Source organism: Zea mays, chromosome 2 (genome assembly GCF_902167145.1).
Source record: "Zea mays cultivar B73 chromosome 2, Zm-B73-REFERENCE-NAM-5.0, whole genome shotgun sequence".
NCBI classification, from domain to species: Eukaryota; Viridiplantae; Streptophyta; class Magnoliopsida; order Poales; family Poaceae; genus Zea; species Zea mays.
Window position 1 is genome coordinate 173,164,282 of NC_050097.1, and position 71,807 is coordinate 173,236,088.

Below are 71,807 nucleotides of genomic sequence, written 5' to 3' on the forward strand. Positions count from 1 at the left end.
ACTTGCATTTGGGTCCCTAAGGAAATTGTGACTAACCTTGTAGGACCCAACAAGAGTTGGGTACCTAAGTCCCAAGCCTAAATTTGCCTTGCATGTTTATGCATCCGGGGGTTCAAGCTGGATTATCGACAGCGGATGCACAAACCATATGACGGGGGAGAAGAAGATGTTCACCTCCTACGTCAAGAATAAAGATTCCCAAGATTCAATTGTATTCGGTGATGGGAATCAAGGCAAGGTAAAAGGTTTAGGTAAAATTGCGATTTCTAATGAGCATTCTATCTCTAATGTATTTTTAGTAGAGAGTCTTGGATACAATCTGCTATCTGTGAGTCAATTATGTCATATGGGATATAATTGTCTATTTACAAATATAGATGTGTCTGTCTTTAGAAGAAGCGATGGTTCATTAGCTTTTAAGGGTGTATTAGACGGCAAACTTTATTTAGTTGATTTTGCAAAAGAAGAGGCCGGTCTAGATGCATGCTTAATAGCTAAGACTAGCATGGGCTGGCTGTGGCATCGCCGCTTAGCACATGTGGGGATGAAGAACCTTCACAAGCTTCTAAAGGGAGAACACGTGATAGGTTTGACTAACGTGCATTTCGAAAAAGATAGACCTTGTGCAGCTTGTCAAGCAGGTAAACAAGTGGGAGGAGCACATCACAGCAAGAACGTGATGACCACTTCAAGACCCCTGGAGCTGCTGCATATGGACCTCTTCGGACCTGTCGCCTATCTGAGCATAGGAGGAAGTAAGTATGGTTTAGTTATTGTTGATGACTTTTCCCGCTTCACTTGGGTGTTCTTTTTGCAGGAAAAATCCGAAACCCAAGGGACTCTCAAACGCTTCCTCAGGAGAGCTCAAAATGAGTTTGAGCTCAAAGTGAAAAAGATAAGAAGCGACAACGGGTCCGAGTTCAAGAACCTTCAAGTGGAGGAGTTCCTTGAAGAGGAAGGGATCAAGCACGAGTTCTCCGCTCCCTACACACCACAGCAAAATGGTGTGGTAGAGAGGAAGAACAGGACGCTCATCGACATGGCGAGGACGATGCTAGGAGAGTTCAAGACCCCCGAGGGCTTTTGGACGGAAGCCGTGAACACGGCGTGCCACGCCATCAACAGGGTCTACCTTCATCGCCTCCTCAAGAAGACGTCGTATGAGCTACTAACCGGTAACAAACCCAATGTATCGTACTTTCGTGTATTTGGGAGTAAATGCTACATTCTAGTGAAGAAGGGTAGAAATTCTAAGTTTGCTCCCAAAGCTGTAGAAGGGTTTTTGTTAGGTTATGACTCAAATACAAAGGCGTATAGAGTCTTCAACAAATCATCGGGTTTGGTTGAAGTCTCTAGCGACGTTGTATTTGATGAGACTAATGGCTCTCCAAGAGAGCAAGTTGTTGATTGTGATGATGTAGATGAAGAAGATGTTCCGACGGCCGCTATACGGACCATGGCGATTGGAGAAGTACAGCCACAGGAACAAGATGAACGAAATCAACCTTCTTCCTCAACTATGGTGCATCCCCCAACCGAAGATGACGAACAGGTACCTCAAGTGGAGGCGCTCGATCAAGGGGGAGCACAAGATAATCATGTGATGGAGGAAGAAGTGCAACCGGCACCTCCAACCCAAGTTCGAGCGATGATTCAAAGGGATCATCCCGTCGACCAAATTCTGGGTGACATTAGCAAGGGAGTAACTACTCGATCTCGATTAGTTAATTTTTGTGAGCATTACTCTTTTGTCTCTTCTATTGAGCCTTTCAGGGTAGAGGAGGCCTTGCTAGATCCTGACTGGGTGTTGGCCATGCAAGAGGAGCTAAACAACTTCAAGCGCAATGAAGTTTGGACACTGGTGCCTCGTCCGAAGCAAAATGTTGTGGGAACCAAGTGGGTGTTCCGCAACAAACAGGACGAGCACGGGGTGGTGACGAGGAACAAGGCTCGACTTGTGGCAAAAGGTTATGCCCAAGTCGCAGGTTTGGACTTTGAGGAGACCTTTGCTCCTGTGGCTAGGCTAGAGTCCATTCGTATTTTGCTAGCATATGCCGCTCACCATTCTTTCAGGTTGTACCAAATGGATGTGAAGAGCGCTTTCCTCAACGGGCCAATCAAGGAGGAGGTGTACGTGGAGCAACCCCCTGGCTTCGAGGATGAACGGTACCCCGACCACGTGTGTAAGCTCTCTAAGGCGCTCTATGGACTTAAGCAAGCCCCAAGAGCATGGTATGAATGCCTTAGAGACTTTTTACTTGCTAATGCTTTCAAGGTTGGGAAGGCCGATCCAACTCTTTTTACAAAGACATGTGATGGTGATTTGTTTGTGTGCCAAATTTATGTCGATGACATAATATTTGGTTCTACTAACCAAAAGTCTTGTGAAGAGTTTAGCAGGGTGATGACGCAGAAATTCGAGATGTCGATGATGGGCGAGTTGAACTACTTCCTTGGGTTCCAAGTGAAGCAACTCAAGGAAGGCACCTTCATCTCCCAAACGAAGTACACGCAAGATCTGCTAAAGCGGTTTGGGATGAAGGACGCCAAGCCCGCAAAGACGCCAATGGGGACCGACGGACACACCGACCTCAACAAAGGAGGTAAGTCCGTTGATCAAAAAGCATACCGGTCAATGATAGGTTCTTTGCTTTACTTATGTGCTAGTAGACCGGATATTATGCTTAGCGTGTGCATGTGTGCTAGATTTCAATCCGATCCTAAGGAGTGTCACTTAGTGGCGGTGAAGCGAATTCTTAGATATTTGGTTGCTACGCCTTGCTTCGGGCTCTGGTATCCAAAAGGGTCTACCTTTGACTTAGTTGGATACTCAGACTCCGACTATGCTGGATGTAAGGTCGATAGGAAGAGTACATCGGGGACGTGCCAATTCTTAGGAAGGTCCCTGGTGTCATGGAACTCTAAGAAACAAACATCCGTTGCCCTATCCACCGCTGAGGCCGAGTACGTTGCCGCAGGTCAGTGTTGCGCGCAACTACTTTGGATGAGGCAAACTCTCCGGGACTTTGGCTACAATCTGAGCAAAGTCCCACTCCTATGTGACAATGAGAGTGCTATCCGCATGGCGGAGAATCCTGTTGAGCACAGCCGCACAAAGCACATAGACATCCGGCATCACTTTTTGAGAGACCACCAGCAAAAGGGAGATATCGAAGTGTTTCATGTTAGCACCGAGAACCAGCTAGCCGATATCTTCACTAAGCCTCTAGATGAGAAGACCTTTTGCAGGTTGCGTAGTGAGCTAAATGTCTTAGATTCGCGGAACCTGGATTGAATTGTAGCATACATGTAGTTATGCTTTTGATCATGTTCCTTTTTTGCATTATGTTGCTTATTATGGTGCTCAAGTTGTACAAACACTCCCTGGACCTCACAAGTCCGTTGCAAAGTGATGCACATGTTTAGGGGGAGATGTGTTACAACTTGACCCTTTGAGACTAACCTTGTGCTTGAGTTTGATAATTTAGTCTCGAAGGAGGATTGAAAGGGAAAAGGTGGACTTGGACCATGAAAGACTTCCACTGCACTCCGATGAGAGGGTAACTAATTCCAAGTTCATCTCATGAAATCTTATTGCCATTTGCTCTTAATTGAAGACTTTGGTGAGGCAATGAGGTTAAAAGGCCAAGATTGATCCCGTTTTGGTGCTTGATGCCAAAGGGGGAGAAAATAAAGGCCAAAGCGATAAATGGATCAGCTACCACTTGAGAGATTTTGAAAATAGTAGAATAGAGTTTTTGTTGTGTCAAAAGCTTTTATTGTCTCTCTTGTCAAAAGTTGGCTTCTTGTGGGGAGAAGTATTGATTATGGGAAATAGGGGGAGTTTTTGAAATCTTTGATCAATCTCTTTTGGAATGACTCTCTTTATACTTCAACATGTGTGTTTGACTTAGAGATAGAGATTTGAGTTTGATTTGCAAAAACAAACCAAGTGGTGGCAAAGGATGATCCATATATGCCAAAATTGAATAAAACCAATTTGAGTTTTTATTTAAAGTGATTTTGCACTTGTTCTAGTTGCTTTATATTGTGTTGGCATAAATCACCAAAAAGGGGGAGATTGAAAGGGAAATGTGCCTTTGGGCCATTTCTAAGTATTTTGGTGATTGAGTGCAAACACAAGTGCTTAAATGTGAAAATATGCCCAAGGATGATCAAAGTGCAAATCACAAGTTAAGGTATGTTTCTAAGCCTTAGTACATTGGTTTTGTGTACTAATATATTTGTCTAAGTGTTAGAAACAGATAGAAGAAGAGAAGAGAAGACTTGGTTGTGTACAGCCAAGGGGCTGCTTCGGTCTGGGGCACCGGACTGTTCGGTGGTGCACCGGACAGTGTCCGGTGGTGCACCGGACAGTGTCCGGTGCGCCAGGCTGCCTCGGCCGAAGAGGCCGCTCTCGGGTTTTTCTCCGGCGACTTCGGCTAAAATTCACCGGACTGTCCGGTGTGCACCGGACTGTCCGGTGAGCCAACGGTCGGCCGGGCCAACGGTCGGCCGCGCGATCGGCGCGCGACACGTGGCCGAGCCAACGGTCGGAAGGAAGCACCGGACTGTCCGGTGCGCCAGATCTGCAACGGTCGGCAACGGTCGGCTTTGCTTTTTATGGAAACAAATCGGGCACCGGACAGTGTCCGGTGTGCACCGGACTGTCCGGTGCGCCACGAGACAGAAGGCAAAGATGGCCTTCCAGATTTGTTCCCAACGGCTCCTAGCTGCCTTGGGGCTATAAAAGGGACCCCTTGGCGCACGGAGGAGTACACCAAGCATTCCTTGAGCACTCTTGATCACTCACACATCAATCTCGCGCACTTGTTCGACATTCTAGTGATTTGAGCTCCGTTCTAGTGTGCTAGTCTTTTGAGCTCAAGTCTGGGTCTTGTGTGTGCGTATTCGCTGTGATCTTTGTGTCGTGTGTGAGTTGCTAATCCCTCCCTTGCTCTGTGATTCTCTGTGAACATCTTTTGTAAGGGCGAGAGGCTCCAAGTTGTGGAGATTCCTCGCAAACGGGATTGAGAAAAGAAAAGCAAGAACACCGTGGTATTCAAGTTGATCATTGGATCACTTGAGAGGAGTTGAGTGCAACTCTCGTCCGTTGGGACGCCACAACGTGGAGTAGGCAAGTTTTGTACTTGGCCGAACCACGGGATAACCACTGTGTCATCTCTGTGATTGGATTCTTGTGGTTATTGTGTTTTGACTCCTCTCTAGCCACTTGGCATAAACTGTGCTAACACCTAATCAAGTTTTGTGGCTATAAGTTTAAGTTTTTACAGGATCACCTATTCACCCCCCCCCTCTAGGTGCTCTCAAGGTGATATAGCAATTTTACCAAGTCCTTTGACCAAACCTTTATTTCCATCCCCGAATGTGATAGCTCTTTGGGGGTCATGGTTTTTCTCATAGGAGGAGAACATCCTCTTCTCCCGAGTCATGTGGTTTGTGCACCCGCTATCAATTATCCAACTTGAGCCCCCAGATGCATAAACCTACAAAACAAATTTAGGCCTTGTTCTTAGGTACCCAAACGGTCTTAGGTCCTTTGACATTAGAAACAAGCACCTTGGGTACCCAAACACAAGTTTTTGATCCCTTGTGTTTGCCCCCAACATATTTGGCAACTACTTTTCCTGATTTGTTAGTTAAAACATATGAAGCATCAAAAGTCTTAAATGAAATATTAGGCTCATTTGATGCAATAGGAGATTTCTTTTTAGGCAATTTAGCATGAGTGGATTGCCTAGAACTAGATGCCTCACTCTTATACATAAAAGCATGATGAGAGCCAGAGTGAGACTTCCTAAAATGAATTCTCCTAATTTTGTGTTCGGGATAATCGACAGGGTATAAAATGTAACCCTCGTTATCCTGAACTATGGAAGCTTTGCCCTTAACAAAGTTAGACAATTTCTTAGGGGCACTAAGCTTGACATTGTTTCCCTGTTGGAAGCCAATGCCATCCTTAATGCCTGGGCGTCTCCCACTATAGAGCATGCTTCTAGCAAATTTAAATGTTTCATTTTCTAAGTCATGCTCATTAATCTTAGCACTAAGTTGAGCTATGTGATCATTTTGTTGTTTAATTAGAGCTAGGTGATCATGAATAGCATCAACATTAATATCTCTACATCTAGTGCAAATAGTAACATGCTCAACGGTAGATGTAGAGGGTTTGCAAACATTTAAATCTTTAGCCTTAGCAATTAATTTTTCATTCTCAATTTTAAGGCTAGAGAGAGATGCATTCAATTTGTCAATCTTAGTAATCAAACTAGCATTATCATTTCTAAGATTAACAATTGAATCATCACAAACATCTAACTTCTCAACCTTAGCAATTAATTTGGCATTTTCATTTCTAAGGTTTGAGGTAACATCATGGCAAGTGCTTAGCTCACTAGTTAATTTTTCACATTTTTCTACTTCCTGAGCATAAGCATTTTTAACCTTAACATGCTTCTTATTTTCTTTAATTAGGAAGTCCTCTTGGCTATCCAAGAGTTCATCCTTCTCATGAATAGCTCCTATTAGTTCATTTAATTTTTCCTTTTGTTGCATGTTGAGGTTGGCAAAAAGAGCAAGCAAATTATCCTCATCATCACTAGAGTTCTCCTCATCACTAGATGTTGCATATTTAGTGGAGGCTCTAGATTTTACCTTCTTTTTGCCGTCCCTTGCCATGAGGCACTTGTGGCCGACGTTGAGGAAGGGAAGACCCTTGTTGACGGCGATGTTTGCGGCGTCCTCGTCGGAGGAGGAGTCGGTGGAGCTCTCATCAGAGTCCCATTCCCGACAAACATGGGCATCGCCACCCTTCTTCTTGTAATACTTCTTCTTCTCCTTCCTTTTTCCCTTCTTGTCGTCACCCCTGTCACTGTCACTTGATAATGGGCATTTAGCAATGAAATGACCGGGCTTACCACATTTGTAGCAAACTTTCTTGGAGCGGGGCTTGTAGTCTTTCCCCCTCCTTTGCTTGAGGATTTGGCGAAAGCTTTTGATGATTAAAGCCATCTCCTCATTGTCGAGCTTGGAGGCATCGATGGGGAGCCTACTTGACGTAGACTCTTCTTTCTTCTCCTCCATTGCTTTGAAGGCAACGGGTTGCACCTCAGGTGTGGAGGTGGTGCCTCGCTCGATGATTTGTTTGGAGCCTTTGATCATCAATTCAAAACTCACAAACTTTCCTATCACTTCCTCTGGAGACATTAGTTTATATCTTGGATCACCACGAATTAATTGAACTTGAGTAGGGTTAAGGAAAACGAGTGATCTAAGAATAACCTTGACCATTTCATGGTCATCCCATTTGGTGCTCCCGAGGTTGCGCACTTGGTTCACCAAGGCCTTGAGCCAGTTGTATATTGCTTGTGGCTCCTCCCCTTCATGAAGCATGAAGCGACCGAGCTCCCCCTCGATCGTTTCCCTCTTGGTGATCTTGGTCACCTCATCTCCTTCATGTGCGGTCTTTAGCACGTCCCAAATCTCTTTGGCACTCCTCAACCCTTGCACCTTATTATACTCCTCTCGACTTAGAGAGGCGAGGAGTATAGTAGTGGCTTGGGAGTTGAAGTGTCGGATTTGGGCTACCTCGTCTGAGTCATAGCCTTCATCCCTCACGAATGGTTCCTGCGCTCCAAACTCAACAATGTCCCAAATACTAGCGTGGAGTGAGGTTAGATGGTGCCTCATTTTATCACTCCACATACAATAATCTTCACCGTCAAAAATCGGTGGTTTGCCTAGTGGGACAGAAAGTAAAGGAGTGCGTTTGGAAATACGAGGGTAGCGTAAGGGGATCTTACTAAACTTCTTGCGCTCATGGCGCTTAGAAGTGACGGACGGCGTGTCGAAGCCGGAGGTGGAAGGCGACGAAGAATCGGTCTCGTAGTAGACCACTTTCTTCATTTTCTTCTTCTTATCGCCACTTCGGTGCGACTGGATGCGGGGAGGTGATTCTTCCCTCTTCTTGTTGCCGGACTCTCCCGATGGAGCTTTCCCGTGGCTTGTGGCGGGTTTCTCGCCGGTCACCATCTCCTTCTTGGTGTGAGCTCCCGACATAACTTCGACCGGTTAGGCTCTAATGAAGTACCGGGCTCTGATACCAATTGAAAGCCGCCTAGAGGGGGGTGAATAGGCAAATCTGAAATTTATAAACTTTAAGCACAACTACAAGCCGGGGTTAACGTTAGAAATATAATCGAGTCCGAAAGAGAGGGCGAAAACAAATCACAAGCAAATAAGATCAGATGACACGGTGATTTGTTTTACCGAGGTTTGGTTCTTGCAAACCTACTCCCCGTTGAGGTGGTCACAAAGACCGGGTCTCTTTCAACCCTTTCCCTCTCTCAAACGGTCACTTAGACCGAGTGAGCTTTTCTCTTCAATCAAATGGGACACTTAGTCCACTACAAGGACCACCACAACTTGGTGTCTCTTGCTTTGATTACAATGATCTTGGGAACAAGAAAGGAGGAAGAAGAAAAGTGATCCAAGCGCAAGAGCTCAAAAGAACACAACAAAACTCTCTCTTCTAGTCACTAATGCTTTGAGTGGAATTGGGACTCGGAGAGATTTTGATTCACTCTATTTGTGTCTTGTATTGAATGCACTAGCTCTTGTATTGAATGTGTTGGCTGAAAACTTGGATGCCTTGAAGTGTTGGTGGTTGGGGGTATTTATAGCCCCAACCACCAAAGTGCCCGTTGAGGAAGGCTACTGTCGAAGGGTGCATCGGACACTGTCCGGTGCGGCAGCCATGTCACCCAACCGTTAGGGTTCGACCGTTGGAGCTTCTGACATGTGGGCCACCAGACAGTCACTGTTCACTGTCCAGTGCGCCATCTGGCGCCTGCTCTGACTCTGCGTGCGCAGTCGGCACTGTTCACTGTTCACTGTTCACTTTTGCAGTCGACCGTTGGCGCTGTAGCCGTTACTCCGCTTGGCACACCGGACAGTCCGGTGCTACACCGGACAGTCCGGTGAATTATAGCGGAGGGCAATTCCAGAAACCCGAAGGTGGCAAGTTCGGAGTGATTCTCCCTGGTGCACCGGACACTGTCCGGTGGTGCACCGGACAGTCCGGTGCGCCAGACCAGGGCAGCCTTCGGTTGTCTTTGGCTCTCTTTATTTAAACCCTTTCTTGGACTTTTTATTGGTTTGTTATGAACCTTTGGCACCTGTAGAATTTATAATCTAGAGAAAACTAGTTAGTCCAAATATTTGTGTTGGGCAATTCAACCACCAAAATCATTTAGGAAAAGGTGTAAGCCTATTTCCATTTCACATTCTCATTGCATAAGGCATCAGGTTCTTTGCTACTTCCAACACATTCTTACACCAATTCATTACAGTATATTTTAATACAATTCCAAAAAAGGGTCTGAAAACACACAATGAACAAGTTCATTTTTCACCTGAGCTCCTCCATCTTCAGTTCTAGGTCATTCTTCCCCTCATTTTTCACATCAACTCATCCATCTTCAATTCTAGGTCATTCTTCCTCCTCCAAGCGCTAATTCTTTGGCAAGGTCTCTCATAAGACTGAATGCCACTGTGTTATGCCATATGAAAATAGTACGTGTATCTGGAAATTTTCGCCGAAGGTCCAGCACAGAAATTATGAAGAGTTTCAGTATATCTGAAACAAAGAAGCGATATTAATGAGGATGGCACAACATTGCAACTATAGCTGGTATAGGATCCGTCATTCCAAACTATTCACTTAGCCTACCTTGAAACACTATGGTCCTAGTTTTCTGAGAGCTAATCATTAGTCCTAGTAATGCAAGGAACTAAAGCTAATCCAAGGTGAAAAAGGATGTGACATCACAGAGATGCCTCTTGCACAACAAGATTGATTTCTATGGATACGAAGGTGTCGGGGACCATAATTAGGGGTACCCTTAAGACTCCTAAATCTCAGCTGGTAACCCCCATCAGCACAAAGCTGCAAAGGCCTGATGGGTGCGACTAAGTCAGGGATCGGTCCATTCGAGGGACGCGATCACGCCTCGCCCGAGCCCAGCCTCGGGCAAGGGCAACCGACCCCGGAGGGTTTACGTCTCGCCCAAGGACCCCCTACGGCAATGAACGCACCTTCGGCTCGCCCGAGGCCCAGTCTTCACCAAGAAGCAACCTTGGCCAAGTCGCCACGCCAACCGACCGAATCGCAGGGGCATTTAATGCAAAGGTGGCCTGACACCTTTATCCTGACGCACGCCCTCCAGTCGACAGAGCCGAAGTGACCGTTGTCACTTCGCCGCTCCACCGACGGGCCTAACAAGAGGACAGCGCCGCCGGCGCCGCTCCGACTGCCGTGCCACTCGATAGAGTGAGGCTGACAGCAGCCAAGCCCAGCTTCAGGCGCCATATGAAACTCCGCTTCGCCCGACCCCAGGGCTCGGACTCGGGCTCAGCCCCGAAAGACGACGAACTCCGCTTCGCCCGACTCCAGGGCTCGGACTCGGGCTCAGCCCCGGAAGACGACGAACTCCGCATTGCCCGACCCCAGGGCTCGGACTCGGGCTCAGCCCCGGAAGACGACGAACTCCGCTTCGCCCGACCCCAGGGCTCGGACTCGGGCTTAGCCCCGGAAGACGACGAACTCCGCATCGCCCGACCCCAGGGCTCAGACTCAGACTCAGCCCCGAAGGACGACGAACTCCGCTTCGCTCGACCCCAGGGCTCGGACTCAGCCCTGGCCTCAGCCGATGGTCTCCGCCTCGCCCGACCCAGGGGCTTGGACTCAACCTCGGCCTCGGAAGACAGACTCGACCTCGACCTCGGAGGAGCCTCCACCTCGCCCAACCTAGGGCTCAGACTGACCACGTCACAGGAGGCGCCATCATTACCCTACCCCGAGCTGACTCAGGCTACGGGGAACAAGACCGGCGTCCCATCTGGCTCGCCCCGCCAAACAAGTAATGATGGCGCCCTGCACGCTCTATGACGACGGCGGCTCTCAGCCCCCTTACGGAAGCAAGAGGACGTCAGCAAGGACTCGACAGCCCCGACAGCTGTCCTTCCGCCAAGCTCCAGCGCTCCTCCGACGGCCACGACACCACACGAACCGGGTGCCAAAACCTCTTCGGCTGCCACGATGGCATGTACTTAGGGCGCTAGCTCTCCTCCGCTAGACATGTTAGCACGCTGCTACACCCCCCATTGTACACCTGGATCCTATCCTTACGCCTATAAAAGGAAGGTCCAGGGCCCTCTTACAGAGGGTTGGCCGCGCGGGGAAGGACGGGACGGCGCTCGCGTGAGGCCGCTCGCTCCCTCCCGCGTGGACGCTTGTAACCCCCTACTGCAAGCGCACCCGACCTGGGCGCGGGACAAACACGAGGGCCGCGGGATTTCACCTCTCACGCCTGTCTCCCTCCGGCTTCTTCCCCCCTTCACGCTCCATCTCGCGCCGACCCATCTGGGCTGTGGCACGTGGCGACAATTTACTCGTCGGTCCAGGGACCCCCCGGGTTCGAAACGCTGACAGTTGGCGTGCCAGGTAGGGGCCTGCTGCGTGTTGACGAACAGCTTCCTGTCAAGCTCCAGATGGGCAGTCTTCAGCAACCTTTCCAGCCCGAGACGGTACTCCGTTTCGGGAGTCTTGAGTTCATGTCCCTCGACGGCAGCTACGACATGATACTCCTTCCCCCGCCGCGCGACAGCGACAATGGCGGCCGACAGCCCGCCCGCCGGTGGCGGAATCGACGACGTCTTCCCCGCGTGGTGGAAGAACAACATTCGAGCTCGCCCCGTCCCCTCCCCCGCTGACGGAGGAGGAGGCGGGGCAACCAAGGCCAAGCAGGAGGCGGCACCTCGTCGGCTGTCGAGCGAGTCGACGGCACCGGCCCCCCAACGGGGGGCACATCGGGCATCGACCTCGCGTCTGAGACGAAGATGAGCGCTGTCTCCCCACAAAGCCAATCCCAAGCGAACGGACGACGCCAGCACGCTCGCAAGGGACTTGCTGGGCGTCCCCCTCGTACCTGAGACGACGGTGCAGTCTACCCCTGACGTGACTTCGTCACCGCCCATCGACCAAGAGGTACCAACTGATTCCCATCTCACGCCTTTTGGATTCAGCCTCGACCCACCGAGCGACTTCGCTTTGGTGGACGCTCTCGTAGAGGCGAGTCCAAACCCTCTGGGGTATCGTGTGCGGTCACCCTGGGACCGGCTGACGGCCGTCTCGACCTACGGGCCCTTGGGGTCCGAGGAAGATGACGAGCCCGACTTCTGTTGGGATTTCTCCGGACTTGGTAACCCCAGTGCCATGCGGGACTTTATGACCGTGTGCGACTACTGCCTTTCCGACTGTTCCGACGGTAGCCGCAGCCTCGGCGACGAGGACTGCGGCCCAAGTCGTGAATGTTTCCACGTCGATCTAGGGGGTCCCAACGAAGGCAACCATCTTGGTATGCCGGAGAACGGTGATCTCCCTAGGCCTGTGCCTCGCGTTGACATCCTTCGGGAGCTAGCTGTGGTCCCCGTCCTGGCGGGGGGTCATGACCCACAGCTCGAGCAAATCCGCGAGATGCAAGCCAGGCTCGACGAGGGGGCAGGAACACTTGAGCCGATCCGCTGGGACATCGGGCAGGAATGGGCGGGCCAACCTCCGGCTGGAGAAGTGCGTCATCTACCCCAGGGTATCCAGCACCGCATCGCCGACGATGTCAGGGTAAGGCCGCCACCAACTTCCAGTGGAGTCGGCTAGAACCTGGCTGCAGCGGCAATACTTCTCCGCGCGATGCCGGAGCCATCAACCACCGAGGGGCGACGAATTCAGGGAGAGATCAAGAATCTCCTGGAGGATGCTGCGGTCCGACGGGCCGAAAGCTCCGCCTCCCGAAGGCAGGGGTACCCCTCGGAACATCGCGTCGCGACTTCCTGATTCATGCGGGAAGCCTCGGTCCACACCGGGCGCACGCGCAACACAGCGCCTGCGGCCCCGGGTCGCCTCGGCAACGAGCACCATCACTGCAACCGTCAAGCCCACCTCGACGAGAGGGTGCGCCGAGGCTACCACCCTAGGCGTGGGGGACGCTACGACAGTGGGGAGGATCAGAGTCCCTCGCCCGAACCACCCGGTCCGCAGGCTTTCAGCCGCGCGATACGACGGGCGACGTTCCCGACTCAGTTCTGAACCCCGACTACTATCACAAAGTACTCGGGGGAGACGAGACCGGAACTGTGGCTCGCGGACTACCGGCTGGCCTGCCAACTGGGTGGAACGGACGATGACAACCTCATCATCCGCAACCTCCCCCTATTCCTTTCCGACACTGCTCGCGCCTGGCTGGAACACCTGCCTCCGGGGCAGATCTCCAACTGGGACGACCTGGTTTAGGCCTTCGCCGGCAATTTCCAGGGCACGTACGTGCGCCCTGGAAACTCCTGGGATCTCCGAAGCTGCCGACAGAAGCCGGGAGAGTCTCTCCGGGACTACATCCGGCGATTCTCGAAGCAGCGCACCGAGCTGCCCAACATCACCAATTCAGATGTCATCGGCGCGTTCCTCGCCGGCACCACCTGTCGCGACCTGGTGAGCAAGCTGGGTTGCAAGACCCCTACCAGGGCGAGCGAGCTGATGGACATCACCACCAAGTTCGCCTCGGGCCAGGAGGCGGTTGAGGCCATCTTCCGGAAGGACAAGCAGCCCCAGGGCCGCCCACCGAAAGATGTCCCCGAGGCGTCAACTCAGCGCGGCACCAAGAAGAAAGGCAAGAAGAAGTCGCAAGCGAAGCGCGCCGCCGCCGACGCGGACCTTGTCGCCGCCACCGAGTACAAGAACCCTCGGAAAAATCCCGGAGGTGCCAACCTCTTCGACAAGATGCTCAAGGAGCCGTGCCCCTATCATCAGGGGCCCGTCAAGCACACCCTTGAGGAGTGCGCCATGCTTCGGCGCCACTTTCACAAGGCCGGGCCACCCGCGCAGGGTGGTAGGGCTCGCGACGACAATAAGAAGGAAGATCACAAGGCGGGAGAGTTCCCCGAGGTCCGCGACAGCTTCATGATCTACGGTGGGCAAGTGGCGAACGTCGCGGCTCGGCACCGCAAGCAAGAGCGTCGGGAGGTCTGTTCGGTAAAGGTGGCGGCGCCAGTCTACCTAGACTGGTCCGACAAGCCCATCACCTTCGACCAAGACGACCACCCCGATCGCGTGCCGAGCCCGGGGAAATACCCGCTCGTCGTCGACCCCGTGATCGGCGACGTCAGGCTCACCAAGGTCCTCATGGACGGAGGCAGCAGCCTCAACATCATCTATGCCGAGACCCTCAGGCTCCTGCGGATCGATCTGTCCTCCGTCCGGGCAGGCGCTGCGCCTTTCCACGGGATCATCCCCGGGAAGCGCGTCTAGCCCCTCGGACGACTCGATCTACCCGTCTGCTTTGGGACGCCCTCCAACTTTCGAAGGGAGACCCTCACGTTCGAGGTGGTCGGGTTCCGAGGAACCTACCACGCAGTACTGGGGAGGCCGTGCTACGCTAAGTTCATGGTCGTCCCCAACTACACCTACCTCAAGCTCAAGATGTCGGGCCCCAACGGGGTCATCACCGTCAGCCCCACGTACCGACACGCGTACGAATGCGACGTGGAGTGCATGGAGTACGCCGAGGCCCTCGCCGAATCCGAGGCCCTCATCGCTGACCTGGAGAGCCTCTCTAAGGAGGCGCCAGACGTGAAGCGCCACGCCGGCAACTTCGAGCCAGCGGAGACGGTTAAAACCGTCCCTCTCGACCCCAGCAACGACGCCTCCAAGCAAATCCGGATCGGCTCCGAGCTCGATCCCAAATAGGAAGTAGTGCTCGTCGACTTTCTCCGCGCGAACGCCGACGTTTTTGCGTGGAGTCCCTCGGACATGCCCGGCATACCGAGGGATGTCGCCGAGCACTCGCTGGATATCCGAGCTGGAGCCCGACCCATGAAGCAGCCTCTGCGCCGTTTCGACGAAGAAAAGCGCAGAGCCATAGGCGAGGAGATCCACAAGCTAATGGCGGCATGGTTCATCAAAGAGGTATTCCATCCTGAATGGCTTGCCAACCCTGTGCTTGTGAGAAAGAAAGGAGGGAAATGGCGGATGTGTGTAGACTACACTGGTCTAAACAAAGCATGTCTGAAGGTTCCCTACCCTCTGCCTCGCATCGATCAAATCGTGGATTCCACTGCTAGGTGTGAAACCCTGTCTTTCCTCGATGCCTACTCGGGGTATCACCAAATTAGGATGAAAGAGTCCGACCAGCTCGCGACTTCTTTCATCACACCCTTCGGCATGTACTGCTATGTTACCATGTCGTTCGGTTTGAGGAATGCGGGTGCAACGTACCAACGGTGCATGAACCATGTGTTCGGCGAACGCATTGGCCGAACGGTCGAGGCCTACGTCGATGACATCGTAGTCAAGACGAGGAAAGCCTCTGACCTCCTTTCCGACCTTGAAGTGACATTCCGATGTCTCAAGGCGAAAGGCGTGAAGCTCAATCCCAAGAAGTGTGTCTTCGGGGTCCCCCGAGGCATGCTCTTGGGGTTCATCGTCTCCGAGCGGGGCATCGAGGCCAACCTGGAGAAGATCGCGGCCATCACCAGCATGGGCCCATCAAGGACTTGAAAGGCGTACAGAGAGTCACGGGATGCCTCGCGGCTCTGAGCCGTTTCATCTCGCGCCTCGGCGAAAGAGGCCTGCCTCTGTACCGCCTCTTAAGGAAGGCCGAGTGCTTCACTTGGACCCCTGAGGCTGAGGAAGCCCTCGGGAACCTAAAGGCGCTCCTCACGAACGCGCCCATCTTGGTGCCCCCCGCTGCCGGAGAAGCCCTCTTGATCTACGTCGCCGCGACCACTCAGGTGGTTAGCGCCGTGATTGTTGTTGAGAGACGAGAAGAGGGACATGCATTGCTCGTCCAGAGGCCAGTCTACTTCATCAGTGAGGTACTGTCCGAGACCAAGATCCGCTACCCACAAATTCAGAAGCTGCTGTACGCGGTGATCCTAACGCGGCGGAAGTTGCGACACTACTTCGAGTCTCATCCGGTAACTGTGGTGTCATCCTTCCCCCTGGGGGAGATCATCCAGTGCCGAGAGGCCTCGGGTAGAATTGCAAAGTGGGCGGTGGAAATCATGGGCGAGACGATCTCGTTCGCCCCTCGGAAGGCCATTAAGTCCCAGGTCTTGGCGGACTTTGTGGCTGAATGGGTCAACACCCAGCTCCCAACAGCTCCGATCCAACCGAAACTCTGGACCATGTTCTTCGACGGGTCGCTGATGAAGACAGGAGCAGGCACAGACCTGCTCTTCATCTCGCCCCTCGGGAAGCACCTACGCTACGTGCTACGCATCCATTTCCCAGCATCCAACAATGTGGCCGAGTACGAGGCTCTGGTCAACGGGTTGTGCATCGCCATCGAGCTAGGGGTCCATTGCCTCGACGCTCGCGGTGACTCGCAGCTCGTCATCGACCAAGTCATGAAGAACTCCCACTGCCGCGACCCGAAGATGGAAGCCTACTGCGATGAGGTTCGGCGCCTGGAAGACAAGTTCTACGGGCTCGAGCTCAACCACATCGCCCGACGCTACAACGAAGACTGCGGATGAGCTGGCTAAAATAGCCTCGGGGCGAACAACGGTTCCCCCGAACGTCTTCTCCCGAGACCTGCATCAACCCTCCGTCAAGACCGACGACACGCCCGAGCCCGAGGCACCCTCGGCTCAGTCCAAGGCACCCTCGGCTCAGTCCGAGGCACCCTCGGCTCGGCCCGAGGCACCCTCGGCTCGGCCTGAGGTACCCTCGGCCTCCGAGGGTGAGGCACTGCGCATCGAGGAGGAGCGGAGCGGGGTCACGCCTAATCGAAACTGGCAGACCCCGTACCTGCAATATCTCCACCGAGGAGAGCTACCCCTCGACCAGGCTGAAGCTCGGCGGTTGGCGCGGCGCGCCAAGTCGTTCGTCTTGCTGGGAGATGAGAAGGAGCTCTACCACCGTAGCCCCTCGGGCATCCTCCAGCGATGCATTTCCATCGCCGAAGGCCAGGAGCTCCTACAAGAGATACACTCGGGGGCTTGTGGCCATCACACAGCACCTTGAGCCCTTGTTGGAAATGCCTTCCGACAAGGTTTCTACTGGCTGACGGCGGTGGCCGACGCCACTAGAATTGTCCGCACCTGCGAAGGGTGTCAGTTCTACGCAAGGCAGACCCACCTGCCTGCTCAGGCCCTGCAGACCATACCCATCACCTGGTCGTTTGCTGTGTGGGGTCTGGACCTAGTCGGCCCCTTGCAGAAGGCACCCGGGGGCTACACGCACCTGTTGGTCGCCATCGACAAATTCCAAGTGGATCGAGGTCCGACCCCTAAACAGCATCAGGTCCGAACAGGCGGTGGCGTTCTTCACCAACATCATCCATTGCTTTGGGGTCCCGAACTCCATCATCACCGACAACGGCACCCAGTTCACCGGCAGAAAGTTTCTGGACTTCTGCGAGGATCACCACATCCGGGTGGACTGGGCCGCCGTGGCTCACCCCATGACGAATGGGCAGGTAGAACGTGCCAACGGCATGATTCTGCAAGGACTCAAGCCGTGGATCTACAACGACCTCAACAAGTTCGGCAAGCGATGGATGAAGGAACTCCCCTCGGTGGTCTGGAGTCTGAGGACAACGCCGAGCCGAGCCACGGGCTTCACACCATTCTTTCTAGTCTATGGGGCCGAAGCCATCTTGCCCACAGACTTAGAATACGGTTCCCCGAGGACGAGGGCCTACGCCGACCAAAGCAATCAAGCTAACCGAGAAGACTCACTGGACCAGCTGGAAGAGGCTCGGGACATGGCCTTACTACACTCGGCGCGGTACCAGCAGTCCCTGCGACGCTACCACGCCCGAGGGGTTCGGTCCCGAGACCTCCAGGTGGGCGACCTGGTGCTTCGGCTGCGACAAGACGCCCGAGGGCGGCACAAGCTCACGCCTCCCTGGGAAGGGCCGTTCGTCATCGCCAAGGTTCTGAAGCCCGGAACGTACAAGCTGGCCAACAGTCAAGGCGAGGTCTACAACAACGCTTGGAACATCCAACAGCTACGTCGCTTCTACCCTTAAGATGCTTTCAAGTTGTTCGTATACCTCGTTCACACGCAAAGTTTAGTCATCAAGGAAGGGTCAGCCTTGCCTCGGCAAAGCCCGACCCTCCCTCGGGGGCTAAAAGGGGGGAACCCCCTCTGCATCAAAATTTTCCTCTGAAAAATTTCTTTTCTGCCAGAGTGTCTTTCGTGCTTTTCGACTACTTCGAAAGTGGATCCTGAAAACGACGGAGTACACGTAAGCAGCCAAGGCTGATCGAGCCGAGGGACTCCTACGCCTCCGGGATACGGATACCTCACTCATCACCTTCTGCGATAAGTAACTCGCGCCCGGATAGGTGATTCCGCGGACCGAACAAGTCTTCACGCTCGAAAGCTCCTCTGCCGAAACGATTTTTCGGGCCTTCTCGACTGCGTCGGTGACAGAACCCTATGGACGAGTAAGAGTGCGCGTAAGCGGCAAGGCCGATCGAGCCGAGGGATTCCTATGCCTCCGGGATACGGATACCTCACTCATCACCTTCCGTGAAAAGTAACTCTCGCTCGCACGAACAATTCTGTTACCGACAAAAAGTCCAGATACTCGAAACAAGGGAAAAAGAAACGCAGCTTTACAACACGACGATGCTGTGTTTGGGCCTCGTCGGCCGCAGAAAACATACACACACTACAAGATAATCCGATCCTGCAGGCTCGGATCTTGACAGTTGGAGGGAGCAGCAGCACCCTCGGCGTCAATTACGCCTTCGGCGAGGTCCGACCTAGCCTCGGACGGCGACGCGGTCAGAGGATCTCCACTCTGAAGGACGACATCAGCACCACGCCCGGGCCATCGCCGCCAGGGTCTTCTCCAGGAATCCGGCTCGAGCAGACGGCTCGGCCGACCACCCCGAGGCCTCGGCCAGCTGTCCCCCGAAGACATCAGCCCGGCCCGTGGCCTCAGCAACTCAACTCCGGCGTCGGTCCCGCCAGTGGACGACCCGGCCAGGCTCTGGCCGACCAAGTCTTCTTTTCGAGCCAACTCAGCCTCTGTCCGTGCTGACACCGCTACCTCCGGCTTCGGCTCATCAGAGAGCGGCCGAGGGTTTCCTTTAACTAAGTAAGAGAAGCCTCGGACAGCAAGGCCGACCGAGCCGAGGGACTCCTACGCCTCCGGGATACGGATACCTCACTCGTCACCTTTGCACGAGGCAACTCACACTTGGTGAAGCGGTTCAGATAGCCGACAGGCGAGTCTTAGTGCTCGAAATGAGGAAAAAACACGGCTCCATGCCGAAAATACATACATGTTCAGGCCCCGACAGCCACAATGAACAAAACACCGGCATTCAAGGTGCCATTACAAACGAAACTCCGGTTCCACCTCCGCAGGTACGAACAACCCCACACGATTGGGGGGCCTGCGGAGCAACAGAAGGCCGACGGACGGCTCGCCGTCGCCCGCTCCAGCAGCATCGACGATGACGACTTCTGCTCCGGGGGGCCGAACAGCAGCAGCGATGACCTCAGGGCGGATGCTGCTGCCATAAGGCCCTCGCCCATGCCCTCACTCGAGAGGCAAGGACGGGCAGAAGGCCGTAGAGTTGGAGGTCAGTCCGTGGGCGGCACCGGCTATCTCGTCGGCGGAGAAACCTCTTCCGGCTGCCGTGGCGGAAGGCGGCGCCGGAAGCGGCTCCGAAGCCACTCGGGTCGGAGAGCCGGGCACGCGGCAGCTGCCAGCGCCTCGAACGGCGAACGCCCTTCCCCCCAATCACTAAGGGAAGGAGCGGGCCGCCGCCCGCACAGGGACCGACCCCAACTCGGCACACTCCCCTCCCCAGCACTGATGATGAAAATCCTTGAAGCTGAGAGAGGGGCAGAGGCCGCAGCCCGGCTTGCTTCTCCCCACCCAGGGGCTGGTGGTCACCGTCTTGGGTGACCACCGGCGAGGGGATGCAGCCGGGCTGCCTGATGAAAATCCTTGAAGCCGAACGATGGCTGAAAGGTACCAACTTCCATGAAGTTGCGTTCCTCCAACGACAAGGCGGAAGGATTGCGGGTGTTCCCCATCTGGGGGCTCGGAAGGTGGAAAGACACGATGCATAAGGGAGCGCGAAGACATGGTCGCCTTTCAAGCGGGTCACCCTCCTTTTAAAGGCGACTCTCCCTACTTGCGTCCCAAGCCGTCGCGGGCTGAGTCTTCTCCAACACGCTCCAAGGTCCTCCCCCTACGGCGCGGGGGCTGGGTCCCACGCGTCATGCAAGCTGGCCCAGAGCAGAAGAAGCCAAACCGCCGCGCGCAGTGCATGCAACTGCCCAGCGGTTACGAGCATTCCTCCACTATCGCCCAGACCAGCGGGTGAAAGGGCGGACAGCCATGCAGGCGGCATGCAACCGCGCCAAGTGGGCGCACCCCTCCGACTTCCAACGCACCCAGCATGGAGGCCTAGGCCCACACGTCATGCAACCGGCGCGCCGGTTGCTACGTGCGAGCAACTGCACCGCCACTCGCACCACTATCGCGCCTCCTCGACTGCGGAACCAGTACCGCGACTCGAGGCAACCCTGCGTATGACCCAATAGTGCCAGCCAGGCGCATCGATCACGGGCCAGTCAGCCGTGGGAGAAGGCGTGACAGTCGATGCGGCCAAAAATGGGCCGGCAGTAATGGCAGTGGCAGGCGGGCAGAAGCAGCGGTCACGACGTCAGCCAAGCTCACGTCACCTCGTGGGACAGCGAGAGAACCCTCTCTCACGGCGTGAAGACGACACGCCCGTCTTCCGTTCCTCGAACGGCCCGCGCACGCGCAACGGCTGCCCCGCGAACCACTCGCCCCGTCGCATTAACTCCGCGGTGGGACGAGCAGCACCTTTGGCAGGAGAAGCGAGCGACGCTTCACCTCCGCCATAATGACCGCGTCAAAAAGGTGCGCCACGTCATCTCGATTCCGTATTCTTTCCTTTTTCCTCTTTCTCTCTCTTACAACAGGGACCGGGAAAGGGGGATACCCCGAAAAGGGATCCTTCTCCACGAAGGAAACAGGCCCCGAGCCCCCCTACTCATCAGAGGTTCGAAGGCTGGCCCCTCGGAGGGGTTCAACAGCCGCCTCAGAGCGCTCGGGCTCCGCGCCCACTACTGGTTAGAGGTTCGAAGGCCGTCCCCTCGGAAGGGTTCAATGGCCGCCTCAGACCACCCGGGCCCCGCGCCCACTACTGATCAGGGGTTCGTAGGCTGGCCCACGAAGGGTTCACAGCCGCCTCAGACGCAGAGCGAGGGATGACCCTGGGTACGTTTGATACATAACCAAGGCTCGGGCTACGCTCCCGAGGTACCCTAGGACATTTCCGAGACCAGCGAGAACGATCTTGTAACGGAATCCCATCAGAGGGAGGCATCGAGCCCTCGGACCCCGTCAAAAGGGGACCGGGTCCGGCAGATCACCCGCAGGTACTTTTGGAGCGCGCCTCCGGGCCTCTAGCCGACCCCTAACAAATGGGGCACGGGCGTCCACTCGGATTACCCGTCAGTAGCTCACTGGAGACACCATGTTCGGCGCCCTCCAAGGGCAACATGGCGCTTTTCCCCCTCCTCCTTGCGGAAAGGTGACGCAGGGGCGTATGTAAAAAAGTCGAGTCTGTCCTTGACCGTCCTCTCGCCCTGTGCGGAGGCTCGGGGGCTGCTCTCACAAACCCGGCTCCGGCCAAACCGTTGACAGCGTCAACATACCAGCCCGAGAACTTGGGACCCGACCGTGCACCCGGGCTACGGCCAGCTCGCATGAGGGAACGACCAGACCGGCCGAAACATTGCGAAACACATTAAGACCTCGAAGGAGTCAAACCACTCCTCCGAGGCCTCGGGGGCTACACCCGGCGGGAGCGCTCGCGCGCACCCACCGGAACAAGACGCAACCGAGAAAGGCTGGTCCCCTTGCAAAAAAGTGCGACAAAAGCCTCCAAGCGAGTATTAACACTCCCTTCGAGGCTCAGGGGCTACTGTCGGGGACCATAATTAGGGGTACCCTCAAGACTTCTAAATCTCAGCTGGTAACCCCCATCAGCACAAAGCTGCAAAGGCCTGATGGGTGCGACTAAGTCAGGGATCGGTCCATTCGAGGGACGCGATCACGCCTCGCCCGAGCCCAGCCTCGGGCAAGGGCAGCCGACCCCGGAGGGTTTACGTCTCGCCCGAGGACCCCCTACGGCAATGAACGCACCTTCGGCTCGCCCGAGGCCCAGTCTTCACCAAGAAGCAACCTTGGCCAAGTCGCCACGCCAACCGATCGAATCGCAGGGGCATTTAATGCAAAGGTGGCCTGACACCTTTATCCTGATGCACGCCCTCCAGTCGACAGAGCCGAAGTGACCGTTGTCACTTCACCGCTCCACTGACGGGCCTGACAAGAGGACAGCGCCGCCTGGGTCGCTCCGACTGCCGTGCCACTCGATAGAGTGAGGCTGACAGCAGCCAAGCCCGGCTTCAGGCGCCATAGGAAACTCCGCTTCGCCCGACCCCAGGGCTCGGACTCGGGCTCAGCCCCGGAAGACGACGAACTCTGCTTCGCCCGACCCCAGGGCTCGGACTCGGGCTCAGCCCCGGAAGACGACGAACTCCGCATCGCCTGACCCCAGGGCTCGGACTCGGGCTCAGCCCCGGAAGACGACGAACTCCGCTTCGCCCGACCCCAGGGCTCGGACACGGGCTCAACCCCGGAAGACGACGAACTCCACTTCGCCCGACCCCAGGGCTCGGACTCGGGCTCAGCCCCGGAAGACGACGAACTCCGCATCGCCCATCCCCAGGCCTCGGACTCAGACTCAGCCTTGAAGGACGACGAACTCCGCTTCGCCCGACCCCAGGGCTCGGACTCAGCCCTGGCCTCAGTCGACGGTCTCCGCCTCGCCCGACCCAGGGGCTCGGACTCGACCTCGGCCTCGGAAGACAGACTCGACCTCGACCTCGGAGGAGCCTCCACCTCGCCCAACCTAGGGCTCAGACCGACCACGTCACAGGAGGTGCCATCATTACCCTACCCCGAGCTGACTCAGGCTACGGGGAACAAGACCGGCGTCCCATCTGGCTCGCCCCGCCAAACAAGTAATGATGGCGCCCCGCACGCTCTATGGCGACGACGGCTCTCAGCCCCCTTACGGAAGCAAGAGGACGTCAGCAAGGACTCGACAGCCCCGACAGCTGTCCTTCCGCCAGGCTCCAGCGCTCCTCCGACAGCCACGACACCACACGAACCGGGTGCCAAAACCTCTTCGGCTGCCACGATGGCATGTACTTAGGGCGCTAGCTCTCCTCCGCTAGACACGTTAGCACGCTGCTACACCCCCCATTGTACACCTGGATCCTTTCCTTACGCCTATAAAAGGAAGGTCCAGGGCTCTCTTACAGAGGGTTGGCTGCACGGGGAAGGACGGGACGGCGCTCGCGTGAGGCCGCTCGCTCCCTCCCGCGTGGACGCTTGTAACCCCCTACTGCAAGCGCACCCGACCTAGGCGCGGGACAAACATGAGGGCCACGGGATTTCACCTCTCACGCCTGTCTCCCTCCGGCTTCTTCCCCCCTTCGTGCTCCGTCTCGCGCCGACCCATCTGGGCTGGGGCACACGGCGACAATTTACTCGTCGGTCCAGGGACCCCCCGGGTTCGAAACGCCGACAGAATGGTTCACAACAAGATTGATTGTATTTTACAATAACATCTTGTACAATAATATTGAAACACAGGGAGGGGGAACAAAGCACTTACCATAGTTGAGATGAGCAACACAACCCATAGCATCAATGCCTTCTGCATGCATCTTAATAGAATGAAAAATACCATGTTAACAAATAGCTCTAGAAATGTGAGCCCCCCAAATCTGGTGCCACTAAATAAAAAACTATTGAATTCCAGTTATAAAACTAACATGGCATATCAAAATCAACAAATGTTCATTAATCAAGTCACTGGGCATCCCTTATTGCTCAGGTGGCTCACCTGGAATCTTGTCAAAACCGGTAATGTTGCATGCTACCTGCAAGAATAGTAAGACCAGAGATATAAATAGACAAACATTAAGATCCCATAGAAAACTGCATGGTATGCAAGTACGACTCCCCCTTGCGAGGGTTTACTAACAGAACTTATGAACATGTTTGTTCCTTTTGTTCACCTTAATATAATGCTTTCAAGTCCAAACTGATGGCCCCTATTTCAGAGTTAGCATCTTCACACTGAAATATGGTTATTCACTACATATTCCCCCAATAAGTGTACACCCATGGATTTACAATTATAAACATGTTGTTTAATGAAACCTGGGAGAATAGGACAACATCAAGCAATCAACCTGGTTTTTTTTTCTTTTTTTGAATCAATGGAGGCAGACAGATAGAGTAATCAAATCAATGGTTGTCCATCTACTACTACTATAGTTACTGTTGATCTGTATTAGGACCCAAGTCCAACATATAGCAGTAAGGTCATTAAAAATGCAACAAAAATAAGTATTCAGGGTAGCCTGTTAAATTAGAAACAACCTGGCTGGATATGACATTACCTCTCGTTTGATCAAGCTAATCCAAAGTCCAACATATACCTAGTGAATGTAGCACAACAATTCCCCCATGGAGTGCCTTTGTTGGTTCCCTCCCTCTGTTAAATTAGAAACAACCTGGCTGGATATGACAGTACCTCTCGTTTGATCAAGCTAATCCAAAGTGTGGTTAGTTTCGTTGGAAAAAAATAAATGCAGACAAGTTGAATTGCTAATTAATTGCCATATAATCGTTAATGATTATCCACGGGATCTTTTCGGCTGATCACCAAGTTTAGAATGACACGCTGTTATTCTCCGTCTTCATCCATGATCCATATCATAGTGAATGTAGCCCTTTATTCTTTGTAGCACTGATTCGTCCATTATCTTGTGCCCACTTTGGTTCGTCACAGTGAAGACTGCCAGCAGAAACCTAATAGCTTAGAAATTGTCGCGCCATTTTGACGAAAAGGAAAGGAAATAGACCAACATCTTTGCTACTGTCCATGAACCTTCCTCTGTCTGAGGATGTGTATGCCTTCTTGACTATGAGCTTGAGGTCAATGAGGACCTGCACTATCTCCAATAGTATCACATACTTGTTGGCGTTGTCCACTTATATCGTTCATGGGTAGCTATCAAATTGTAAGCACACCTTGGAATATATAGGCGCCAATCTTCTTCAGCCAGTTCAAGTTAGCACATATATGTATGTATGCTTATCTGTCAATATGATAAAAGACTAAGTCTACATATATAATATATGATGTCTATATAGGAGCCAATCTTCTTCAGCCACACCCCAACCACCCGCACCGTTCACCCTTCTAGAATCCGCTACCCACAGGGATCCGCCAAAGTCGTCGACAGCACGACGGCGCCTATTGGCATGTCGGAGGCGCACGACGCGGCAGGAAGCACACGATATCGAGCGTTGGAGTTTCTACAACATCATTCTCCATGGTATTATTTTGTTAAATTAAGAACTTCCAGGGATGCCAGTGCTTGACAAAGAGAGAATATATCTTGAGAGGGAACCAAAATGTTTGACACACAACAAATGAATAAACAGTTAAACACAGAAGCACAGGGGATATGTTGCATGCATTTGGTAGTACTACCAACACTAATTCTCTTGTTGCTTTGATGTTATATAAAGCCACAACAATTGTAAGTATAACAACTTGAAAGGGAATTAGACTTACACCTTTTTCCTAATTGATTTTTGTGGTTGAATTGCCCAACACAAATAAATTGGACTAACTAGTTTGCTTTAGTCTATAAGTTTTACAGGTGCCAAAGGTTCACAATAAGCCAATAAAAAGAGCAAGAAAGGGTTCAAACAAAGAGAGCAAAAGACAGCCCAAAGGCACCCTGGTCTGGCGCACCGGACTGTCCGGTGCACCACCGGACAGTGTCCGGTGCACCAGGGCACTCGTCTCTGAACTCGCTACCTTTGGGAAAATCAGAGGGCGCTCCGCTATAATTCACCGGACTATCTGGTGAAGCACCGGACAGTGTCTGGTGCCACACCGGACTTTCCGGTGTGCCAGCGGAGCAACGGCTACTTCACGCACAACGGTCGACTGCAACGCATTTAATGCGCGCCTGCGCGCGCAGAGGTCAGAGTACGCGCAGTTGGCGCACCGGACAGTCTACAGGACCTGTCCGGTGCACCACCGGACAGCCTAGAGGCCCCACCTGTCAGAGCTCCAACGGTCGAACCCCAACGGCCTGCTGACGTGGCTGGCGCACCGGACAGTGTCTGGTGCGCCATGCGACAGCAGCCTTCCAACGGCCATTTTTTGGTGGTTGGGGCTATAAATACCCCAACCACCCCACATTCAATGGCATCCAAGTTTTCCACCTTCAACACATTACAAGAGCTATAGCATTCAATTCTAGACACACCCAAAGAGATCAAATCCTCTCCCAAGTCCGGAATCACTCCAAATCAAATAGTGACTAGAGAGAGCGACATTTGTGTTTATTTGAGCTCTTGCGCTTGGATTGCTTCTTTTCTTTCTCATTCTTCTTGTGATCAAACTCAATTGTAACCAAGGTAAGAGACACCAATTGTGTGGTGGTCCTTGCGGGAACTTTGTGTTCCGTTTGATTGAGAAGAGAAGCCCACTCGGTCTAAGTGACCGTTTGAGAGAGGGAAAGCGTTGAAAGAGACCCGGTCTTTGTGACCACCTCAACAGAGAGTAGGTTTGCAAGAACCGAACCTCGGTAAAACAAATCATCGTGTCTCGCTCTTTATTCGCTCACGATTTGTTTTGCGCCCTCTTTCTCGGACTCGTTTACATTTCTAACGCTAACCCGGCTTTTAGTTGTGCTTAAGTTTACAAATTTTCAGATTCGCCCTATTCACCCCCCCTCTAGGCGACTTTCAATTGGTATCGGAGCCGGTACTTCATTAGAGCTTAACCGCTCGAAGTGATGTCGGGAGATCACGCCAAGAAGATGGGGATCGGCGGTGAGAAGTCCACTACAAGCCATGGGAAGGCTCCATCCGGGGAGTCCGCCAACAAAGTGAAGGGATCCCCTTCACACAACAAGTCGGGTCGGAGCGGTGACAAGAAGAAGAATATGAGGAAGGTGGTCTACTACGAGACCGACTCTTCGTCACCATCCACTTCCGGCTCCGACGCGCCGTCCATAACTTCTAAGCGCCATGAGCGCAAGAAGTTTAGTAAGATTCCCTTACGCTATCCTCGCATTCCCAAGAATACTCCATTACTTTCCGTCCCATTAGGCAAACCACCAACGTTTGACGGTGAAGATTATTCTAGGTGGAGTGATATGATGAGATATCACCTAACCTCACTCCACAAAAGCATATGGGGTGTTGTTGAATTTGGTGTACAGGTACCATCCGTAGGGGATGAAGATTACGATGAGGACGAAGTGGCCCAAATCATGCACTTCAACTCCCAAGCCACCACTATACTCCTCACCTCTCTAAGTCGAGAGGAGTATAACAAGGTGCAAGGATTGAAGAGTGCCAAGGAGATTTGGGACGTACTCAAGACCGCGCACGAAGGAGATGAGGTGACCAAAATCACCAAGCGGGAGACGATCGAGGGGGAGCTCGGTCGGTTCCGACTCAACCAAGGCGAGGACCCTCAAGCCATGTACAACCGCTTGAAGACCTTGGTGAACCAAGTGCGCAACTTCGGGAGCACCAAATGGGATGACCATGAAATGATCAAGGTTATTCTAAGATCCCTCGTTTTTCTTAATCCTACGCAAGTTCAATTAATTCGAGGTAATCCTAGATATACACTAATGTCTCTCGAGGAAGTAATAGGAAACTTTGTGAGCTTTGAGTTGATGATCAAAGGCTCAAGGAAAATCATCGAGCTAGATGGCCCCTCCACGCCCAAAGCACAACCGGTCGCATTCAAGGCGACGGAGGAGAAGAAGGAGGAGTCTACATCAAGTAGACAACCCATCGACGCCTCTAAGCTCGACAATGAGGAGATGGCGCTCATCATCAAGAGCTTCCGCCAAATCCTCAAGCAAAGGAAAGGGAAAGATTACAAGCCCCGCTCCAAGAAAGTGTGCTACAAGTGTGGTAAGCCCGGTCATTTTATTGCAAAATGTCCATTATCTAGTGACAGTGATAGGGGCGACGACAAGAAGGGCAAGAGGAGAGAAAAGAAGAGGTACCACACGAAGAGGGGCGGCGATGCCCATATGTGTCGCGAGTGGGACTCCGATGAGAGCTCCACCGACTCCTCCGACGACGAGGACGCCGCCAACATCGCCGTCACCAAGGGACTCGTCTTCCCCAACGTCGGCCACAAGTGCCTCATGGCAAAGGACGGCAAAAGGAAGAAGGTAAAATCAAAATCCTCCACTAAATATGAAACCTCTAGTGATGAGGATAATGCTAGTGATGAGGAGGATAATTTGCGCATCCTTTTTGCCAACCTAAACATGCAACAAAAAGAAAAATTAAATGAATTAGTTAGTGCTATTCATGAGAAGGATGAACTCTTGGACACCCAAGAGGACTTCCTAATTAAGGAAAATAAGAAGCATGTTAAGGTTAAAAATGCTTATGCTCTAGAAGTAGAAAAATGTGAAAAATTATCTAGTGAGCTAAGCACATGCCATGATGTTATCACCAACCTTAGAAATGAGAATGCTAGTTTAAATGCTAAGGTTGATTCAAATGTTTGTGATGCTTCAATTCCCAATCTTAGAGATAATAATGTTGAATTACTTGCTAAGATTGAAGAATTAAATGTTTCTCTTGCTAGCCTTAGAAGCGATAATGAAAAATTACTTGCTAAGGCTAAAGATTTAGATGTTTGCAATGTTACAATTTCCAATCTTAGAAGTGAGAATGACATTTTACATGCTAAGATTGTTGAACTAAAATCTTGCAAACCCTCTACATCTACTGTTGAGCATGTTTCCATTTGCACTAGATGTAGAGACATTAATGTTGATGCTATCCATGACCACTTAGCTTTAATTAAGAAACAAAATAATCACATAGCTCAACTTAATGCTAAGATTAATGAGCATGACTTAGAAAATGAAAAATTTAAATTTGCTAGAAGCATGCTCTATAGTGGGAGACGCCCTGACATCAAGGATGGCATTGGCTTCCAAAAGGGGGACAATGTCAAACTTAATGCCCCTCCTAAAAGATTGTCCAACTTTGTTAAGGGTAAGGCTCCCATGCCTCAGGATAACGAGGGTTACATTTTGTACCCTGTCGGTTATCCCGAGAGCAAAATTAGGAGAATTCATTCTAGGAAGTCTTACTCTGGCCCTAATCATGCTTTTATGTATAAGGGTGAGACATCTAGTTCTAGGCAATCAACCCATGCTAGTTTTCCTAAAAAGAAAACTCCTACTGCATCAAATGATCATAACATTTCATTTAAAACTTTTGATGCATCTTATGTGCTAACCAACAAATCAGGCAAGGTAGTTGCCAAGTATGTTGGGGACAAACACAAGGGCACCAAGACTTGTGTTTGGGTACCCAAAGTTCTTGTATCTAATGCCAAAGGACCCAAAACCATTTGGGTACCTAAAATCAAGAACTAAACTTGTTTTGTAGGTTTATGCATCCGGGGGCTCAAGTTGGATCATTGATAGCGGGTGCACAAACCATATGACGGGGGAGAAGAAGATGTTCTCCTCCTGTGAGAAAAACCAAGATCCCCAACGAGCTATCACATTCGGGGATGGAAACCGAGGTTTGGTCAAAGGATTGGGTAAAATCGCTATATCACCTGACCATTCCATTTCCAATGTTTTTCTTGTAGATTCTTTAGATTACAACTTGCTTTCAGTTTCACAATTATGTAAAATGGGCTACAACTGTCTCTTTACAGATGTAGGTGTTACCGTCTTTAGAAGATGTGATGATTCAATAGCATTTAAGGGAGTGTTAGAGGGTCAGCTATACTTAGTAGATTTTGATAGAGCTGAACTCGACACTTGCTTAATTGCTAAGACTAACATGGGCTGGCTCTGACATCACCGACTAGCACATGTTGGAATGAAGAATCTTCACAAGCTTCTAAAGGGAGAACACATTTTGGGACTAACAGATGTTCATTTTGAGAAAGATAGGATTTGTAGCGCATGTCAGGCAGGGAAGCAAGTTGGTGTCCATCATCCACACAAGAACATCATGACGACTGACAGGCCACTCGAGCTCCTACATATGGACCTATTCGGCCCGATTGCTTACATAAGCATCGGCGGGAGTAAGTACTGTCTAGTAATTGTGGATGATTATTCTCGCTTCACTTGGGTATTCTTTTTGCAGGAAAAATCTCATACCCAAGAGACCTTAAAAGGATTTTTGAGACAGGCTCAAAATGAGTTCGTCTTAAGGATCAAAAAGATTAGAAGCGACAACAGGACGAAGTTCAAGAACTCTCAAATTGAAGGCTTCCTTGAGGAGGAGGGCATCAAGCATGAGTTCTCTTCTCCCTACACGCCACAACAAAATGGTGTAGTGGAGAGGAAGAATTGAACTCTATTGGACATGGCAAGGACCATGCTTGATGAGTACAAGACTTCGGATCGGTTTTGGGCCGAGGCGGTTAACACCGCCTGCTACGCCATCAACCGATTATATCTACACCGAATCCTCAAGAAGACATCTTACGAACTCCTCACCGGTAAAAAGCCCAATGTTTCATATTTTAGAGTCTTTGGTAGCAAATGTTTTATTCTTGTTAAAAGATGTAGAAAATCTAAATTTGCTCCTAAGACTGTAGAAGGCTTTTTACTAGGATATGATTCAAACACAAGGGCATATAGAGTCTTTAACAAGTCCTCTGGACAAGTTGAAGTTTCTTATGACATTGTGTTTGATGTGACTAACGGCTCTCAAGTAGAGCAAGTTGATCTTGATGAGATAGGTGATGAAGAGGCTCCGTGCGTAGCGCTAAGGAACATGTCAATTGGGGATGTGTGTCCTAAGGAACCCGAAGAGCCACCTCAAGCACAAGATCAACCATCTTCCTCCATGCAAGCATCTCCACCAACTCAAGAAGAGGATGAGGCTCAAAATGATGAAGGAGAAGATCAAGAAGTTGAGCCACCTCAAGAGGAGAGCAATGATCAAGGGGGAGATGCCCATGATCAAGACGAGGAAGATGAACAAGTTCCAAGACCGCCACACCCAAGAGTCCACCAAGCAATCCAACAAGATCACCCCGTGAACACCATCCTCGGCGATATTCAAAAGGGGGTAACTACTCGATCTCGTGTTGCTCATTTTTGTGAACATTACTCTTTTGTTTCCTCTATTGAGCCACACAGGGTAGAGGAAGCACTACAAGATTCGGATTGGGTGGTGGCGATGCAAGAGGAGCTCAACAACTTCACTAGGAATGAGGTATGGAATTTAGTTCCACGTCCTAATCAAAATGTTGTAGGAACCAAGTGGGTCTTCCGCAACAAGCAAGATGAGCATGGTGTGGTGACAAGGAACAAAGCCCGACTTGTGGCCAAGGGATATTCACAAGTCAAAGGTTTGGATTTCGGTGAAACCTATGCACCCGTAGCAAGACTTGAGTCAATTCACATTTTACTTGCCTATGCTACTTAACATGGCTTTAAGCTCTACCAAATGGACGTGAAAAGTGTCTTCCTCAATGGACCAATCAAGGAGGAGGTCTATGTTGAGCAACCTCCCGGCTTTGAAGATAGTGAGTACCCTAATCACGTATATAAACTCTCTAAGGCGCTTTATGGGCTCAAGCAAGCCCCAAGAGCATGGTATGAATGCCTAAGAGATTTTCTTATCACTAATGGCTTCAAAGTCGGAAAGGCCGATCCTACTTTATTCACGAAAACTCTTGACAATGATTTGTTTGTATGCCAAATTTATGTTGATGATATTATATTTGGGTCTACTAACGAATCTACATGTGAGGAATTTAGTAGGATCATGACAAAGAAATTCGAGATGTTGATGATGGGGGAGTTGAAGTACTTCTTAGGATTTCAAGTGAAGCAACTCCAAGAGGGAACCTTCATTAGACAAACGAAGTATATTCAAGACATTCTAAACAAGTTTGGGATGAAGGATGCCAAACCCATCAAGACACCCATGGGAACTAATGGGCATCTCGACCTCGACACGGGAGGTAAATCCGTCGATCAAAAGGTATACCGGTCGATGATAGGTTCTTTACTATATCTATGTGCATCTCGACCGGATATTATGCTTTCCGTATGTATGTGTGCAAGATTCCAAGCTGACCCTAAGGAAGCTCACCTTACGGCCGTAAAACGAATCTTGAGATATTTAGTTCATACTCCTAAGTTTGGGCTTCGGTACCCTCGGGGATCCACATTTGATTTGATTGGTTATTCAGATGCCGATTGGGCAGGGTGTAAAATTAATAGAAAGAGCACATCGGGAACTTGCTAGTTCTTGGGAAGGTCTCTGGTGTCTTGGGCTTCAAAGAAGCAAAATTCCGTAGCTCTTTCTACCGCCGAGGCCGAGTATATTGCTGCAGGCCATTGTTGCGCGCAATTGCTTTGGATGAGGCAAACCCTTAGGGACTATGGTTACAAATTAACCAAAGTTCCTCTTCTATGTGATAATGAGAGTGCAATCCGCATGGCGGATAATCCCGTTGAGCATAGCCGCACTAAGCACATAGCCATTCGGTATCATTTTCTTAGGGATCACCAACAAAAGGGGGATATCGAGATTGCATATATTAACACTAAGGAACAATTAGCCGATATCTTTACCAAGCCACTAGATGAACAAACTTTTAACAAACTTAAGCATGAGCTAAATATTCTTGATTCTCGAAATTTCTTTTGATGTTTTGCACACATAGCTCATAAGTATACCTTTGATCATGTCTCTTTTATATGCTATGACTAATGTGTTTTCAAGTGTATTTCAAAACAAGTCATAGATTGGAAGGGAATTGGAGTCTTCGGCGAAGACAAAGGCTTCCACTCCACTCCATCGAATCACTCACCCTTCGCCGTTGCTCCGAGCAACTCTCCAACTTTGGTATAATCTTCACTCATATTATGTTCGAAAAAGGAGGAGAAAGTAGTTTAAAAGGGCTTATATTTCACTCAAGTATCCGTTTTTGGCGATTCATGCCAAAGGGGGAGAAAGTATTAGCCCAAAGCAAAAGGACCGCACCACCACCAATTTTCAAAATTGAAATTAAGAAAAGGTTTTAAAATGATGAATTTTTCAATTGATATCTTATTCAAAAGGGGGGAGAAAGTAGTATTTTCAAAATTGGTATCTTAAAACCCTCTTGAACACTAAGAGGAGGATTTTATTGAGGGGGAGTTTTGTTTAGTCAAAGGAAAAGCATTTGAAACAGGGGGAGAAAATTTCAAATCTTGAAAATGCTTCTCAAAATCTTATTCATTTACCTTTGACTATTTGCAAAAGGACTTTGAAAAGAATTTACAAAAGAATTTGCAAAAACAAAACATGTGGTGCAAGCGTGGTCCAAAATGTTAAAGATAAAGAAACAATCCATGCATATCCTATGAGAATTTATATTGGCTCAATTCTAAGTAACCTTTGCACTTACAATTATGCAAACTAGTTCAATTATGCACTTCTATACTTGCTTTGGTTTGTGTTGGCATCAATCACCAAAAAGGGGGAGATTGAAAGGGAATTAGGCTTACACCTTTTTCCTAATTGATTTTGGTAGTTGAATTGCCCAACACAAATAAATTGGACTAACTAGTTTGCTCTAGTCTATAAGTTTTACAGGTGCCAAAGGTTCACAATAAGCCAATAAAAAGAGCAAGAAAGGGTTTAAACAAAGAGAGCAAAAGACAGCCCAAAGGCACCCTGGTCTGGCGCACCGGACTGTCCGGTGTGCCACCGGACAGTGTCCGGTGCACCAGGGCACTCGTCTCTGAACTCGCTACCTTCAGGAAAATCAGAGGGCGCTCCGCTATAATTCACCGGACTGTCCGGTGTGCCAGCGGAGCAACGGCTACTTCACGCGCAATGGTCGACTACAACGCATTTAATGCGCGCCTGCGCGCATAGGTCAGAGTACGCGCAGTTGGCGCACCGAACAGTCTACAGGACCTGTCCGGTGCACCACCGGATAGCCCAGAGGCCCCACCTGTCAGAGCTCCAACGGTCGAACCCCAACGGCCTGCTGACGTGGCTGGCGCACCAGACAGTGTCCGGTGGCGCACCGGACTGTCCGGTGTGCCATGCGACAGCAGCCTTCCAACGGCCATATTTTGGTGGTTGGGGCTATAAATACCCCAACCACCCCACATTCAATGACATCCAAGTTTTCCACCTTCAACATATTACAAGAGCTATATCATTCAATTCTAGACACACCCAAAGAGATCAAATCCTCTCCCAAGTCCAGAATCACTCCAAATCAAATAGTGAGTAGAGAGAGCGACATTTGTGTTCATTTGAGCTCTTGCGCTTGGATTGCTTCTTTTCTTTCTCATTCTTCTTGTGATCAAACTCAATTGTAACCAAGGCAATAGACACCAATTGTGTGGTGGTCCTTGCGGGAACTTTGTGTTCCGTTTGATTGAGAAGAGAAGCTTACTCGGTCTAAGTGACCGTTTGAGAGAGGGAAAGGGTTGAAAGAGACCCGGTCTTTGTGACCACCTCAACGGAGAGTAGGTTTGCAAGAACCGAACCTCGGTAAAACAAATCATCGTGTCTCGCTCTTTATTTGCTCACGATTTGTTTTGCGCCCTCTCTCTCTCGGACTCGTTTACATTTCTAACGCTAACCTGGCTTGTAGTTGTGCTTAAGTTTATAAATTTCAGATTCGCCCTATTCACCCCCCTCTAGGCGACTTTCACAACTGAAGTAACAAGAATCATTCTGTGGGAGTTCTTACTTGCCACTGTGAGAATATATTGCCAGTTAAGTCAAGAAGTTTGATCTCTGGTACATGCAAAACATAGTTGTTAGAACAAATGGAAACCTAGGATTTAATAAGTCCCTGAAGAAACAAATTACAACAGAACGACCTGCTCTAATTGCTAGACACATTATGGCTTATTTACAATAAAAATAACCAGTAAAACTACAGATACTAACCTACATGATTTCTGTCAAAATATAACAAGCATGCTAATGCAGGTAAGGTAGAGACAAACCTGGTTCTTGGAGATCACGTGTTTTGACTCGAAATATTGAAAAGAATAATCCAGAAACACCTATATGTGTTCTCTATTATCATGAGATGCACATGGAAGCTGATGTATGAGAAGGAACACTAACCATGATCATATTGAGCCTGTTTGACATCAGGTGGAGTCCACTGATACATGGAAAGGAAATATTTGGCCCTTATTCTGTGGAGTCCACTGATACATGGAACACTATCAAGTAACCTTGGCACTACAATCTCCCAACTTCTCTATTATCACGAGATGCACATGGAAGCTGATGTATGAGAAGGAACACTAACCATGATCATATTGAGCCTGTTTGACATCAGGTGGAGTCCACTGATACATGGAAAGGAAATATTTGGCCCTTATTCTGTGGAGTCCACTGATACATGGAACACTATCAAGTAACCTTGGCACTACAATCTCCCAACTTCTCTGGCTGCTAACAGTCATCGCTTTTATTCAATATGTGTCATTCACTAAAGCATCACATAAGATCAATGATATCTGTACCAAGACACCATTCAGTACCTTGATAGTTTATTTCTCACCATGTACCTGGAGTGCTGGCACCTCCTCGACTTCCCCACGCTCAGGCTCCGACCGTTCTACTCCCGGCGCGCTCGTCTTTGCCAGCGCAGTGGAGCCATTCTACCTGCTCTCCGGCCTATTCTATCTCCTGCCTCGTTCCTTGTTGAGCTCACGCGCCTCTGCGCGGCCGCCACCCCGGAAGACGTCATCCTCTCAACGCCAGAGACGACCACGGGGGAGCACCAGGTGCAGCTCGGCTTCTTGTCCTCCATCGCAGAGCAGTTCCTTCTGCGACCATTCCTCGTCGGGATATTCTTCGACCCGGCGCTCGACAAGTCGTCCCGCCTCTTCGAGCTTGTGTTCAAGCGCCTCACCCTAGGTGACAACGTCCTGTTGGAGGACGACATCGACGCCATCGCGGCGCAGCTCGCCTGCCCACGGGTGTTGGGGTGGGGGTTTGAAGAGTGGAGACAGGAGCGAAGAAGGCGACGACCATGGTGTTCTCCCCCGTGGGCACCCTCTCCAACAAGGTCCTTGTTGGGCTCACGCGCCTCCGCGCAACCACCACCCTGGACGACGTCATCCTCTCGCCGCTGGAGACGGCCACAAGGATGTGGATGACGGGGCGCCGAGGATGCGAGGAGGATGGGCGGGGGTGGGGATCACGCCAGGGTGGGGGCTGCGCGCGTGGTGGCATGGGCAGGCATCACGGCGACGACGCTGGATTTGCCCATGCCACGCGGATCTGTTGCGGTGGCGGTGGGGAGGAGAGGTGGGGGATCCGCGTGGGGGAGGACCGCGGGCATTGATTGGTGGCCGCGGGCGGGATTGGACGGTGCAGGCAGATTTGGACGGCGCGGACGCCATTGAAGGAAGGAGGAATCGAGCGCGGCGGGCGGGCGGGATGCAAGGAGCGCCATCGAAGGCAGGAGTGCGACGAAACCGCAGTCGAGCGGCGGTGGTGGGGAGGAGGGTGGGGGATACGCGGCCGAGGCGGGAACCAGCAGAACGTGCACCACTGTGGACGCCTACAGTAGACACTTAAGTAGTAGTAGAGATGAGGCCATTAAGCATCCATAGATTGCACTGTTTATTTTTTACACTATAGATTGCACTGTTTACTCTTTATAATTGAGGCTTGTTTGGTAGAAGCCCTCCCTCTGTTAGGCAAGTGATCTGCCCGAGCCCGAGGCACTCAAAATCCTACACGTGACATCACTGCCTGGCCCACCCAGGCAGCTCTCCCGGTGAGCAAACCAATTAACCAAACGAGCCAGACGGTTTGTTGGGCCGGGCTTGTATTGAGCCGAGCAAGGTTGTGGCTTGGAGGCGCAGATAAACGATGCGCATGCATGCATGCAGCATGCTGCTTATAAAAGCAAAAAAAATCTACTCCTAGGTCGGTCAAGACTCAAGACCAGGGCGGCGGCCGCGTTCCATTCTGCGCAAGGCGACGACTGCGGTTGGGAAGGGAAGACGCCTACAAACCCCTCTCTACCTCTCCTCTGCGAACCACCTGCCGCCGGAAGCCCTAGAGGGCTCGACCCATGGATCCGCCGCAGCAGCCGGAGCCTGTCACCTACGTCTGCGGAGGTAATCCTCTCGATCCCTATTTTCATCTGATGATTGGATTCGTTATGGTTCATCGTAATCATGAGGGGCTTGCCCTTCACTTTAGCAGTTAAATAAATATATACTCAGATGTCAAAACGAAGTATACACCACAAAGATCAAAAGGAGAATCATCCAGTCATCCGCTACTACTACTTCGTCATGTCTACTACCTTTGATATAAAATTTTCACCTCCTGGCTACTACGGATGATCTGGATTTCTCCGTCGTTTCTTGTTGGAAATCTTAATTTAATAATGTTCTGCTTCAGATTGCGGAGCTGAGAACACCGTGAAGCTAGTAGACGTCGTCCAGTGCCGTGAATGTGGCCACCGCATCCTCTACAAGAAGCGGACCCGCCGGAGTAAGACCACATCATTGCTTATCCTTTCATTCAGATATGCGATTCCTTGTTTTCCTCATCGGTTAAATTGAGGATAGAACACACAATTGCTTGTGTCCAGCAGAGGCCGTCCTCTGTTGTGGTGGTGTTGACGATAAAGTGCATCATCTGTATGTATACCCCAAAACATAATATTTTTTCTTGCATTGTCAGTAATATACCTGCCATGCCAAGCCTAAAGGTTCAGTGATGTCACAGGAATGATTTATAAAGGTAGCAGCGTACAATGGATTAAATGGATAGCTAATGGGTCGCTTATAGAAACGTAAAGGGTGCATTATGATTAATTGGCCAAGTGCCTAATCAGCTATAGACTTGTTTTTAGAACATTGTTTGCCTCCATGTCTCAATTATGCACATATCATACATTTGTTTTTCTTAGAAAAATGTGTGCACATTCAAAAGTAGTGATTGGTTTGATTATCGTTACGGGCATAGTCACAGTTTCTTGGTCGATGGGGTCGAGGAACATGGTAGACTACTTGTGAAGGCTTTTTACACAGCAGGATCGAAAATGACACTATGTAATTGGGTCAGGAATGGCATTCATGGGTTGAGGGTCGATGCCTTCGACCCTGTTTTATGTGACTATTTACTGGTTGATAATGCTTAGTGCTCATTAGTAATTTAATGATGACCTGCAGAAAATGGTAGCTGAATTGAGTGTGAAATTAGAGTTCATGGTTGACAATTCTAGCCACTTATAAGATGGTATAGGGTGTGAAGTTAGATGTCATGGTTGGTCTATTGGACCATGTTTTAATTTCTAATTTGATCTTTGTTCTCATGTGTGGCCTTCCTCACCAAAATGTTATGTTTCTTGTATAGTTGTCCAATTTGAAGCACGCTGAGGAGTGACGACAGGGGAAAAACACTGGAGATGGTTGATCTATTACTCGCCACTCACCTATGTAAAGAGTCTTGTGAGGGAAATGAAAGTGTCAGACATAATGTTTGAATGAATGTCGTGTGCCTCTTTTGGGCTTGAAAACTTTAATATGTAAGGCTTGAACTAGGGTCGGATTTGAGCATTGAGATACTGCAGTAATATGTTGATGGGTCCTCCTAAGTACCGAATCTAATGCGTGCCTGTTATGCCTGCGTTATTATTTATTTATTGGCCATTTGTTTGGTGTTCAGTGGAAATATCGATTTAGGGGGTGTTTGGTTTGTAGGGACTAATTTTTAGTCCCTACATTTTATTCCACTTTAGTTACAAAATCATCAAATATAGAAATTAAAACTCTATTTTAGTTTCTATATATATCAATTTATATACTAAAATGGAATAAAATGAAGGGACTAAACATTAGTCCCTAGAAACCAAACACCTCCTTATACGGCTGGAATATTGTTTGTGCCCTCACTTGATCCGTTCATTCGGAACTGATGAAAATGTGATGGGCTGACGGGTGCGATTCAGATGTATGCGGTCTGCTTGTAGTGTCCAGCTTGGGCAGCGTAATTACGCATATACGGTCTACTTCCGTACTCCCAATTTCGTATACGCCGTTCACTACGAATACACCGTACGCCGCCGCTTCCACAGTTCCACGTAAAAACGCGCAGGCCAGGCCCCGCGGCTCCATCGTGCTCCCATTTCGCTTCCTTTCCCCTACCGCATCGATGGACCACGCGCCAGCGCCCCCTTTCGCCGTGCACCTCGTCACCGGCGGCGGATCCTCGTCGGGGATCGCCCTCCTACTGCGCTCCCTCGCCGCCGCCCGTGTCGTCGCTCTTGACGCAGAGTGGAAGCCGCGCCGCCGCGGTAGCCCTGCCGCTGCCGACCCTGCGGCCCTGGGCGACGACACGACGCCGGCGTCCGAGACATCTCCAGCGCCGCCGAAGTTCCCGACGGTGACGCTGCTCCAGGTGGCCTGCCGCTTCAGCGATGGTGGTGGAGGTGAGGGCGAGCGCAGCGAGGTGTTTGTCGTCGACCTGCTTTCCGTGCCGCTCGCCGACCTGTGGGCACCGCTGCGAGAGCTGTTCGAGCGGCCTGAGACGCTCAAGCTGGGGTTCAGGTTTAAGCAGGACCTGGTGTACCTCTCCTCCACCTTCTCCGCCGCCCTCGGGTGCGATTCCGGATTCGATAGGGTAAGGGCGTGTTGACCAAATGTCGTGGCAAGCTGCACATTCATTTCCTGGTGGCAACGTCGATGTAAAGTTTCAAGTCGGGATTAGGTTAGTGATTCCCACGTAATTGGTACTCATGTGCTGGGATATGCTTAACCATTGAACTGATTGTTAAAATTTAGAACCAAATTCTGCAGGATCAACCCCCTCTGGCTTTAGCAGCTCTTCTGTGGGAAATGAATTAAGCTCTGTACTAGCAGCTTAGCCTGCACAATTGTGTAGCTAGTGATTGTAATCGCTTGCACTTTTTAGGATGGCATTATTTTCGAAACAACTAGTTTCAACCCTTGCTCACTAACCGTTTTAGAGAACATGGGCCAAATAGTAACCATACATGTACATCCACTGTATATTGAAAAAAATAAGGGTCGTTTTGTGCTGCTCCAACAAAGTGAGCAACAATCAAATACCAATCAAACTGCGATAGACTGCAAATTACGTGGGTCAACCATGTGTTAATTTCTTGCATCTTATGATCCACATTGCAGTCCCTTTTTCTGATAAAGTCTAGGACTGAGTCCATACCTGCAATTCATCCTTGATTACAGGGTAAAGTCTAGGGTTTATTGCAGACTTGCATTTCATCCTTGATCAGGGGCGGATCTACACCCTTGGCCACTCGGTCCGTGGCCTGGGGCTTGATCCATATAACTCTACAAGAGTCTCTATTTGATCTAATATAAAATGGCTAAGATGAAAAGAAGAGAATGAAATTCAGTAGGTTTGGTGGTCATGGAAAAATTCTAGATCCGCCCCTGTCGTCGACAATAGAGTTATCTCCCATATCACTGAGCTATTATCATACTATATCATAGTATATCATGTACTCATCATAGTTTGATTCATTTGCTCCTGTCTAATACACTGAATTATCAATGTGGATAGATCAGGTATGGTATTGGAAAATAAGTGTGTTGACCTTTCACTGTTTTTTTTATTTTGGGCTATTGTGTTTCCATCCCTGGATGGAAGCGAAATTGTGATTTTTACACCTCCCTCCCCCCCCCCCCCCACCCCCCACCGCCCCAAAAAAAATATTTAACTTTGTGATTTTGGGCCTCCCTTTTGAAAATGAAGAGCAAATTTGGGCCTGCTCCGTTAGAAGCACTTGACGATGTGAAATACAAGGGCAAAATCACAATTACAGAACAACCAAATTCAAAAGCATGGTCAAAATCACAATTTTCTTTGTTTACAATTGTGATTTTGCCCTGCCTTTTAATTTGGCTGTTTTTTAATTGTCATTTGCCCCTATATTTCACACCGTCAAGTGTCTCTACCAGAACAAGCCCACACTTGTTCTCCTTTTTCAAAAAGGAGGCGAAATCACAATTGCACTTCCATCCAGTGACACAAACACAATAGCCTCTTTTTATTTTTATATTCAGAGAGTGTTTCTAGGATTGTACCCATTTTATTTGTTTTTCATGAATTTTGGATGCACATTGTTTGCTCTATATTAAGATAACCATGCTGGTATTCCTTTGTGCAAGGTGGAGCCTTTCTTGGATGTCACCAACATTTATTACTATCTCAAGGGCCATGATAGGCAGAAGAAGCTTCCAAAGGAGACCAAGAGTTTGGCAACTATTTGTGAGGAGCTGCTTGGTATCCTTTTGTCCAAGGTTAGCATTGATAAGATGTCTTACCTTCATTTTTGGAACCTTATTTTTTCAGAACAGAGTGCAGAGCACAAGCATTTTGAGGTTATTCTTTTTTAAGTACTTCACAAGGGAGTGCAGAGCACAAACATAGGCTATACTGTCCAAAACTTTGCTGTTTTGTTAAATAAGGCTAGTGTTCCTTGTTTTCAAATCAATGTCTATCCTTTAGTAAGTTCTTGTCTGCTTGAGTTTGTTGGTAGCCTTTTTTTCTGGGTTTGAGAATGGTTATCATCCTCAGTAAGGTTCCACACATACCTGATCAACTAAAATATCAAGCGCTTTGTCCCTTGAGCCATCCAAACTAAAGGAAAAACAGTTTCAACATGGACCTGGTTCATCAAGTCTATTGTCATTATCAAAATCATGGAAAGGATCAAGCTCTACAACACTAGTGTTCAGCATGTTCGAGAAATAAAGTTAGTTGGGTTCCATAAATAGATACTGGGCCAAGATTCCATAGGTTTGGCTATTCTGGTGCACAAGCTCAGCTCATTTATTGCAAGAGATTGGCTCATTTTGTATTGCAAGAGATTGCCTATTTTCACTTAAGTTTGTGAGCCAAATTTGAGGCTGGCCTTCCTGCCCGGCCAAGGCTCAACTACACTAAAAACTCGACCGGGAGGGTAAGACCACCCTCGCGGCTTTCCATGGATAAAAGGTCACAGCGACACAGCGTATGGTCCCGACCGAGAAACCTCCGAACCCAGCCCTCCTGTCACTAACGGGTCGACTCACAGGTTGCCCACACTGCAAAGGCCCACCCAGGCCCGAGATGACCACAACCGAGTCGCTCCCCCGAGAGCGAGGGGGTTTTTTGGTGAGAAATCGGGGGGTCAAACCTCCGACCTGGTGAAGGGGACCACACCGCCTTCACCACCGGGCTAAGCCCGGTCCTCAAGGCTCAACTACACTAGCAATGCATTTGAAAGCATTGGTGTTGATTTGCTTAATTATTATCCTTGCCCTTTTATTTTAATAGGAACTCCAGTGTAGTGATTGGTCATGCCGCCCCTTAAGTGAAGGGCAAATACAATATGCTGCGTCGGATGCCTACTACTTGCTAGACATATTTGATTTGTTCCAAAAAAGGATCACAATGGAAGGTAATTCTTAGTAAGTTCTTATTTTTTATTTCTTTCCTATTTTCTCTAGTTTTTTTTGTTAGATTTGAAAGTCATCATAGTACCAAGAATGACTTCTATTTCTGACTTCCTTTCTTATTTTTTTACTGTCGATTCTATTAAAGGAAAATGTTCATCTACAACAGAACTTACTTCAGACAGGCATTGCTCATCAGTGGTGATAGAATGCTCTTCTTCTGGATATGGCATTTGCTCGGGTAGTTGTTTGATGTCCATAGTAACCAAGTACAGTGAGAAGATAATATTGACAGAATCTGATGCAAAACCGCGTACCTCCAGACGAAAAGAAAAACTGAAGATTCCTGCCAATGCCAAACGCAAAGATAATGTGGATTGCAGTAGTGAATGGCAGGGTCCCCCTCCATGGGATCCTTCCATTGGTGGGGATGGGTACCCAAAGTTCTTGTGTGATGTGATGGTAGGCTCTCCTGATCTCGTTACCCCCAGCTGTACAAATCATTTTTTTATTATCATTCTGCAGTGAATAAGATGAATTTAGGTTTAACAAAAACTTAACACCATACGAGTCAATTAGGTTCCCTGTTCACAAACTGCTGGATTTAACCTTAGAATAAATTTAAACAGATTGAGGGCCTAGCTAAGCACTTGCGATGTGTTGGAATAGATGCTGCAATTCCATCTTCAAAGAAACCTGAACCAAGGTCTTTCCTTTACTTTCTGCGATAATTCAGTAACATGCTTAATGTAATCCCAATTGATAGTTCTCATTTACCTTGTGCTGCTTGTCACATATTTTACTGACCTGTAGGGATCTATTAAATCAAACATACAAGGAAGGAAGAATATTATTAACACGGGATGCCAAGCTCTTGAAATATCAATATTTAGCTGGTAACCAGGTATACAGAGTGAAAAGCCTGCTCAAACATGATCAACTAGCTGAGGTTTGTGCATATTTTGATCTTTTCCATCTTAAATGTGATTTATACAACAGCTTTCACAAGTTAATGCTAAATCTCCCATGGCTCAAGTTCATTTTGGTTATATTGTTAACACCATATATTTGGTTACCAAATTGATGGAAGGTTTAATTTCCTTGTTGGTTAACCTATGATTATGGAGCATCTAATAAATCATATTTCTCTCAGTAAATGCTCCACTATCAGCTCAACCCAGGAGAGAACCTTTCAACTGCAGTTACATGGACCAATCCAAAGTTAGACCAAGGAGTTCTGAGTAGTTTCTAGCAAGAATCAATATAAATGGCAAATTAATGTTTACTTTTAACTACTGTTGTTTACTGATTAAAGCTTAATTTAATTCTTTTATTAGCCACCCATGCTTTATAACTAGATAAAAAAAGATGACATGGTATTTCCACAACTGTTTCAAGGATTTTTCAAGAAGTTTTGGAACTTATTAATGATGAAGAACTGGGATTATATGGTTAGAGAACGACAGGTTGAGTACCATCTTAAAGATCATAAATTCCATGACAGTGAGGTTGATAAGTGAGCCCTGAGGCCCAGGGGCGAAGCTAGCATATAAGGTTGCCGGGGTCAGTAGGCTTGGCTGACAGGGTCAAATAGCTTAATGTGCAGTGCTAACCAATGATTTTTCATTGTATTTTTCAAAAGTCATTGGGGTCAGCCGACCCCGACAATTGAACGTAGCTACGCCCCTGCTGAGGCCACATGGTAGCAACACAACCATGAAATTTTTTAACCCAAGTAATCTTTGCAATGCTGCAGAGAATTCGTCCCATTCAAATATTGCAACACATCAAGTCGGTATTTGTTTCTCCTAGCACCTTTGATGTGGATGCACAGCATTCTCATAAAAAATGTGGTGTTAGGCCATTTTCAATGGTAGTTTTATAGGAGTTTCATTCTCATTAAATGATGTGTCATGTCACCAATTTGGATGGTGTGGCAAGCAATTAATAAAGAAAGAGATGAAATGAGTTTCATGGGGATGAAACTATGTCTACGCCGTTACCTAGACATATTGTGTATTGCATGTCATCTACAATACTGCATCAAATGAAACTTTCCGCTGTGAGAGACTGTTTTAACCAAGATTTCATTTCTTTCATGTTTACGTGGCATCTTGGAAACACAAATATGAAACCTACCACTGTGAATGACCTTATGACATGAAGGTACCAGTTATCACCTGTGAACTGGTAGCACATATCAGGAGTCTCTGACTGAGAATTGTATTGTTACGCAGGAAGCTCTTTAAAGGCACCATACTTGTTTTCTAATGTTTCTATTTGAGTAGGCTGAGGAACTGAGGAGATTTTGGGGCTAACTGATCAGTTTATTAACTTGCTTGTTCTAGGTCATTAATATCTTCCAATTAAAGATTTCTGAGGACCAACTTATGTCGAGGTGCACAAAATGCAATGGTAGCTTTATTCAGAAACCACTTACCCTAGAGGAAGCTGTTGAAGCCTCAAAAGGTTTCCAGATTATTCCCACGTGCTTGTTCAACCGAAATCTGGAGTTCTGGAAGTGCACCGATTGCAACCAACTCTACTGGGAGGTACTTAATCTTCTACTGTATACAGTTGAGGGCTTGAGGCTACTTTCTTTAAATAAATTATTTCTCCACTTTTTGTAAGCACCTATCTTATGTATCCACAGGGGACTCAGTACCACAATGCAGTCCAAAGGTTCTTGTCAGTGTGCAACATTAGTGACTAAGCAGCACGTACGGCCTTGGTACTCATTTGTAAAATTGTAAGGTACTGAGATACCATCACCTCCGAAAGATCGAAAATAATCTGATCTTTGGCATCCACTCGTGCACGATGAGGCATGCCATCCATTTTTAGTGGTTTGCTGTTCGTCACTGAGATGCTGTTGTAAGGAAAATAGACCTTGACTTATTTGATTAATGGACTTTGCTCCATGCACATCCAAGAGGAAAGGTTCTAGATACGTAGAGTTATAGGCCAAGTGCTATGACTGTTGCCCTGCCCCCGAAAAGGATTCATGCTATCTATTATTAAACTAAACCTTACGTTCCTTGCACCCTTTGCAAACTCCAGGAATATTCTATTGATTTTTCTCCACTCGGGCCTATTAGTGGGATATCTCAACATACCATCTATCTTACGGTCTTCTTTGTGCCATCAGCCCACCACATCAACCTGGCATGCCTTTTGTCTCTAAAATGTTTAGAACATGGTATTTTAGTAGCATACCACATCCCCTTGGTAGGAACTCTCTTCGGCCATGTTCGTTTACTGGTGGTTTGAGAGGGATTGAAGATGATTAAATCCCCTCCTATTCATTTTGAATAGGAGGGGATTTAATCCTCTTCAATCCCCTCCAATCCCCTAGCAACCGAACAAGCTCTTCATGGGGCCTTCGCCCTCAACACCACTAGGGCCATCTTGCCTTATCTTACATGGCAATGCATGTGCACCACATGCATAATCCTAACCGCGATAGAGGATAGTCATTAGGACATACATGTATCTTTTGCACCTCTAGAATAGGACATACATGTATCTTTTGCACCTCTAATTCTAGAGGGTAGCAAACATGTTTTGCTTTATATGTAGTTGTAGTGGTGGGCAATTCAACATCCAAAGCATCTTCTTTATGGGTTTCAGTAACTCCTTAAATCCTAAATCCTTTATTTGGATATATATGCCATTCTTTTCCTTCCATTGCACCAATTCTAGTGTGGTAGCTAGCTATTTCTACACTTCTTTGCAATTTGAGTATAACAATTTCTTCTGATCCTATAACATGCCTTGGACTTAATCCTCATGAATGGCCTGACCAAGATCATTAGTGAGCTCATATTCTATTGCTACATATGCTTTAGTTTCCCCATTACAGTCATCAAAGGTACTGTATTTAGCGAACCTAAGAATGTTTTCATCATCCTCTTTTTCTTCGTTGTATTCCATTGCAAACTCTTTTTCTCTATGCTTGGTTTAACAAATATAGCTAGCCATAACATCTAACCTAAACTTACGTTCAAAAAAACATCTAACCTAAACAAGTGTTCGTGAAGGGTCTTTAAGGAAACATAATCCTTCACGTTCTTATAGATAACATATGGATAACACATGAAATCATTCCAGTTGTTTGCCTTGTCCACACTGAGCAAATTAATAGGTGATGCCAATAAACGCTTGTACAACCATTGTGAGTTCAACAAAATTACATGAGTATATCAAAACATGAATATGTTAATATACATCAACAACATGATTAATTAATTAGAATGTCCCAAATATCTATTACACAACACGATTTATATTAAGCATCTTTTTAATTAATTAAATGGTTGAAATCAAATATCTATTACACAAACATGATCAATACATAAATTAAACAGTAATTTATTAAATCATTGATATAATTTACACAATACCAAAATAGCACTAAACAAACTAAACCTACAATACACTAACAAATTAAAGATGTTGCATCCAATAATTCCAACTCTTCATTAAGGATGAAAATAGATAGTTATTCATATATCATTTTTTTGGTATTTTTTATTTAATTGTGAATAAATATGGTATAGAATTTGTTATGTAAATTTATATTCTTATTTCTAGCATTGAGCTTGTAAAGATTCATAAAAGGCAAACCTCAATATTATCATATATCTTCTCAAATGATGATATAAAATTTGGATACAAATACATATATTTTTTCACTTTTTTGTTGTAGGGAGCAAATAATGTATACAACAACTTATGCAAATTTTATTTTTATTTGTAATAATGTGCTTGATAACATAAGAAAAAATTAACATCGAATTTCATACATTTTTGCTTTAAGATATTAAATTTATTCTAATACTTCGGATACCAACTTTCATCCTTATTTTCCATCACATCTTCATCGATGGTTTTTTTTTCTAATGGTTCACCTCTTCATGTACAAGTGCACTTTCATCACCTTCCTCTTTAGCCCCCTTTTTTTGCACGTGATCAACAAACTCTTCCTCCTAGTACTAGCCTTTACATCCTGTATCATCTCACTAAAATTAGAACACTAAATCTAGAACTTCAAACCAAAATCATCACAATGGCTATAAACCATGAAGAATGTGTCCAAAAGACCTCACATTACGATTAGGGGTTTAGGGTTTAGGGTTCTTCACAAAATGGTTCTTCACAAAATGATAGGGCTCTAAATAAATTTTTTTTCAAAAAATAAATAGAAATAGAGCTTGATCCTAATCTTATCCTTAAATCTTATAGTGTAATATTTAGAGCCCATTGTCACCCATAATTGCAATCCAACAACTTCTAGAAGATGCAACCATGGTTGAAACCGCCGTTCTTCTCTCTATACTCGAACATAATTTTCTTCTTACACTCATCACACACAATGAGAAAGTACGACCTTCGTCGCTCATGAAGCCCATAGAAGGTCGAGGACTTGGGCACAGACGTCATCTACTCTATACCCATTTTAATCAACTACTATAAGTAAACCACTATCAAGAAAATTCGAGCTCAAATGGCGTATAAATAAAAAAAATCATCATTATTCCCAATTAAAAACTAAAATTTTCTCTATTTCTATACCGTGAAATGAGCTATATATATGCAAAGTATCAAGTAAGAGCCCAGATGGCTTATAAATAAAACACCACCATCATTTTCAATCTAAAAACACTAAATTTCTCTATTTCTAAACCATGAAATGAGCTATACTAGCAATGAAAGATGAGAGAATGACGTTTCTAACCTCTAGAAGCCCAAAATGATGGAGGAATCAACTCTTAAAAATAGCCCAAGCAAAAAATAAGCATGAACTACTTCACCCAATAGCAAGAACAAGAAACTTCAAATGACTGGATGCCTCGGGTTGGTAGAGAAAGAAAAGTGAATAAGTAGTATGGATATTTATAGGGTGTTTGAATGCACTAGAGCTAATATATAGTTGGCTAAAAAAATTGCTAGTGAAATTAGCTAGCTAAAAGCATCTCCAAAGACTAGCTAAATAACTCGCTAAGCCAAATTTTCACTACTAAATAGTAAAATAACTCTCCAACAGACTAGCTATCAGATTTGCCAAGCTATATTACTCTCCAAATTGGCTCTCACTAGCCAAATTTGGCTAGCCACCTAACTAGCCAAACTAGATAGATAGTTTGTTGTAGTGAGATGCTATATATAGAGCGTAATCTTTTATGAAAAAGTAAATAGATAGTTAAATAGAGAGCCAAAAATGTAGAGTCTCTTGGAGATGCTCAGCTAGCTAACTATTAGCTAATTTGTTAAAAGTAGATAATAACAGAATTATTATCTAGGCTGTTTGGATGTCTTTAGCTAATTTTAGCAGCTAACTATTATCTCTAGTACATTCAGATATATGTATTAGAGATAATAGTTAGCTGGCTAAAAAATTGCTAGTGAAATGTAACACCCTGAATTTGGGGTAGAATTTTTCTTCTTTAATACTCACCAAATTCAGGCGTTACTCTCTTTTCTCTTCTCATTTCGCTCCTTGTTCCCAATTTCAAAGCAGTATAGCGACTGGTGTCCGTGTTGCGTGTAAACAAAAACCTAAGTTGTCATGGGTGTTGCATCATGCCGAGGCATATTTCTTTGTCTAATGTCGTGTTTAATCGCGTGTTTGTCTAGTCTCGTTTCAGTTTTCGTTTCACATTTGGATTCCAATCAGTGGTTGTGCGTGTCGTGGGATTTTGACCCGTGACGCGACCCAGCCCGGCCCAGCCCAGCTCGGCCCGGCCCTGGCCCGCTCGCCCCTACCCCTCCCCCATGTGGGCCCCCTCCCCTTGTCTCTCTTTCCCTCATTCAATTCTCCCGCGCTTAACTCCCTCTCTCTCCCATCTCCCACTCTTCCCCGTTGTGCCCTAGGTTTTGGAGACGGTGATCGCCGGATTTGGACCCCAAGGTGAGCTCTTCTCCCCTCCCTCTCCCTTCCTCTCTCCCTCCCCTTCTCCCTCCCTATGCGCCCCTCGCTTTTCCCCTGCGCGCGCGCGTCCCGCGCCCCCACGCCTGGCGACCCCGCGGCCGCACGGCCCCGCTCCCTCGCGCCGCGGCGGCCCCAGCGGCTCCCGCGCCCTGGCGGCCCCCGCGGCTCCCGCGCCCTGGCGGCCCCGCGCCCTCGCGCCCCCTGGCGGCTTGCCTTGCCCGGCGGCCGTGCCCCCCAGGCGTGCCCCGCGCGCCTCCCTGTGGCCCCGCACCGTGCCCCGCGTGCTCCCTGGTGGGCCCCGCGCGCCTCCCTGTGGCCCCGCGCCGTGCCCCGGCGGCGGCCCGCGTCTCCCCGCGGCCCTGCGCGCCCCGGCAGCCCCTGCGCGTGCCCCGACGTGGCTCGCGTGCCCCCAACGCGCGCAACACGTTCCCGCGCGCGCGACCGTAGTTGCGCGACGTTTAACTTCCGGTTTAATCTATTTTAAATTTAGTTTAGTCGATGTGCTGCATCGTGCGCTTCGCCGCGCGACGATTCATCTTAATTCCAGATTATTTAATGTGTGGCGTCGCGTGTCCAGTCGCGTGACGTTTCATTTTAAATTTAGTTTGGATGACATATGTCGTCGTGCGCTTCGTCGCGCGACACTTGACGTTATTTTTTGTAATTAATGCAAGGGTCTCGTGGCGCGCTCCGTCGCGTGATGAGTCGATTTATTCTTAATCCAGTCTAAGTGTTGTGTCACGCGTTTCGCCACGCGACAATCCTTTTAAAATTTACTTTAGTCTGTTATAACGATTAAACATGGAACATGATTTTACCCTATGCATAGCACGATGACCAAATTAATACTATTCTGTTAGACGAGTTCTCTGATTTATAATCGTGTAACGTAATCGCTCCTCGACCGTTATTCCCTCTTTCTCGCTTAGTCGTAGGTGTGAGCCCTGCGCCGAGCGTCTGTTTATTTATGATATTTTATTGTATGGTGTATTGTTATGTTGTATTAAATTTGTGGAATGTATGTTTGGACTCGTATAGATAACGGTCAGTTGTTGGAGTCCGAAGAAGTTGCAGGTGAAGACCCTGAGCAACAGTCGGTTGGTGAAGGCAAGTGTCCCTTGACCCATCTATGTCCTACTCATTCTTATAATTCACTCCCCGCATTTACACAGTTTATACCTAAGGATTGACTAGCTTTTGTTTATCTTGTCCTTGTTTACCTATTTTGGTTGGGTTATTTGGTTTAGCTATATGTTAGTGCTCCACATTAATCAATGAACATGATGAGATTATCTATGATACGTTGTTTTCCCTTTTGATTATGATGATATACTTGTGGCATTTAAGGGGACTCGAGCTGTTTCTCGAGTGCCTCTCCGTAAGGATTGGTTTGTTGGATGACCGCCCGGAAAAACAGTGCAACCATGAGGGTGGAATGAGACGCCCTTTGCTGAATAATTAGAGGAACTGGAGTGTAGTTCGCTTCGTCGTTGTGCCGTCAATGGGGCTCGATGTATGTGGCTCGCTCTGCCAAGGGTGGTTTGCCCCTTGGGGAGAAGTGCGGTACATTTAGGAAACCTAACGGGCGGCTACAGCCTCAGGGAACCTTTGTAAAGGCTACATAGTGTAACCCTGCCTATTCACCTTGGTAGTGTTTAAGGGTTTGATCGGCTCGAGGCAAGAGGGAATCACGACTTGTGGATAAAGTGCGCAACCTCTGTAGAGTGTTATGAAACTGATATATCAGCCGTGCTCGCGGTTATGAGCGGCCAAGGGAGCTCCATTGATTAGAGATACTTTGAGCAGAGATGTTTGGTTTACAGGTGGTGATGAGAATGATGGTTATGACTATGCTTATGGTAATGGTAAGTGGTATTCTTTCCGTTTGGAAAGGGTACTTTGGGTTAACAACTTGGGTTAATGCTAAAACCTGGCTTTCTACTAGTAATAATAACCTGATCAACTAAAAGCAACTGCTTGACTTAACCCCCACATAAAGCTAGTCCACTACAGCCAAACATGACATTTTGCTGAGTATGTTGATGTGCACTCACCCTTGCTCTACACACCAAACCCCCAGGTTGTCCACGTTGCAACCACTGCTCAGGAGAAGATGAAGTCGTGGAGGAAGACTTCTAGGAGTTCTAAGAGTACGATGAGTTCTAGGCGTGGGTTAGCGGTGAACCCCCAGTCGGCTGCCTGTGAAGGTCGTGTGTATCTACGTTTCTTTTCCGCACTTTGATAACTGTTAAAGACTATGTGGATGTCTCGGACATCATGATGTAATCAACTATTACCTTCTTTTATGCTATTATTTGAGCACTGTGTGATGATGTCTAGTTATGTAACTGTTGTGTACGTGAATTGCTGATCCTGGCATGTACATGGTTCGCATTCCGTTTGCCTTCTAAAACCGGGTGCGACATAGGTGGTGTCGGCGTTTCGGACCCCGGGGGACCCTCAACCGAGCCGACCAGTGAATTTATCGCTGCGTGCCCCTGCCCAGATGGGTTGGCGCAAGATGGAACACAAGGGGAAACGTGGCTTGTATTATCTCGCACCGGGGGTGTGCTCGTAGTAGGGGTTACAAGCGTCGCGCGCGAGAGAGAGAGAGCCTGTTCGTTTGCTCGTTCCCCCGCGCGACCCCCCCCCCCCCCCCCCGCAGGAAGGCCCTAGACCTCCCTTTTATAGATGCAAGGAGAGGGTCCAGATGTACAATGGAGGGTGTAGCTATGCGCTAATGTGTCTGGCAGAGAAGTGCCTGAGCCCTGTGTACATGCCAACGTCGCTGTCGGAGAAGCGCTTGAGCCCTGCGTACGCGATAACGTGGCCGTCGAAGAAGTGCCTGAGCCCCGTAGAAGCACAGCTGGCGGTGCGGCTGGGATCCTGCTGACGTCTCCTTGCTTCCGTAGGGGGCTGAGAACCACCGACGTCATGGACGCACGCGGGGAACCATCATTACCTGTTACCGGGGCGAGCCAGATGGGACGCCGGTCTTGTTCCCTCGTAGCCTGAGCTAGCTAGGGGTAGGGTAATGATGTATCCCCTGTGGCGCGGTCGGTCCGAGCCCAAGGTCGGGCGAGGCGGAGACTTCTCCTGAGGCCGAGGCCGGGGTCGGGCGAGGACGCGATTCCTACCGAGTCCGAGGCTGAGGCCGAGCCCTGGGGTCGGGCGAGGCGGAGACCTCCTCCCGAGGCCGAGGCCTAAGGTCGGGCGAGGCGGAGCTTCCTGTTGCGCCCGAGGCTGAATTCGGCTGTTGTCAGCCTTACCCGAGTGGTTGGCACAGCAGTCGGAGCGGGGCGAGCGGCACTGTTTTCCTGTCAGGTCGGTCAGTGAAAGGGCGAAGTGACTGTGGTCACTTCGACCTTGCCGACTGAGACGCGCGTATCAGGATAAGGTGTCAGGCGGTCTTCGCATTGAATGCGCCTGCGATATGGTCGGTTGGTAAGGCGACTTGGCCAAGGTTGCTTCTCGACGAAGCCTGCCCGAGCTGGGCTTCGGGCGAGCCGAGGGTGCGCCCACCGCCTAAGGAGGCCCTCGGGCGAGGCGTGAATTCGTCCGGGACTACTGTTCCCGCCCGTATAGCGGTCCGCCCTTTCGCCCGCTGGTTTCAGCGAGGATGGAGGAACGCTTATAACCGCAGGGCGGTTACCTGCTTCGCGTGCAGCGGTTTGGCTTCTTCTATTTCCGGTCAGCTCGCATGACATGTGGGACCTAGCCCCCGCGTCGGAGGGTGGGAACCCTGGAGCTTGTCGGTGGAGACTTTGCCCGTGGCGCTTGGAATGCGAGTGGGGAGAGCCGCCTTTAAAAAGGGATCGATCCCCCGGGCAGTGGATATGCCTCCGCACTCCCCTCATGCATTGCGCTCTTCCACCTTCCGAGCCCCCAGATGGGGTGCATCTGTGTTGCCTTCTTCTTGCTGCCGTTGGAGGAGCGCAACCCCGCGGGAGTTGGCGCTCTTTAGACATCGCTCGACTTCAAGGATTTTCATCATGCAGCCCGGCTGCAGTCCCTCACCAATGGTCATCCGTAGGGATGATCACCAGCCTTGTGGTGGGGAGAAGCAAGCTGGGCTGCGGCCTCTGCCTCGCCCTCAGCTTCAAGGATGTTCATCATCCGGGCTGGGGAGGGGGGCACACCGAGTTGGGGCCTGCCTCCGCGTGGGCTGGCGACCCGCTTCTTCCTTCGGCATTCGAGGGAGAAGGGCATCCTCCAGCTCTGCTGAGGAGGCGTCCTCCAGCCATGCGGGGGAAGGTGAACTGCTGCTGCCTGGCCAGGGTGCAGCTGTCCGTCCTCCACCCGGGCGACGGTCGTGCCGCACGCGGGCCGGCCATGTCCAGGTCCTCCTTGCGCCGTCGGCTGCACCGGGGGATCGCACAACACGTCGTACACCGCGAGGGCGGTACTCGTGTTCTGGGACATTCCCGTTCTCGTTCTTGTGGCGAGGACGGGAGTGAGGACCTATCGGTGCGCTGTGGGGCGACCGCGGTTCGCCGACACGGTGTCGGTGCTGAGGTGGTTGTCGCCATAGGTGAGGCTTCCCACCGCAGCGGTGGTTGCTTACACCGACGAGACCGTCAGTGTCACCTGCGCTCGAGGCCTCCGGCTCTTTGGCTTTAATGGCTGGTTCTCGTCCCCCGTGAGGGGACGTGAACGAAGGCCTTTCAGCCGTAGCATTTGCCCTGAGGCCATCGCTGTTGCTGTCTAGCCGCCCGAGACGGAGGTCGTTGTCGCGCTGCTGGTGCAGTGGTTGCCGGTGAGCCACCTGGAGTTTGTTGTCCCGCAGGCCCTCTGGTGTGGAGGTTGTTCATACCCGTGAGAGTGGAACCGGAGTCCCATTTGTAATGGTACCCTGAGTATGGGTGTTTGTTCTTTGCGGTTGCTGAGGCCTAAACATTTGGGCATTTGAGCGTGAAGCCGTATTTCTTCCTCATTTAGAGCACTAGGACTTGCCTGTCAGCTAGCGGAACCACTTAACCGAGCGTGAGTTGCCTTGCACGGAAGGTGACGAGTGAGGTATCTGTATCCCGGAGGCGTAGGAGTCCCTCTGAAAGTCGCCTAGAGGGGGGGTGAATAGGGCGAATCTGAAATTTACAAATTTAATCACAACTACAAGCCGGGTTAGCGTTAGAAATATAAACGAGTCCGAGAGAGAGGGTGCAAAACAAATCACAAGCGAATAAAGAGTGAGACACGCAGATTTGTTTTACCGAGGTTCGGTTCTTGCAAACCTACTCCCCGTTGAGGTGGTCACAAAGACCGAGTGTCTTTCAACCCTTTCCCTCTCTCAAACGGTCCCTCGGACCGAGTGAGCTTCTTCTTCTCAATCAAACGGGAACAAACTTCCCCGCAAGGATCACCACACAATTGGTGTCTCTTGCCTTGGTTACAATTGAGTTGTTCACAAGTAAGAACGAAAGAAAGAAGCAATCCAAGCGCAAGAGCTCAAAAGAACACAAGCAAATCTCTCTTACTAATCACTAAAGCTTTGTGTGGAGTTGGGATAGGATTTGATCACTTGGATGTGTCTAGAATTGAATGCTAGAGCTCTTGTAAGTAGTTGAAGTGGGAAAACTTGGATGACATGAATGTGGGGTGGTTGGGGGTATTTATAACCCCAACCACTAAACTAGTCGTTTGGTGAAGGCTGCTGTCGACGGGCGCACCGGACAGTCCGGTGCGCCACCGGACACTGTCCGGTGCGCCACCGGACACTGTCCGGTGCGCCAGCCACGTCACCTGGCCGTTGGGTTCCGACCGTTGGAGCTCTGACGTGTGGGCCCGCCTGGCTGTCCGGTGGCGCACCGGACAAGTCCTGTAGACTGTCCTGTGTGACACCCGCGCGTGCTCTGCTCCTCTGCGCGCGCATGCGCGCATTTAATGCGTTGCAGTCGACCGTTGCGCGCGAAGTAGTCGTTGCTCCGCTGGCTCACCGGACAGTCCGGTGTGCACCGGACATGTCCGGTGAATTTTAGCGGAGCGGAAATCCTAAGCTGGCGAGTTCAGAGTCGCTCTCCTCTGGGGCACCGGACACTGTCCGGTGGTGCACCGGACAGTCCTGTGAATTATAGCGGAGCGCCTCTGCGTTTTCCCGAAGGTGAGGAGTTTAGCTCGGAGTTCCCTGGTGCACCGGACACTGTCCGGTGGTGCACCGGACACTATCCGTTGGCACACCGGACAGTCCGGTGCGCCAGACCAGGGCACACTTCGGTTGTCCCTTGCTCTCTTTATTTGAACCCTTTTCTTGGTCTTTTTATTGGCTTTTTGTGAACCTTTGGTACCTGTATAACTTATAGACTAGAGCAAACTAGTTAGCCCAATTATTTGTGTTGGGCAATTCAACCACCAAAATCAATTAGGAAATAGGTGTAAGCCTAATTCCCTTTCAATCTCCCCCTTTTTGGTGATTGATGCCAACACAAACCAAAGCAAGTATAGAAGTGCATAATTGAACTAGTTTGCATAATTGTAAGTGCAAAGGTTACTTGGAATTGAGCCAATATAAATACTTATAATATACGCATAGATTGTTTCTTTATTTTTAACATTTTGGACCACGCTTGCACCACTTGTTTTGTTTTTGCAAATTCTTTTGTAAATCCTTTTCAAAGTCCTTTTGCAACATAGTCAAAGGTAAATGAATAAGATTTTGAGAAGCATTTTCAAGATTTGAAATTTTCTCCCCCTGTTTCAAATGCTTTTCCTTTGACTAAACAAAACTCCCCCTCAATAAATTCCTCCTCTTAGTGTTCAAGAGGGTTTTAAGATATTGATTTTGAAAATACTACTCTCTCCCCCTTTTTGAACACAATGAGATACCAATTTGAAAATCATACCAATTGAAAAACTTTTTTTAAAATTAGTGGTGGTGCGGTCCTTTTGCTTTGGGCTAATACTTTCTCCCCCTTTGGCATGAATCGCCAAAAACGGATACTTGAGTGAGATATAAGCCCTTTCCTAACTACTTTCTCCCCTTTGGCAAATAAGACATGAGTGAAGATTATACCAAAGACAGAGAGTTGCTCGGAGCGACGGTGAAGGATGAGTTACGGAGTGGAAGCCTTTGTCTTCGCCGAAGACTCCAATTCCCTTTCAATACACCTATGACTTGTTTTTGAAATGTACTTGAAAACACATTAGTCATAGTATATGGAAGAGACATGATCAAAGGTATATTAATGAGCTATGTGTGTAAGACATCAAAAGAAATTCCTAGAATTAAGAATATTTAGCTCATGCCTAAGTTTGTTCATCAAGTGGCTTGGTAAAAATATCGGCTAATTGATCTTTAGTGTTAATATATGCAATCTCGATATCTCCCTTTTGTTGGTGATCTCTTAGAAAATGATACCGAATGACTATGTGTTTAGTGCAGCTATGCTCAACGGGATTATCCGCCATGCGGATTGCACTCTCATTATCACATAGAAGAGGAACTTTGGTTAATTTGTAACCATAGTCCCTAAGGGTTTGCCTCATCCAAAGTAGTTGCGCGCAACAATGGCCTGCGGCAATATACTCGGCTTCGGTGGTAGAAAGAGCGACAGAGTTTTGCTTCTTTGAAGCCCAAGACACCAAGGATCTTCCCAAGAACTGGCAAGTCCCCGATGTGCTCTTTTATTGATTTTACACCCCGCCCAATCGGCATCCGAATAACCAATTAAATCAAAAGTGGATCCCCGAGGGTACCAAAGCCCAAACTTAGGAGTATCAACTAAATATCTCAAGATTCGTTTTACGGCCGTAAGGTGAGCTTCCTTAGGGTCGGCTTGGAATCTTGCACACATGCATATGGAAAGCATAATGTCCGGTCGAGATGCACATAAGTAGAGTAAGGAGCCTATCATCGACCGGTATACCTTTTGATTGACGGATTTACCTTCCGTGTCGAGGTCGAGATGCCCATTTGTTCCCATGGGTGTCTTGATGGGCTTGGCATCCTTCATCCCAAACTTGCTTAGAATATCTTGAGTATACTTTGTTTGGCTAATGAAGGTGCCCTCTTGGAGTTGCTTTACTTGAAATCCCAAGAAATACTTCAACTCCCCCATCATTGACATCTCGAATTTCTGTGTCATGATCCTACTAAACTCTTCACATGTCGATTCGTTAGTAGACCCAAATATAATATCATCAACATAAATTTGGCATACAAACAAATCATTTTCAAGTGTTTTGGTAAAGAGTGTAGGATCGACCTTTCCGACTTTGAATCCATTAGTGATAAGGAAATCTCTAAGGCATTCATACCATGCTCTTGGGGCTTGCTTGAGCCCATAAAGCGCCTTAGAGAGTTTATACACGTGGTTAGGATACTCACTATCTTCAAAGCCGGGAGGTTGCTCAACATAGACCTCTTACTTGATCGGTCCATTGAGGAAGTCACTCTTCACGTCCATTTGGTAAAGCTTGAAGCCATGGTAAGTAGCATAGGATAATAATATACGAATTGACTCAAGCTTAGCTACGGGTGCATAGGTTTCACCGAAATCCAAACCTTCGACTTGGGAGTATCCCTTGGCCACAAGTCGGGCTTTGTTCCTTGTCACCACATCATGCTCGTCTTGCTTGTTGCGGAAAACCCACTTGGTTCCTACAACATTTTGATTAGGACGTGGAACCAAATGCCATACCTCGTTCCTAGTGAAGTTGTTGAGCTCCTCTTGCATCGCCACCACCCAATCCAAATCTTGTAGTGCTTCCTCTACCCTGTGTGGCTCAATAGAGGAAACAAAAGAGTAATGCTCACAAAAATGTGCAACACGAGATCTAGTGGTTACCCCCTTGTGAATGTCGCCGAGGATGGTGTCGACGGGGTGATCTCGTTGGATTGCTTGGTGGACTCTTGGGTGTGGCGGTCTTGGTTCTTCATCCTCCTTATCTTGATCATTTGCATCTCCCCCTTGATCATTGCCGTTATCTTGAGGTGGCTCATTTTCTTGATCTTCTCCTTCATCAACTTGAGCCTCATCCTCATTTTGAGTTGGTGGAGACGCTTGCGTGGAGGAGGATGGTTGATCTTGTGCATTTGGAGGCTCTTCGGATTCCTTAGGACACACATCCCCAATGGACATGTTCCTTAGCGCGATGCACGAAGCCTCTTCATCACCTATCTCATCAAGATCAACTTGCTCTACTTGAGAGCCCTTAGTCTCATCAAACACAACGTCACAAGAAACTTCAACTTGTCCAGAGGACTTGTTAAAGACTCTATATGCCCTTGTGTTTGAATCATATCCTAGTAAAAAGCCTTCTACAGTCTTAGGAGCAAATTTAGATTTTCTACCTCTTTTAACAAGTATAAAGCATTTGCTACCAAAGACTCTAAAATATGAAATATTGAGCTTTTACCGGTTAGGAGTTCGTATGATGTCTTCTTGAGGATTCGGTGTAGATACAACCGGTTGATGGCGTAGCAGGCGGTGTTGACCGCCTTGGCCCAAAACCGATCTGAAGTCTTGTACTCATCAAGCATGGTTCTTGCCATATCCAATAGAGTTCTATTCTTCCTCTCCACTACACCATTTTGTTGTGGGGTGTAGGGAGAAGAGAACTCATGCTTGATGCCCTCCTCCTCAAGAAAGCCTTTGATTTGAGAGTTCTTGAACTCCGTCCCGTTGTCGCTTCTAATTTTCTTGATTCTTAAGCCGAACTCATTTTGAGCCCGTCTCAAGAATCCCTTTAATGTCTCTTGGGTATGGGATTTTTCCTGTAAAAAGAACACCCAAGTGAAGCGAGAATAATCATCCACAATAACTAGACAGTACTTACTCCTGCCGATGCTTATGTAAGCAATCGGGCCGAATAGATCCATGTGTAGGAGCTCGAGCGGCCTGTCAGTCGTCATGATGTTCTTGTGCGGATGATGAGCACCAACTTGCTTCCCTGCTTGGCATGCGCTACAAATCCTGTCTTTCTCAAAATGAATATTTGTTAATCCTAAAATGTGCTCTCCCGTTAGAAGCTTATGAAGATTCTTCATCCCAACATGGGCTAGTCGGCGGTGCCAGAGCCAACCCATGTTAGTCTTAGCAATTAAGCAAGTGTCGAGTTCAGCTCTATCAAAATCTACCAAGTATAGCTGACCCTCTAACACTCCCTTAAATGCTACTGAATCATCACTTCTTCTAAAGACAGTGACACCTATATCAGTAAATAGACAGTTGTAGCCCATTTGACATAATTGGGAAACGGAAAGCAAATTGTAATCTAAAGAATCTACAAGAAAAACATTGGAAATAGAGTGGTCAGGAGATATAGCAATTTTACCCAATCCTTTGACCAAACCTTGATTTCCATCCCCGAATGTAATAGCTCGTTGGGGATCTTGGTTTTTCTCGTAGGAGGAGAACATCTTCTTCTCCCCTGTCATGTGGTTTGTGCACCCGCTATCGATAATCCAACTTGAGCCCTCGGATGCATAAACCTACAAAACAAGTTTAGTTCTTGACTTTAGGTACCCAAATGGTTTTGGGTCCTTTGGCATTAGACACAAGAACTTTGGGTACCCAAACACAAGTCTTTGACCCCTTGTGTTTGCCCCCAATATATTTGGCAACTACCTTGCCAGATTTGTTAGTCAAAATATAAGATGCATCAAAAGTTTTAAATGAAATGCTATGTTCATTTGATGCACTAGGAGTTTTCTTCTTAGGCAACTTAGCATGGGTTGGTTGCCTAGAACTAGATGTCTCACCCTTATACATAAAAGCATGGTTAGGGCCAGAGTGAGACTTCCTAGAGTGAATTCTCCTAATTTTGCTCTCGGGATAACCAGCAGGGTACAAAATGTAACCCTCGTTATCCTGAGGCATGGGAGCCTTGCCCTTAACAAAGTTGGACAATTTCTTAGGAGGGGTATTAAGTTTGACATTGCCTCCCTGTTGGAAGCCAATGACATCCTTAATGCCAGGGCTTCTCCCATTATAAAGCATACTACGAGCAAACTTAAATTTTTCATTTTCTAGTTCATGCTCGGCAATTTTAGCATCTAATTTAGCTATATGATCATTTTGTTGTTTAATTAATGCCATGTGATCATGAATAGCATTAACATTAACATCTCTACATCTAGTGCAAATAGTGACATGCTCAGTGGTAGATGTAGAGGGTTTGCAAGAATTAAGTTCAACAATCTTAGCACACAATATATCATTTTTATCTCTAAGATCGGAAATTGTAACATTGCAAACATCTAGTTCTTTAGCCTTAGCAAGCAATTTTTCATTCTCAATCCTAAGGCCAGCAAGAGAAATGTTTAATTCTTCAATCTTAGCAAGCAAATCATCATTATCTTTTCTAAGATTGGGAATTAAAACATCAAAAGCATTTAAATCAACCTTAGCAATTAATTTGGCATTCTCATTTCTAAGGTTGTCAATGGTCTCATGGCAAGTGCTTAGCTCACTAGAAAGTTTTTCACATTTCTCTACTTCTAGAGCGTAAGCATTTTTAACCTTAACATGCTTCTTATTTTCTTTAATAAGGAAGTCCTCTTGGGTGTCCAAGAGATCATCCTTCTCATGGATAGCACTAATCAATTCATTTAATTTTTCTTTTTGTTGCATGTTTAGGTTGGCAAAAAGAATACGCAAGTTATCCTCCTCATTGCTAGCATTATCCTCATCACTAGAGGTTTCATATTTAGTGGAGGATCTTGATTTTACCTTCTTCCTTTTGCCGTCCTTTGCCATGAGGCATTTGTGGCCGACGTTGGGGAAGAGAAGGCCCTTGGTGACAGCGATGTTTGCGGCGTTCTCATCGGAGGAGGAGTCGGTGGAGCTCTCGTCGGAGTCCCATTCCCGGCAAACATGGGCATCACCGCCCTTCTTCTTGTAGTACTTCTTCTTCTCCTTTCTTCTCCCCTTCTTGTCGTCGCCCCTGTCACTATCACTAGAAATAGGACATTTTGCTATAAAGTGACCGGGCTTACCACACTTGTAGCAAACTTTCTTGGAGCGGGGTTTGTAATCTTTCTCCCTCCTTTGCTTGAGGATTTGGCGGAAGCTCTTGATGATGAGCGCCATTTCCTCGTTGTCGAGCTTGGATGCGTCGATGGGTGTTTTACTCGATGTAGACTCCTCCTTCTTCTCCTCCGTCGCCTTAAAAGCGACCGGTTGTGCTTCGGACGTGGAGGGGCCATCGAGCTCGTTGATCTTCTTTGAGCCTTTGATCATCAATTCAAAGCTCACAAAATTCCCAATTACTTCCTCGGGAGACATTAGTGTATATCTAGGATTCCCTCGAATTAATTGTACTTGCGTAGGGTTAAGAAAAACGAGGGATCTAAGAATAACCTTGACCATTTCATGGTCATCCCATTTCTTGCTCCCGAGGTTGCGCACTTGGTTCAACAAGGTTTTGAGCCGGTTGTACATGTCTTGTGGCTCCTCCCCTTGGCGAAGACGGAAGCGATCGAGCTCCCCCTCGATCGTTTCCCGCTTGGTGATTTTGGTCACCTCGTCTCCTTTGTGCGTGGTCTTTAGCGTGTCCCAAATTTCCTTGGAACCTTTCAACCCTTGCACCTTATTATACTCCTATCGACTTAAAGAGGCGAGGAGTATAGTTGAGGCTTGGGAGTTGAAGTGTTGGATTTGGGCCACTTCATCCTCATCATAATCTTCATCCCCTACGGATGGTACATGTACACCAAACTCAACAACATCCCATATACTTTTGTGGAGTGAGGTTAGATGAAATCGCATCAAATCACTCCACCTAGCATAGTCTTCACCATCAAACGTTGGTGGTTTGCCTAATGGGACGGAAAGTAAAGGCGTATGTTTAGGAATACGAGGGTAGCATAGGGGGATCTTACTAAACTTCTTGCGCTCATGGCGCTTAGAAGTAATGGATGGCGCGTCGGAGCCGGAGGTGGAAGGTGATGAAGTATTGGTCTCGTAGTAGACCACCTTCCTCATCTTCTTTTTCTTGTCACCACTCCGATGCGACTTGTGGGAAGAGGATTTCTTCTCCTTTCCCTTCCCTTTGTTGCGGGACTCTTCCGATGAAGCCTTCCCGTGGCTTGTAGTGGGCTTGTCGCCGGTCTCCATCTCCTTCTTGGCGTGATCTCCCGACATCACTTCGAGCGGTTAGGCTCTAATGAAGCACCGGGCTTTGATACCAATTGAAAGTCGCCTAGAGGGGGGTGAATAGGGCGAATCTGAAATTTACAAACTTAATCACAACTACAAGCCGGGTTAGCGTTAGAAATATAAACGAGTCCGAGAGAGAGGGTGCGAAACAAATCGCAAGCGAATAAAGAGTGAGACACGCGGATTTGTTTTACCGAGGTTCGGTTCTTGCAAACCTACTCCCTGTTGAGGTGGTCACAAAGACAGGTGTTGGGTCTATGCTTCGTCGCCGAAGGTCTTATAGAAAGAAGTGACCCTCAGATGAAGCTGTTTGTATAAGATAGCCGAAGGTTCCTCTTCGTAAAGCTTCGGCATTGCAAACCGACTTAAAGATAGAATGACCTTTTAGTCCATAAATGTCTGAGTCAATGTTGTAAGTTTTTATAAGGGGCATACTTGTAATTCCTCACAGGCTGCGTCCTGTGCCTATAAATAGTGAACAGTATTCCGTTACTGTTCACGCATTCTGGTATTTGCAATCGCATCTCTCGGAATACAACCTTTGTCAAGGCATAGGTATTATTGTATTTAATGATTCAATATATTAAGTGAATATAATAGGATACATCTGTGATTCATTCATCCATTTTGTACCTTTTATTTTACATTATTTTACAATGTTTATTGAAAGTTTATTACGAAGGTTCAACTTCGTAATAACACTCTCATCAACCTTCGTCCAAAACCCATTATCCTCAAAGGAATAATGCTTCACGGACGAAGGACAGTATCATTTAACATTTTATGTTGCCTTGTTCTTAAATTCATAGCATTTGAGAACAAGTCCCCAACATTGGCGCCCACCTCCGGTGAACTCACTTCCACTATTTGAGCTGATGGCTTCGTTCAACGACCAAGCTGGAGCTGCTTCGGACCCGAAGCTGGTGCTCCCGATCACAGGTGGCTCGTCCTCAGAGCCAGCTAACAAGAAACAGAAGAAGGAAGCACAGAGAAGGGTACAGCATGTTGGGGTGCAAGGACCCTTCATCAAGTCAAGATGGTCTCACATTCCTATTACCTTCTCCCAAGAGGACCTTCAGCTCAAAGATTACCCACACAACGATGCCATGGTTATCTCTTGTGTTATCAAAGGATTTCTGGTCCACAATGTCTTGGTTGATACAGGCAGTGCAGCTGACATCATTTTTGCTAAGGCCTTCAGACAAATGCAAGAGCCAGAAGATAAGATTCATGATGCTACACATCCTCTCTGTGGCTTCGGAGGAAGACAGATCGTAGCACTGGGCAAGATCACCATGTCAGTAACCTTCGGCTTCATCAACAACACTAGAACTGAGCAAGTTGTGTTTGACATTGTTGACATGGAATACCCTTACAATGCAATTATTGGTCGTGGTACTCTCAATGCCTTCGAAGCAATCCTTCATCCTGCCTATCTTTGCATGAAGATACCTTCGGATCAGGGACCCATTGCTATCCATGGAAGTCAGGAAGCTGCAAGAAGAGCCGAAGGAAATTGGACTGACTCAAAAGCAATCCATAACATAGATGGAGCTGAAGCTTGCGAACAGTACAAATTCAGAAGGGAGAAAGCAGCTTCAGCAGATCAGCCGAAGCCTATGCTCTTATGTGAAGACATAGCAGAGCAGAAGGTGCTGTTAGGCTCTCAACTATCCGAAGAGCAGGAAAAAACCTTGATAAGGTTTTTGTTCAATAACAAAGATGTTTTTGCATGGTCAGCCAATGATCTATGCGGAGTTAATAGGGATGTTATTGAGCACTCGCTCAATGTCGATCCATCCTTCAGACCTAGAAAGCAAAGGCTTCGGAAAATGTCAGATGATAAGGCCGAAGGTGCTCGCAACGAAGTCAAAAGACTCCTCAGTGCAGGAGTTATTAGAGAAGTGAAGTACCCAGAATGGCTGGCCAACACTGTTATGGTAAAAAAGGCCAATGGCAAGTGGCGAATGTGCATCGATTTTACAGATCTTAACAAGGCTTGTCCGAAGGATGAATTCCCACTACCAAGGATAGACTCTTTAGTTGATGCAGCAGCTTCGTCAGAGCTCATGAGTCTGTTAGACTGCTATTCAGGCTATCACCAAATTTGGATGAAGAAGGAAGATGAGCCGAAGACTAGCTACATCACTCCAAGTGGCACATATTGCTATCTTCGGATGCCTGAGGGGCTCAAAAACGCTGGAGGAAGTTTCAGCCGAATGACTGCGAAGGTCCTTCAATCTCAAATAGGCAGAAATGTGCTAACTTATGTTGATGACATCATTGTCAAAAGCACGAAGCAGGAGAATCATATTGCTGATCTGCAGGAGACCTTCGCCAGTTTCAGGCAAGCTGGCTTAAAGTTAAATCCAGAAAAATGTGTCTTCGGAGTGAAGAAGGGGAAATTTCTTGGATGCTTGGTTTCAACAAAGGGAATTGAAGCCAATCCAAGTAAAATTGAAGCTATACTTCGGATGGAGCCACCAACTACAAAGAAGGGGGCTCAAAGATTGACAGGAAGATTGGCATCTCTCAATAGATTCATATCCAGATCAGCAGAGAGAAATTTACCATTCTTCGAAGTACTGAAGTCGGCCGAAGTCTTTCAATGGGGACCAATCCAGCAGAAGGCTTTCGAAGAACTGAAACAGTATTTGATAGATCTAACAACACTGACTCCACCAATGCCAGGGGCTCCTTTATTATTATATGTGGCAGCTTCGCACTCAGCGGTAAGTGCAGCGCTTGTCCAGGAGAAGCTTGATGGTCAAGTCAAAAGGCAGGCCCCAATATATTTTGTTTCCGAGGTCCTTAGTTTATCAAAGAAAAATTATACAGAGTTGGAGAAGATACTGTATGCTGTCTTGATGGCCTCCAGGAAGCTTCGACACTATTTCCAAGCTTACAATATAATTGTTCCTTCATCACAACCTCTGAAGGATATTATGAGGAACCGAGAAGCTACTGGAAGGATTGGAAAATGGGCTGCAGAGCTCAATGAATTTTGTATTGAATATGTTCATAGATCTTCGATTCAGTCACAGGCACTGGCAGACTTTATTGCTGATTGGACGCCAGGGGCTCAGGAGGAGGAAACAAATAAAGACAACGAAGCCTGGACAGTGTTTTGTGATGGATCTTGGGGAACCTTCGGAGCAGGAGCGGCTGCTGTGTTGGTTTCACCTTCCAAAGTCAAAACTTGTTATGCAGCAAAGCTTGATTTTAATTGCACAAACAACATTGCTGAGTACGAAGCATTGATTCTAGGTCTTCGGAAGTTAAAAGCAATGGGAATCAGAAGAGCCATACTTAAAACTGATTCCCAGGTTGTTTCGGGTCATATTGACAAAAGTTGCAAAGCTAAGGATCCGAAGCTTGAAAAATATCTGGATATGGTTCGAAGAGTTGAAGCTTCCTTCGAAGGGTTTTCTGTCAAAAATATCCCTCGAGGACAAAATGAGCATGCTGATTTGCTAGCTAAGTCAGCAGCACAGGGGCTGCCTTTACCTTCGGATGTATTTTTCGAAACAATAAAAGCACCTTCGGTGGAACTTCTTGAAAGAGCAGTTCTTAATATATCTCCTGTTTTTAGCGAAGATTGGAGAACCGAGATCATCTCTTACCTTCAGGGTAAATTTCTTTCAGACGACGAAGCTTATAACAAGAGGATAGAAGCAAGAGCTCGTCCGTATGTCATGATAGAAGGGGAGTTGTATAAACATGGAGTTTGTGCTCCGCTGCTCAAATGCTTATCCAGAACCGAAGGTATAGAGTTAATGAAAGAAATACATGCAGGCCTGTGTGGATCTCACATCGGATCCAGGCCGTTACTCGGAAAAATTTTCCGTCAAGGGTTTTATTGGCCGAAGGCAGCTTCGGATGCAGCATAATTGGTTCAAAAGTGCGAAGGTTGTCAGAAATGTGCAAGAGATCAAAAACAACCTTCGTCCTTGACACAGCTCATACAACCCACTTGGCCATTGCAAAGGTGGGGTCTTGACTTGTTAGGTCCGTTACCACCGGCCCAAGGGAACCTGAGATATGTTGTGGTAGCTGTGGAATATTTTTCCAAATGGATTGAGGCGAAGCCTTTAGCCACAATAACTTCGGCTACCGTCCAAAAGTTTTTCTGGCAAAATATTGTTTGTCGTTTCGGGGTGCCAAAGGCTATCACTGTGGACAATGGAACACAGTTCGACTCCGAAGCTTTCAGGGATTTCTGTGACCAAATTGGTACGAAGATCCATTTTGCATCAGTCAGGCACCCGGAGTCAAATGGACTCGTTGAAAGAGCCAACGGCATTATAATGACAGGAATAATGAAGCTAATCTTCAATCAACCTAGAGGAAAATGGCCAGATCAGCTAACCAAAGTGGTGTGGAGCCACAACACGACAACATCAAGGTCTACAGGCTTCACTCCATTCAAGTTGTTATTCGGTGACGAAGCAATAACTCCAGAGGAAGCCAAAGCCGGATCAATAAGGATAGTAGCTTCGGCAGAATTAGATTCCGAAGCTGCTTATTCTATAGAAAAAGATGCTTTAGAAGGGATCAGACTGCAAGCCGTGGAGAATATTAATAAATATCAAGCTGAAACAGTCAAATGGCGGGATAGAAAGGTTCGGCTAAAAAATATTGAGCCAGGGCACTTGGTGCTTCGGAGGGTGGCCAACCCGGAAACAGTGGGCAAATTGCAGTTAAAATGGGACGGGCCTTTCTTAGTAGCATCTTCGTCAAGGCCCGGTTCATACAGATTGAAAGATATGGACGGCAATGACATTCCTAGATCTTGGAATGCGGATGAGCTTCGGCGATATTATGTATAATTCGATGTAATTTTTCATATTTTTTATTTTTTTTCTTTCATGGCACCCTTTTCCTTTCCAAAGGGGGAGAAAGGTTTTTAATGGGGCCAGCATATGTAATTTCCTTTTTTAGTCTTATAAGAGCAAAATCCCCCAAAGAATGTAAATGTAAAAGCTGAGAGTGCACCATCGAGTGCCTAAAAAGTAAAGGCGAAGAAGCTCCAAAGACGTTCCTAAGGGAATGCAGAGCTTACAGCGAAAAGTCAACGCTGATTCCGCCAAAAGTAAAGGCGAAGAAGCTCCAAAGACGTTCCTAAGGGAATGCAGAGCTTACAGCGAAAAGTCAACGCTGATTCCGCCAAAAGTAAAGGCGAAGAAGCTCCAAAGTCGTTCCTAAGGGAATGCAGAGCTGAGGTGTGATTGTTTTTAAGAAAATAATGGCTATGAATATGGCTTCGGATACGTGTTTGGCCATTCATTTGCACATCACATTACATCATAGCATTTGCATTCATAAACATTCATCTAGGCATATGTAGGATAATCATCTTCATCGCATAAAATGGTTGCTTCGGCAAAAAGAGAAAAAAAAGAAAGGAAAATGTTGCTTCGTGCACAAAGAAGAAGGGAAAATGTTGTTTTCATGAGGGAGAGCTTCGAAAGAAAGGAAAATGTTGTTTTCTATGCTTCGTTGCGTACGAAAAGAAGGGAAGGTGTTTTTTCGCCTTCGGCTCAAAAAAGGAGATTTCGTCCACATCAAAGCATTTCTCATACATCAGTGAAAGGTTAAAGATATATTACAAGGTATGAACAGCATACATTAAAAACAAGTTTGATTACATTCACAAAAGTTATCTCAAAAGTTTTTCAAGTGATGTCTGCAGTCTACTATCTAAATCTTCAAGGAGCTTCGGCTTCGGCATTATTTTTGGTCATCAGCTTCGGCTTCGTCATCCTACACGAATAAGGTCGTTGGAAGTCAAAATCAAGTTTACAGAAAAAGGTAAGCACAAGGTATGATTTCTTACTGGATCAAGGTGGCTACGAGCTTCGTCTCCAGCTTTCTCTCGACCACCTTTTGTCCATATCATTTTCACAAATCGATTCGAGATGCTTCGGGCGAGATCAGGGATGTCATCCAGGATTGATGGTGACAAAGTGAAATTTGGCCTGTTGACAATTTTCCCATGATCACAGCCAGCCTTCAGGAAGGCTGCAGCAGTCCCTCGAGAAGCCACCCAGGCACAGAAGTCGCCATGCCCAGCTATGACTTTGTCGAGTTCGTCAATCTCCCCCTCAATGTGTTCGAAGGTTTTTGGTAGATCTTCAGCTGAGGGGGTAAATTTTTCGCTGCTGGCTCCAACTGAGTGAAAAATCTTTCTTAGTCGTTGAATGCACTTGTTGCTAAATTCCAGGCATTTTTCTTGAAGATTTGTCAGTAGTTTTCTCAAATCCGAATTTTGCTGAGCTTCGGCTTCAAGTTTTGCATTGAGATTTTGTTTTTCTTGTTCGAACTGCTCAGACTGGCGGAGAAGCTTCGTGTTCAGTTCTGATATTTTTGCTTCGGCTTCCGCCAGTAAACCTTCGGCTGCCTGGAGCTCAAAGTTCTTTTTCTCAAAAGCATCTGATTGCTCCTTTATTTTGTTTTCCAAATTTCCAATTATAACTTCATGCTTTTTATCTTCAAGATCTTGCTGCATTTGCAAGGCTTTGCTCAATAGCATACTCTACACAAACACAAAACACAACCTTCGTCAGACATGCTTTTATTAGAAGCAATAAAAGTTAAGGGACAAGTCATTTACCTTGAAGTTGGAGTAAAATAAACTACCAACGACATGTTGTCGTCGGTAGCGGCTGATGTCTGTTTCTAGCTTCGGGAATCCAATACTCTTGGACAGAGTACTAATAACTTTGGCCCCTGTTTGGTTCCGAATACACTCTAATTTCTCATCATCAACGCCTCCGAAGAGGAGTGCCCCAGGTTTGTATCCACAGGATTGGGCATACTCTTTAAGCTCTTATATTTCAGCTTTTGTTAGATGTTCTCCAACTAAGTTTTGGAACGCGAAGGCTTCGTTTTCCGAAGCTTCGTCAGCAATTTCTTTTCCTTTCTTTGACGCTGTGGTCACAGCCTCTTCGGCAGCAGTGGCAGCTTCTTCTGCAGCCATGTCTAGCAGCATTTGGTCAATATGTTCAATTGTGCTCTCTAAATTCAAATCTTCAGCTGAGGTAACTTCGGCGGCTGCGGCCTCCGAAGGTGCAATTTCAATATCTGCTCCCTCTGCAGCCGCTCGTGTTTTTTGGGCCGAAGCTCTTGGTGGCGTTTTATCAATTACCTCTGTCACGGTAATGATTCTTTGTTTCTTTGCCTTGATTGTTTTCTTTGATTTCTCGGGCTCCTTGTCCTTCTGAAAAAACTTTGTCAGTTGAGGACCCAGTGGACTTAGCTTCGCAGGTAAGGATTCAGTCATTACCTTCAGAATTTCCTCAACAGCAGCAGCAGAAGGTGATACGAGGGTTTTTTCTGCTTCGGATATTTGTTGCTTCGGAGGAGAAGTTTTCCTCTTCTTCGGAATTTTCTTCTTTATTGGCTCTTTTTCACCTTCATCTAAGGCTTCAGTTCCCCTTTTCCTTTTTTGACCTCCGGCACCTTTGTTTAGATTTTCGTAGTCTGGGTATTCGAAGCCCAAGGCGTCTAACACTCGATTGAGCCTTCGTTTTGGACGGGTGCCGAAGGCTGCGGTCATCAATTGATCTTCTTTCTTGGAATAATTGCCAAGTATCTCATTGCACATCACTTCAATCGTATCCAGCCACTCTTGGCAAGGAGTTTTAAAGTATTTCTTAAATTTGAAGTAGTAAGGCAAACGCACAAGTTCACCTTTTTTCTTCTCCCCCTTCAGCTTCGGCATTTCCCACTCTTTTACACTAGGAAAAACTTTGAAAGCCAAGAATTCCTGGACCAAGTCCCTTGTACTGATATTCTCTGCAATTATTTTAAATTCATACATTGCTTTTTGAGTTGGACCCTCTGGTAACATGTGGCACTGGGGGCGAGTTTCTCCGAAGGTCAGTTCCAGTGGACTCTGCACAAGCTTTTCTTTATCATCATCAACCTTAACATAGAACCATTCTGACTTCCACCCGGCTGCCCATTTGCTTCGGTAGCTGATCACAGGATACTTCGTAGTTTTCCGGTAAGCAAAATTATAGCAACCAAAATTCTCATGTAATCCATCCTTTCTAGCCTTTGTCTGATAGTGCAGTTCGTGAACTCGACAAAAGCTGTCCGCAAACGGTTCCACCGCCTGGCTTCGGAGTGCCCAAATATAAACACTAAGCCTAACGATAGCGTTAGGGGTTAGCTGGTGAAAATAAATTCCGAAGTTCTTCAGTATCTCTGCAATAATCCCATGAAGGGGGAATCTTAATCCAGCCTTTAGGAAGCTTTTAAAGATAACAATTTCGTCTTTCTCCGGCTTTGGGGTAGTCTCTTCTCCCCCGAAGCGTAATAGCTTCTTTTGATTTTCAGTAAAATAGCCTGACTTTACCATCTTGGACAGATCAGCCTTTGAAACAGTAGATTTCCCGAAGTCCAAATGGCTGGGTTTGCTTGGTGTGGCAAGGTGATAATCATCTTCGGAGTCAGTTCCCTCAGCATCTTCTCCTTCTGCTTCAGCGATTGCTTGCTCTGCATCATCAATAGGAATCTTTTCCGAAGTCACTAGCCCGGATCGTTGCATGGCTTCGGAGATAGGGACAGTCTCCGAAGCTTCAGTTTCGTCCCCTTCACGCTCAACCCTAGCGGTAGAACGGACTCTGGCCATTTAACTATGAACTTGTGAAACTTTAATACTTTTTTCCTCCGAAGCAGGTTTCCGGATGGAGCTTCGTTCGATTTCGACAAACAAGCTTCGGTGACGGTTGAAAATTTTGGCAGCAAAACAGTGCAAATAGCAGTAAATGCTGTGGTAACTTCACACCTACTCGTCTGTTTATATAGTGCCGCAGGTAGGAAGGCGAAGCGCCAGAAGTTTCACACCAGGCGGACACCCGCTCACACTCGCTGTACGGTGGACCGCAGAGACCGAACAGTAACTCTGCAAGGTGGGGCCGCTACGCGCAGGGAAATTGAATCGTTTCTCGTCAACGAGCTCAGGGAAGGTGTTTTTGAGACCTTCGGCGCTCCGAAGCTTAAGAAACTTTTTTCACGGATCAAGCTCGTTACGAAAAACGACCTAGCACCGCGAAAGGGGCTACTGTTGGGTCTATGCTTCGTC

The 71,807-nt window shown here is 48.0% G+C and overlaps 2 protein-coding genes across 3 annotated transcripts; both read left to right on the top strand.

The window, feature by feature from the left end:
• Positions 1–37,147: 37,147 nt before the first annotated feature.
• On the top strand, positions 37,148–38,870 carry LOC100284471 (DNA-directed RNA polymerases I, II, and III 7.3 kDa polypeptide). The gene is given in 3 exon segments (NM_001157366.1): positions 37,148–37,375; positions 37,665–37,757; positions 38,625–38,870. Coding segments are annotated over 3 exon segments (162 nt in total). The 5' UTR covers positions 37,148–37,329; the 3' UTR covers positions 38,648–38,870.
• Positions 38,871–39,168: 298 nt separating this feature from the next.
• LOC100217277 (uncharacterized) lies at positions 39,169–45,639 on the top strand. 2 transcript variants are annotated; one of them, XR_004855871.1, is made up of 9 exons: positions 39,169–39,890; positions 41,423–41,554; positions 42,573–42,696; positions 42,840–43,153; positions 43,321–43,397; positions 43,505–43,640; positions 44,858–44,942; positions 45,040–45,243; positions 45,345–45,639. XR_004855871.1 is itself a non-coding variant. In NM_001143629.2 (8 exons), exons 1-8 carry the CDS (start codon positions 39,423–39,425, stop codon positions 45,402–45,404), a joined length of 1,515 nt encoding a protein of 504 aa, NP_001137101.2. In that variant the 5' UTR covers positions 39,384–39,422; the 3' UTR covers positions 45,405–45,621. The 2 variants fall into 2 exon arrangements, 1 of the variants encoding a protein (NP_001137101.2); NM_001143629.2 differs by lacking the exon at positions 44,858–44,942 and having other exon boundaries at positions 39,384–39,890; positions 45,345–45,621.
• The last annotated feature ends 26,168 nt before the right edge of the window (positions 45,640–71,807 follow it).

Excerpts from the sequence above, each read along its gene's own strand:
- LOC100217277 (NM_001143629.2), top strand. The coding sequence starts at position 39,423 with ATGGACCACGCGCCAGCGCCCCCTTTCGCCGTGCACCTCGTCACCGGC. Across the intron at positions 41,555-42,572 it reads TTGGTATCCTTTTGTCCAAG|GAACTCCAGTGTAGTGATTG; the intron begins GTTAGCATTGAT and ends TTATTTTAATAG. Across the intron at positions 43,641-45,039 it reads AACATGATCAACTAGCTGAG|GTCATTAATATCTTCCAATT; the intron begins GTTTGTGCATAT and ends TGCTTGTTCTAG.